The 60,948-nt window shown below is 42.4% G+C and overlaps 1 protein-coding gene across 1 annotated transcript; it reads right to left on the reverse strand.

Annotated features, from left to right (window-relative positions):
- Positions 1-32,952: 32,952 nt before the first annotated feature.
- INO80C (INO80 complex subunit C) lies at positions 32,953-60,169 on the reverse strand. The gene is made up of 5 exons (XM_065752862.1): positions 59,985-60,169; positions 42,409-42,519; positions 39,529-39,640; positions 37,790-37,857; positions 32,953-33,468 (listed from the first exon to the last, which is right to left on the reverse strand). Exons 1-5 carry the CDS (start codon positions 60,117-60,119, stop codon positions 33,337-33,339), a joined length of 558 nt encoding a protein of 185 aa, XP_065608934.1. The 5' UTR covers positions 60,120-60,169; the 3' UTR covers positions 32,953-33,336.
- Between the last annotated feature and the right edge of the window lie 779 nt (positions 60,170-60,948).

Below are 60,948 nucleotides of genomic sequence, written 5' to 3' on the forward strand. Positions count from 1 at the left end.
TGGCTCAGTCGCTTAGCTCCACATAATCTGTCTTGCATTAGTCTGTGCTGATGGCTTCTGCACAGCAAAGAGTCTTCACTGGATGAAATGAGAGCAGAAGCTAGGCGTTAGCTGCTGTGCTTTGCTAACAGGAGGAGGGCACGGTGCTGGACATGCACAGCCAGAACAACAAGCAACATAGCAATACAGAGGGAATAAAGTGATATTTTCAGCACAGTGCTCAAACACAGTGCGGTAGGTCACAGTCTGCCTGCCTGGGCCTCACACATCCTGTTTCGGGGTCCTCCAGCACCTCGGCACTGGGCTCCATAAACAAACCTCCTCTGCCTCCTCTCCAGATTTGACACCTTGTTAAATTTCTTTCTTTCACTTTTATATGCCTAACAGATTAGTGTGACCACTGTTTCTAGCCACACTTTCGGACAGCAAAATTTCTGCTTTTGTTAGAGCAAATGCCAGGAAGACATCTAGACAGCTTGGAAGCCTGAGTGTTTGTGACAGGTCCTTCCAGGACAAACTCATTTTGAAGAGTGTAGAGGCCGGGAAGATTAACTGTGTCTTCAATTTTCTGTCAGATACAGAATTCCATTGTGAAGATGTGGTAAGAGATAAGGGCAAAAAGGGGGGAAATTCCTGATACTTTTTTAACCATTTCCAGATATCTTATGGATGGCAATTTCAGATCTGTTTGCAAAGATATCCATTTTTGCAATTATTTTATTTTTTTGCAAAAGATACTGTTTGCAATGACTGCTTAGAATGACAGCTGTGATGCCATCATGGCGAATGAAAACAGATGTGTTAGATCATAAAGCCTCTACGTCTGCTCTGGCAGGGTGACCACAAAAACTAGACTCCTTTTTAAGCATGGTATACAGTAACAGACATGTAATATTCTTATTTTTTAGTTACTCCGAAGCAGGCTTTACTTGTTAACTGACACTTTGTGACTTGCATTAAGTGCTTTTCCTTTATTTCCGAATGTTCATCCTTTGTAACTGAAGAGGAGAATGGAATTAATTGACTTTCTAACATAGGCTGAGAAGCACAGTGGGTGGAAGAACCACGTATATGTGCTGCTATCTGCAAACTAGTAAAGCCATTTCTCTGCTGAATCCCATTAATAGCTAAACTGAAGAAAAGGATGGGGGCAGTACTGAATTGTGAGCAACTTCCTCCTGACTGGAGATCACTTTGTTCCACATGTGTACACCAATAAAGTCAGGTTGCACATTAAAACCTGAGAGTTTAGAGAGGACAATACTGGCATGGCTTGCAGATTTGAAACCCACATGCCCCTGTAACTAAACAAACTGAACATTTTATTTAGAGAGGCTTCAAACGGTGATAGAAATGTTACCAAACCTCTGTTATAGGGACACTGGAATTCATTAAAATGACCAAGAGCTAATGAATCTTGTTTAAATGAATAAGCTTGGCTTTTGAAACTACACACAAGCCACTTGTGAACACTGCAGCTAAGACTACAGGCTGAGAGTCAAGGAACATCTGACTGTTCATTAGAAGGCTGAGAAAGGAAAAGGAGAATGACAAGAGAAGAAAGATGGGTCCATAGCAGCTTTTCCCTTGGGATGCAAACTCATTAGCGTGTAACTCTGAAAAAGCTTCCAAGGATGAACTGACCTCGCTTGTGACCTCTGTGACCCTCAGTGATAATCACAGAGCTCTGCCCCTTCAATCTTCTTAAAAGGTAGGAAAGGCTTGTTGTTTTAAGAGCCCAGGCAAAAGACTTGTGTTTATGTGCACAAAGCAGCACAAATGGTAACTTGTCATTCCTTGAAGGATGAGGTGTCAATACAAGCACCTATCTACATTTCTGGGTAGTGGTTGAGGTCATGCTCTTGTTTTAAACACACTAAAAGCATGCATTTTACTTTCTGAGTTTCTGGGGATTTGAATTAAGTATAGCCATCTTCCAGTGAACAGTTCACATTATTTAACCCTAAAAAGCAGTTATTAACAAGAACATTAAAAGGGAAGAGGAAAGGTCCAAATTATTATTGCAGTGCTAGGTTCCATTAAAGCATCACGTTAGTTAAGCAATTAGAAAAAAAGGAATCATCAGCATCTTCCACTCTGGAGATATCACAGAATGAAAGGGACTCTGTGTCCATCTGGTCTAACCCCTGCTCAAGTAGAGGCACCCAGAGCAGGGTTCCCAGATCTGGACAGCGTTTGAGAATCTCCAAGGTGAAAGACTTACAAATAATAATAATAATAAATCTACATACGTGCATATATAGTTGTATATATTAATATCCATCCATACGAATATGTGTGTCTTTTAAATCCTATTTCTGACCTTTCAAAGATTGCACAGTTTGCTCACCCAGGTATCTCCTGAAGGCCAGGATTTCACAAACTTAAAGCTATAAATCTTTCTGAGTGACTGCAGCTGACCCTGTTTCTGTTGTGGGAAAAGGTCATCAGTAGCCAAACACCTACAGATCTCCACTGGCCGTGAGAAGGCATTATTGAGTTACAACCACTTTCATAATCTTATACTCTGGAGGGTACATGCAGTTTCTTATGCAGAATGGCAGCATCGTAACCAACATACCTGCTCCCTGCAATGACCTTTGTAAAGCAAAGATTCCGAAAAAAGAAATGAAAATGAGCACATCGTTCTGAACATGATATGCTCTCATTTGTCTTCTAATCTATTGCAGCTGTTGGTGACACTTTGCTAATGTAAGTTGCAGGTTGCTCCCTGTGATCTGAGGGCAATTTAGTCATTTACTGGCGTAATGGAGCTTGAATGCAGATTTAGTCTTCTAAAGTTTGCTACCACTGAAAGTTATAGTTAAAGCTCAGTCGCACAGAGGACTTCCATTTCTTCCTTCCAAACCTAAGATCACTGCTTGAATTTCCTTTGTGGGAAATCCTTTATCCCTTTTTATGCAGTCCTACTAAGAACATCCTGGCCTGAGTCTATCATCAAGTTAATATATGAGAGATGTGATTTCATCTGCATAATTTTTGTACTGCAAGAAGTCATTTTCCTCAGAGCACCTGAGGCAGTTAGAGGCAGTCATACCTTTAAAGCCTATGTTTTCTAATTTAAAGATAAAGCAGTTAGTGGCAATTTGTGCCTTACAGCTAGTACTTCAAAGGAGAGAGAAAAGCCTTCGGTGTCATAAGTCTCTCAGGACCCATTCCCTCGTATAATACCATGTGTTTATTCTTGAAATATGTTTTACTTTATATGTATAAACATATAAAATTTGTACATGTATTTGCACCAAAGGATGCTGAAAGGATTAAGGTCTGTGGACTTCTGATAATGAAACTATAAAGATACCACAACACCTAGAATTTACACTATCACTGCTCAAAGTCAGAAATACATAAAAGAAAACAAACCAACAATGCTGCAGATTTCTTTTTGTCTTGGCTCAATAACTGGGCCTGGAGATTTTCAAAGGCTTCTATTAATGAAAAGTTTATGTAACTTTTTCTTCTCCTAGCAAGTTCTCATTTCATAATGGCTTTATCTTAAGAGGTAAATGTTAGAGGCCCTCTACCACCCTCGCCCTCTGGGAACAGCTATCACTGCAACCTGAACTTGCAGCCTCCTATCGTTACCAAACAGCAGGCACTCTGAAACAAGCTGAGTGCATTTATGGAGCTTCTGAAGGTGACGCAAATAGAAATGCAGCAGCTATGAGAATTCAGAGAAACAGCACTGCTACAGCAGACCCGTTCCCCACTCTTGATCCAGTCCTGCTGGACCACAAGGGACAGGAGCATGGGGATCAGGCCAGGCAGAGCTCCTACATCACGAGCATGGCTGGGCTACAGGGCACATCACTGCCTGAGGCTGTTGCTGTTGTTCTGTGACAAAACCTCCCCGGTTTCCATTCCCTGAAAGCACAGCATGCAGGTAGGGATGTGTGAGCCTTGTCTTACCCAGTTTAGCATTTGAAGCAACCTAGTGGTTCAAACCTTGGCTGCGAAAGCTCGGTGAGGAGATAGCTAAGCTGGGTGTGATGCTTGAGCTGGCTTACTTGCCCGTGACCCACATAAACTGCAGCTTCAGCAATCCTGCAGCACACAAAGCTTAAAATCACCGTATCTGCTTCTAGTGAATGTAGGCTCTGTCCACACTTGGCAGTTTTCTCCAGCCCTGCCGGTTAGACTAATAAAAGATATTATCTCCCCCTATGAGCTTCGCTTTGCTTGCATCCTGAGATTATTGCAGCCCTGCCACTTGGAGATCAGACAGGGTAACTCTTTGAGATTAGGTAAATCTGTGGTGATACCAGAAGAAAAAACACGAGAATTATACTCTTACATCAACAAAACATTTAAGACCGCTGAGTGGGCAGCTGACAGCACTTCACAGTCCCTAATAGTGCTCTGTTTTCTCTCAGCCAGACAATGCTCTGCCAGAGATTTCCTACCAGTGGGCTCCTTTGGCATCACCCTACACTGTCTTTCTCTCTTTCTTGGGTGTGTGCTGTGCTGCCCTGGCACATGGGCAGCTGTTTATTTAATAAACACCTGCCTATTTGTGCTGGACTGTGAAGCCAAACAGTCTTCTCAGAGTGATGCCAGCATGGTCTCTTGAAAGCACTTTTCTGTGGACTGAGTGGGATTTGGGAAATTCTTGTGTACATTTCTTACATTGGATTTTACCTCTCTCCACTTCATGCTAACTCATAATGAATTGAGGACTGTGTTTCATACTCTCTACTGGCTCAGTCATATTTATAAAAAAAGAAATAAAATACATCTATTTATTTGGAGTATAAATAAATGAAGCAACCTGCCTTGCCTCCTTGTGTCTACAAAGCCCCCCATGTTTGCCAAACAGCACAGCAGCCTAAAAAAACACAGCGTGGCATTTCCTGTGGTGCCCCACAGTGCTCACTTGCGTGCCCTAGCCCAGCCATGGTAGTTTGCTGCTTTTGGCCACGAGAAGTGGACATTTTATGGTTAACTGTTGTATTCTCTATACGCACATTATTTTATCCACATTCCCTGGCAAAGCAGTGTCCTCTTGCAAAACATCCTTCACTGTTTTTCGACCTTTTTTCCATATTTATTTATTTTTCTTTCCTGGTATCCAACACCATTATCTGGTATTTAACAAAGCAAAAAGAGCCCCACGCTTGTAATTCTTCCTCCTTCTTTCCTCCCTTCTGATGTACCTTGGCTGCATTTAATATTTTTTCGTCCTTGCTTCCTACGTTTTTGTCATATTTCATTTCTGAAATACCCACAGATGACGCCTCTCCCAGGTGTCGTGTGCTGTCTGTGTTATTTTTGCATTGCAGTCTTGTTCAATATATTTCCTGCTTCTGTTTTTGTCTGCTTGATCTTCAGTAAGAAACAATGGTGTTCAAGAGTTACTCTAAGGATTCAGCTGAACACCCAATGTTGTTGGAGTGAGAAATAGTTCAGTTTCCAGGCATGTTCTGTCATTAAACAGCATGTCTTAACATTCTAGTAAAAGTCCTCATAATGCAATGTGTCATGTAAATGGTATCTTGCTTTTCCGTCCCATGACAATATTTCTTGTCCATCAGAAAGCAGCAGCATCAGCAACAGCAAAACACAAAAGGAAATCAAAGCCAGCTCTCAGTGAGTTTAATGCAAGTTGACAGTAGTCAAACCTCACAGCACAACAGTTTGTAGTGTCTGTTTTAGGCTATGAAGTTTTCTTTGCAAGGGGCCTTTTTGGCAGATCCCTTGTCCTGTTACACTGAGTTGCAGAGGCCTAAGCCAGGTTCAGTGCTCAGAGTCCTCTGCACAGGGCTGTGTATCCCACCCAGACTTGCAGTGCGGTTTACCTTTGGTGGGGATGACAGTGCCTGTAAAAGCAGGCTGGGGCACTAAGTTTGCTTGCCAAGTTTCTTAAGGTTTGTCACAACTTCGAGACTTCTGAGTTCCATTCCAAAATGCCTTCGATGTGTGTCAGGACAGAACTTACATGTATTGACACGTACCTCTGTGGAGAGCTCAGTAGGATTTGGAAGTGGCTTGCAAAGGCCAGAGCAATTTCTCGCAGCCACTCCCAGCCAGGGGAAGCAGCAACACCTGAGTGGCCCTGCCTGGTCCAGAACCAGCACACCACTCTCCTCACTCACTGCCATCCTTTCCTCCTAGATCAGCCCGGGCTTTAAGGGAAAAATAATTTCATAAAAAATTTAGAGGAACATCCAATTAATCAAAACACAGCACACTGCCAGCACAGTCTCACCAGGGCCCTGTTATCATACACTGTGGCACTTTCAATTCTGCTGCTTCATTCTCCTGACAGAAATATTAACAAAAAGAGGAAATGGGTTATTACTGTGACAAAGGCTTTGACAGCACAGGGAAAATGGCGTGTTAACTCATCAGCGGGGCAGTCCTCAGGCAGGCAGGAGTTAGCTGGAAGTAACTACACTCGCCACCCGTACAGCTCCCCACACTCAACATCCTTCTCCTCCGCCTGTGGATTTGCCTGCTGAGGGACATCTTCCTGTGCAAAAGATACCTCACCCAAGTACTTGGCACACCAACAAATGGCCCCTCTTGCACAGGCTATTAGATGCTCATCCTCAGTCTGCTTTGTTTCATCCACTGATGTACATAAGCAAGTGGAGAGTTGCACTCCATTTAATGGGTAGGGGTTTGCTTTAGTGTTAAGGGGGAAGTTGGCTTGCGCTGTACAGAAGAGCTGTTGCCTATTTTTATTGTAAGCAGATGTTGGAGTGTACTTGCCTTGGAAAAACCCATGAAAATCAGAATTAGCTACATTAATAAAGGTCATTTAGTAAACTGTATTTAAGTTGCTTCAAAATCCAGTTCAGCTTGCTACAAATTTTTCGTTGGTGCTCTAGGAAAGTTCTGTGGGAACAGTTATTTCTCCATTCATTTCTCCCTGCTTGAGACCTGCTAATGACTTGCATGTCAGAGGCTGCTGTGGTTGCTCTCTGCCACTGCCTTCCCTTGGCTCACGTGCCGTGCTGAGTCTGGGGCAGTAGTGACCCAAGCACAGTGCTTTAGATGGTACTGCACCAGGCAGTGTTTCCCTGCTCATGATCAGCCCATCCAGAATGTGGGAAATGCCTGCTTTTGACAGAACATCTGCTGGGCATCTTTCAGTTATAACTTCAATTACTGTTGCTATTCTCTGTGATCTAATACCCAAAACAATTTTCCTGATTTAATCTCTCACACTCTGACTAGGCCCTGAATTCTTTACCTTAGGAGCTGCCATACAGCCATGGCCATAACTGGTCTTCTGTGTTCATGAGCTAAACAAGCTCAACTCTCTCAACTTTTCTTCAAAGGAGAGGTGCTCCAGCCCTTAGATGTAGCCTCTTCTGTTACGGTGGGTGATGTAAATGGAAAAGGTAAACAAGCCTTAGGATCTTTATCAGGGCTGATAAAGCAATAGCAAACTAGAATTCAGAATTTCACGTTACCTGGAGAGTGTTCAGCTACCCAAACTTATTTATGTGATTTTTCTGGAAACTGGAATAAATAAAAGCAAGTGAAAGGTCCCTTTTTTGTAACTGAAGTTGGTCAATCCAAGCCCAGGCTACTGGCCAGGCCCTCTTCCCCCACCTTTAATTCCTGCTTCCTGCCCTGCTCATAAACTCATAGAATCATTAAGGTTGGAAAATACCACTGAGATCATCTATAGTCCAACCATCAGCTCATCACCGCCATGTCACTAATCACATCCCAGTGCCACACACATGCACAACTCTGTCTCTGTTGCATAGATGGACATCTTGAGACCTGATTCAGGGAGCTGGCCTGTCTGCAGCAGATCCCTACAGCCCACAGCTGCTTGTCCCTACCCTTGAGTGGCCTCTTGCTAAAGCTGGCATATTTCTGTGTCCATCCAGTGAACCAAGCTGGGAAACTGATCCAGCTGAAAAATAATGAGGAAAATGTAATGTGTTTTTCTCCCAGCTAAACCGGTTTCCTAATCTGATGTGCCGAGCTGCTACAAAAATACCAGCACTGGCAGAACACAGCACAGGAGCAAGAATGAGGTCATGAGAGAAAAGGACAAAGTGAACCTGAAGAAATGCAGACCGAGACATGTCCTTGGAGCTGGAGGCAGATCTAGGCTGCAGCAGAAAGTAGGACATTGCGACAGCTCTGCCTCATCCCGACACGAGAGAGAACTCTCCAGCAGCAGCTCTGAGGGAAGCAGGTCTCCGTGGGAGACCCAGTAATAGCTACACGCTTGGAGCAAGGCCTTCACAGTGGCTGTGATAAGAGAAAGATATTGTATGCTTAAAAAAAAGAAAGAGGAGCAGACTTCGATATATGTGAGAGCTTTGTTCTGGAGCGGAAATATCATGGTGCTGGACATGGGATCTCCTCTCATTGCGGTTGCCCAAAGGCTGCTCCCACAGTTTCCATCAGCCCCCTTTCCATCAGGATCTAGTGCTAGTAGCAATTTTACCAAAGGAACAAACTGCAAATTCAGTCCCACCTTCTTTTGGCAGCTGTGCTGACTGTCAGTGTTGTCATCCCGCTATTACCCTGCTCCACCCAGCACAATTTGCAGTTGAGGCTGCAGCATCTGACCTAACAATCAGAAAGGTCCAGCTCTATGTTTCATAAAGAAAAACAGAAACACTAGAACTCAGACTTGACCTTTAGAAATGTTTGTGGTTTGTTTTTTTTTTTTTTGCTTTGAATGTCACTCCTCAAAAGAAGAGAAGGTTTAACTCAGAGGTAAACAATACTAAGGATTGCACAATTACATGGGTATGCGAAGGACAAGCCCTTTAAGACATACATAATGTGAATGTCTATCTGTAGGGAGTGGAAGGTATATCAGGATCTCACAGGAAACCTCTATGAGATGGAGTATTTTCCCAGACCTGTAAAATTCAAGAGATATTCAATAGGTGGTGGGTTGTTGTGATGGTTTTTGTTGGTTTGGTTTATTTCATTTCTATCTAGTGTTTTCTCATACCATGAAGATAAAATATGGCACAGACAATATTGGCTGTTTGTAAATTTACCTCCTCCTTTCTAGAGTGTGTGATTTGACTGACTGCAAAACACTTGATGATGCTGACACTTGGGTGGTCACAGTGCAGCTTCAGAGCGAATACCCTATGGAAATGAATGAAGGTGCTTGAGATTCAGAAATATTCTTTCAGGTGCATTTCCAGATACCATATATATATATATATATACCATATATATATATATATATATATACACACCATATATATATATATATACCATATATATATATTTCAGGTGCATTTCCAGATAGGTGCTATTTCCAGACACCACATCAATTATGCCTCTTCTCACTTTAAAGATTTTCTCTACAAGCATAAGCGTAGTCACTATACAAACCAATCAACCAAACAAAAAGCCCTCACATTCTGAGAAACAAATGTCAGTGCTGGGTAAATAAATATTTAAGGTCAGTTTACTGATGACTTTTACTTTCAGTGAGAGTTGTGGGTGTTTATATACTCTGCTACCAAGTATAGTCTCTCTGCTTTCCATCTCACCTTGTGTTTCAGTTCAGTGACCTACAGTGTAAAAAATGTGTGAATAGTTTTGCCAAACTCCATATCTACTCCAGGTTGTTACTGCAGCTGCCTAGCTAGTGATCCTCCTTAGTCTTCAATGTGTGAGAAAACAGTCAAACTTTCATCTGTTGTTTTTTTTTCTTTGCGTTTCTTATTGTCTGTTTCTTTACAAAAGCACTGTACATGTTAGTCAACTAAACTTACCTAAAGTTGTTGAAAGAAATTGCCTTGGCAGCAGCACTTGCATATTGTTTCATCCTGCTGACTCAAGGTTACTCACAGATGTCCTCAGACCTGCAATGTTCCCTGACAAAAAGGGAAGAGCCGCCTGCTGCCTCCACCCCAGCAGCATCTGACAGATGCTTTTAAGATTCCCATTCTAGATGTGGAGAGGAAAGTTAGGCTCCTACCTGCTATTAAGCATTGCAAGTATGGTGTGAATATTGCCCTGAGTCAGTGGGAAAGTATTTCTTCCCAGAGTAGTTTTCCAGTGACGAAAGCAACATACGGAATTGCCAGTTAGCATTCGCAAGGAGTGTTGCTTTGAGGCATGCCATGAAAAGCTTTGCCGAGCAGCCAGCCTGTCTGAGTATCAGGGAATAAACAACTAAGGTGCATTTTACTATTATTTGACTTTTTCTAGATATTCTGCATTTTTTTTTCAAACAATTGGTGCACCTACAGAGGATTGTATACCTAGAATTGATAAAGCTATATTTACGCGATTACTGAAATTACTTATTCAACAGGAAGGCAGCCTAACCAATTCATTACAGTTTAAATTTTAATTCAGTGAAAATATAACCTCTGGAAAACACTGTTCACATCTATAATTAATAGATCGTTACGTGCTGTCGTTTGCAATTTGATCTACTTTCTTCAACCTCCACAAAGAAGTGTTTCATGTTGTCTCTTTCTGAGTTCATAACAAATGAAAATGGCTTGCTTGGTTTCATACAAGGAGGTTCATTTGCAAGGAGATGCAGAACCAAACGCTGTTTGCTGCCTAATACAATTTAGACAGAGCAGTGCAGCCTTCTCTTTTTCTCACCACAGTGATTCTCCCTCCAAGACAAGGTTCTGGCAGTCTGCTTTTGTACAAAGTAGACTCAGATGCAATTATGCTGCTATGACAGTTTAGTCTCCCAGCACTCACAGCCCTTTTTCTTCTAATTTTTGTAGTACTGCTGTGGGTAGAAACTGATTCTGTTTTTTCTTCTCCCAGTATAAATAGAAATCCATGTCAATAAAGTCTAAGTTGCACAAGTGAAAGATCAGAGTCAGTCTCAGAATGTTAACCACTCCTCTCTTAAAAACAGGGGAGTGAAAAGAAGGGAAAAATATAAGGTTATCCAGTCCTGACTTAATATATTAAGTCCAATGTTAAGAGCTAAAATGAGAACACCCCTACTTACATTTGTGTGTGGAAGGAAACCTGTGTTTGAAGTTCCACTCTCACACAGGAAGATTACAGCTAAGGCCACATCCATCCCCTTCTTGTCCTCCCTAATAAGTAAGCCACATCATTTTTCCAGAGCCCCTTTGTAAAATGTAGCCATGCATGTTCTCATCCAGGCTGATCCTGGGGTTGAGGTGCCTTACGGTAACAGAGAATTATCGCCATTGGTTTGGCCTCCATTCAAAGAAAAAAAGTAACTCTTTTTCCACTACCAGTGCCTTCTGAAGGAACAAGGGGAAACAGCCATTAAGTGGAGCAGAAAGTTCTGCATCAATATGTGAAGGAACATTTTCACAGTGCAGGTGATGGAGCACTGGCACAGGCTGCCCAGAGAGGTGGTGGGTCTCCTTCTCTGGAGACACTCTAGACCCGCCTGGAGGGGTCACTTCAAATTTCATGACCTGATGCAGGCATGTGAATGCTGATCGCCTAGGGCCAGCCCTGTGATGATGTGGTTCTATGATCAAGATGTCTCCACTAATTGCTGCCAAAGTCAGAGGCTTTCTGCGGGTTTACCTTTGAAGAGTTATGATCAGCAAAATCTGCAAATGTGGCCAATGTAACTTAATTCACAGAGATACCCAGGGAGACATGGAGAGCTTCCAGAGGTGCAATAGCAAGCATTTTAGTTTCATGTGGCTTCCTGAAGTTCCCCAAAGCACACTGAAAAGGGTCCAGCCATTTTTTTTCTTTTTATTTAAGGCAAGAAATATTCCCTTTCCAGCTGTGAAAGCAGTAGTGCAGGCCAGAACAGAAGGTGTTTGCGGTGAAAAGACACAGCGGCTCAGCCAGAATGTATTCATCTTTTTTCCTCCCTGTATTCTCCAGGGAGCCAGCATCAAATCACAAAAGAGATTTGGGACTTTTGCTCTGATCCGCGCCCTGGAAGCAGCAGGCACTTCTGTTAGTCCGGCTTGCTCTTTGTCACTTGCTGAGGCCTGAGTTTACAGAAGGACTTTTCCTACTCAGTGTGACTGCGACAGCTGCAACAGACTTGGGCCTCTTCAGGCCTCGCCCCAGCTCTTCTGCTCTTTTCAGGGTGCTCCTGGGCACTGCTGCTGCTGCTCTTGCCTCCGCCAGGCCTTCTTGCCTGGTGCCAACCTTCAGCAGTGGTGTTGCCTGCAGCCACGGTGGCCTGAGGCCCTGTGTGTTGGGAAGCACCAGGCACAGAAAAGGAGCCATCTTTTCTGTGAAGAAGCACCCCCATTTCCTCTTGCTCTTTGACGTTTCCATGGTTAAATCAAGAAGGTTCTGGCTATTTTCAACAAGTAATGTGGCTTTCATGTGCAGGCTGGTTGCTGGAGCTCACAACAGTCTTAGCATGTCAGGGTCTCATTCGTTTTAATGGCAAACTTTCATTGATTTCAATACCATCAAGGCCTGGTCCATAAAGAGAAAAAAATTGCTATGTAGTTTTCCAAATAAATTGGAATACAGGAATATGCTGTTATCAAGCTCGATTGATTGTGTAGCCTGTCGAACAGTACATAGTTCACACTTAATGTGCCATAATTCCTACAGTTCTCAAGTTATCAGTGCGTGTTGTGCTTCATGAGTTTTCAGAATTTTACAATCTAGAGAAGAACTGGGGCCAGGGAAGAGTTAAATGCAGGTGAGATTCCTGGGAGCCAGTGCTGGGACCTCAGTGGCACTATGCCACGATGCTCATGTATGTGTGTTCTTTCTGGATATAGGCAAAACACGGGATGAGGAGAGGATATGGACAGCAGCTGCTGTGTAGTATGAATAAGGATAGTTCTGGGTGCAGTAAGGTGACAGAGATTGCTAAGAGCAAGAGGCTGAGGTAGCTGTGTGCTTTCATCTTGTGTGAATGAGATGGTCTTGTACACCTTAGTGAACATTAGGAACAATTATTTCTCAGAAGGAATGGTAATGCAGTGGAACAGGCTGCCAGGGAGGTGGTGGAGCAGGCTACTGGGGAGGTGGTAGAGTCAGCATCCCTGGAGATGTTTAAGAACCGTGTGGATGTGGCACTGAGAGACATAGTCAGTGGGCATGGTGGGGATGGGTTGGTAATTGGACTAGATGATCCTCATGGTCATTTCCAACTTTGATGATTCTATAACATATGAGAGCTATGCTATCTGAAACAGAGCATTGGCTTTACATCCTGTATTGACTTTTTGTTGCAAGCCCCACGTTTGCTTGCTCACATGTTTCTAGTCAGCAATGAAACTGTCTCCTCAGCACCGCAAGTCTGGGACCACATGCTTTCTTCGATGGGTGTTTCTTCTGTGATGTTGCTGTTTAGATTTCTTGTGCTGCAGATTAAGAAAATATCTGAGATTCTCACAAAGGTTTAGGTGGATCCCTGGCAAAGTAATGTTGGCTGTGAGACTCGTCTGTAGCTGAATCAGATCTGGAAGGGGAACTCTGTTTCCATTAACCCAGTGGTAAAACTGCTGCCTGCCTACGGCCTTCCTGTGGTAGAGATCCCTGTGAGACCTTCCCTGGGGGAAAGCCTTACTTCATCTCCATATGGATGGCAGCTGTTGTCCTTGAGGCAAATGAAGTATTCCCTCTGATTTTATATCATGTACATATTCTGCCCAATTTATCTTCCCTACTGCACACTCTTCTGCCCACACAGCCCTATTCCCAAATCATGTCCTGCTGAGCACCAGTGTGACTGAGCCTCTTCATCTGCCTGCTTTTTTTCCTCAGAAGTAAAACCCCTGCCTCTGCTTCTCTCTGAGATGGAAATACCTGAGCATTTTACTGCAAGCTGCATTCACAAAATAAGAAGACACTTGATATCTTTATGTTCTCAGTGTTGATTCTTTCATAGCGTGCTGTCTTGTGCCATTGTCTGTATCTCAGCAGGGAGTGCAATGATGTATCTGCATTTACTTTGCAAAGATACCAGTGACTATGGGAGCAAAACAAACCATGTCTTCCCTTGGGAGGGAACACGATTTTGTTCTGAGGGGCAGGTCATAGCAGGTGAGCTGCGTTTGCCCTTGCTTTCTTGGGTGCACTTTTCATTTCTTCCTTCCTGTTTCCATACAGAAGTTAGGTGTCTCAGATACCAATTGGTTGTTGCCAATAGAACAAATTTTTTCTGTTTTGAGATTTCATGAAAAAAGAAAGAGGAATCACACTCTCCTCTAGCTCACGTCCCAGTCTCTTGAGAAGTGGGGGCTCTCTTCCAGATGACGGTCAGATTTAATATTAACAGCAACAATTTGTTATCGATAACTTAGAAGGTGAGTGATTCAACATAATAAAAAGGTCTTGGGGCTTATTGGGATTCTGGTTTCATTGTCTTTGTTGGGTTATAAAGCAGTTGGGCAAATATTGTTTCATGGTTCTGATTCTATATTAGATTCTATGGCTCTGTATTTCACAGCTATGATAAAACCAGATACAGCAGTGAGGGGACCTGTATAAGTACCTAGATAGATGGCAAAATTATTGCTGCGGAGTCCTTTGGGGTGTGCTTGGTGAGAGAAGGCACTTAATCTGAAGAATAAGGGATTGTTAACTTTTACTGTATAGCATATGCAATACTGGAGTTTATTAGCCTATTGTTCAATACAGTAACTGATGTACTGTTTAAGTACTTTTTTTTCTAAATCCATGAGATGAATAAAGTTCGCAAACTTCCTACCTTGGTTCTCTTATTTGCAGTGTGGGAAGGTTGGTGATACCAAGTGAAAGTTTATTAAATTAGACACCAGTATCCAAATGCAGCACACAGGTGGAACATGACTCACCTCTGTACTTGTAAAACGTTTGTGTTCTGGTTTTGTGGTTTTTTTCTCCTTCAGATCAATAGAAACTAGATTCGTAGTTCAGGTACAGTGATGCAGCTGCATCAGTGCACACTGCTTGCAATGCTGTGCGAGTGCTGCCTTGGAGATCTGTAGCAAATGGTTAATAAATATCTGTTGTGCTGATGTCCAGAGCTGTCACAAGAAAAGACACTGCACAAGGGACTACCACAACCCCTTGCTGCATTCCCCCAGGCTCTGGGGCAGGCTGTGCATGGCCAGTTGTGGCCACAGCTGTGGGGAGCAGTGCAAGGAGCAAGCAGGAGGAGAGGGAACATGAAAGCAGAGAAGGTGCTGCCACTAAGGCCATGCAGCAGGGCAGTCTCGTGGAGCTGTGCTTTCATTACTTGCTACAGTCAGTGGTAATTACTGGAAAGTATTATCAACTTCTTTTTTTTTAATTTATTTTGTCATCCAATACATTTTGTACTTCTGCATTTATATTCAGCTTCTTTTTAAGCTGAGCATGATATGACAGGTGTAGCCTGTAGCTCTTTCAGCATGCTGGCAGGGAGAGTGCCCTTCTTTACCTTTCCTCAGTTTGAGGGGGAAGCAGTCATCCTTTATACAACATCTGCATCAGGGGCAGCTTCTAAAGACTTCCTTGCTTGATGTCTGAATTTAGTTTAAAAAAATGTTGACATGCGAGCTTTTTCTACATAAAAGCTGCTTATCCCTCCATTGCAGGAGCTTCAAACCTTTTGCTGACAGCATCTGGACAGCCCCTACTGAAAGAGCCTGAGATGGTTATAGCTTCTCCTGGCAAGTGTGGGAGATTTCGAGCAAAATCCTACTGTGATGAAGATGGTTACATTGAATTCCCTTTCTGCAGTTGATCCCTACACATCTTTAAGCATGATTGCCACTTGCCATGTTTCTCCTGCTTTGCATGCCCATCAGCTGTAGGCTCATCACCTCAGGCTCACAGGTCTTTGTCTTTTCAGTTGGCTCTTCATTCCATTTTGTCTTATCTGTTGCATACCTTGGCAATATACCTTCACTCTACATGGGATTTGGAAGCATAAATTAAGATGTGTTGGCACCTCCATCCCCATCTGCTGTGATGTGAAAGGAGAAAGCCACTAGTGGAGGACAGCCCCAGTGACTGCAGTGTGAAATTAAACACCTTTGGGAATATGAACCCTGATGAACAACAATGTCTGTGTGTATGCCCTGGTGGGTGGAACATCAGTATCAGACTCTGTGGTATCTCTGTTAGTGCCCAGCTTCTGCTGGAATAAGCAGAATCTAACCAAGATCAGAGGATCTGAGCTTTTGGAGATAGCTTTTGGATACAAAGCTCCACGTATTAGAAAAGAACAGGGCTTAAAGTGACATAACACAGCTTCAAGTGTCTGCTGTTGATAAATCCTGTGATCCTCTGTCTTCCCATCCCTTGTAGTGGCTCAGCCCCACATGCACATACAGACATTGCAGATTCGTAGCGAGTTTTTAACAAAGCCACATCTTAATACTGCGCATCTAAGAAAATGGAAACTCCTTTCTCATAATGGGGTCACTCTCCAAATACTGCCTGTACAGGAACTGTATTTTTCCTCTGGACTCTTCATTACCCCTTGCAGGTGAAACCTAGATGGGCAGCATTGCAAAACTTAAAAAGCCCACTCAACAGCTATCACTGAATGCTTTCAGGCTACCATGCCAGCTCCAGCAGCCTTGCTGTGTCTGTTTCATTAAGGCACCTTAATGAGCACCTGCAGCCTCTCAGAGCACCGTTATAAGGTCTGCTGTGGGTGGGAGTTAGCTTTCTTACTCACTCCCAGGTGTACAAGCGCTTCTTTTTTCCCTCTCAGTATTGCTCTGTGTGGAAGTGTGCTGGGAGATCTTTGGAAGTCCTTTAGCCCTATTAAAAGGTAAAGATTTGTAGAGTTCCAAATCCTGCCTTGGTATTGTGGTTTATCTTCCTCCACCCCCACCATGCACTATGGTTCACTGGTGTGAGGGTGGGACCTAAGGAAGGGCTCCTTCTTTTTCTTCCTTCCTTGCTGGCAGCCCTGTGTGCAGGCATTCCTGTGTGCAGCTCTGCCAGTGTTGCCACAGGGGAAATCTCTGCTCACAGAAGATGGTGCAGCAGTGGTTTTCCCTGCCAAGTCTTGGAGCTTGCCAGTCATTGTTGGAAGCTAGATCTTGATTTGCTTTTCCCCTCTTTCTGCCAACTCAACACACTGGCGTACTTTGTGATATTTTGGTAGTTAACAAACGTATGTGCATGCTGTGAGAAACATCCTACAGTGAAATGATACAGATGAGTGCATAATGTATGTCATCCTTTAGGGCACCTTTTAAATGTATGTTTGTTTTTTAAGAACAGTGAAACTGGAAGACCAAAGTGGAAAGAGGACAAACTGAGAAGAAGCAGCAGCAACTCTTCGAGTTGGTGGTTATTAGAGCAGAAGACCCAAAGGTAGGAATAATGTCTCTGTGGTTATGAATCCTTCACTCACTCAGATTGGCTGTAGAGTTGTCGTTGGCTGAGGCTGTGCTACTGTTCAAATACTGTCATATAACCCCTTCTATGCATCCTTGGGAGTGAAGGTCAACAGAAAGCTCCAGATCTTGGAGATAAGAGTTAGAGAAAGGCAGACTTTAGTGGACTTGGCTCCAGGGAACTCAGAGAGGATGTGTAAAGTGCCACTGTCTCCTTGAGACTAGCCCAATTTCACCACTACTTCACATACAAATATGTGAAAGAGAGTGAATCCTGAAACAGCTACCTGCTTAGTGCTTAGAACTGTGGCTTCATTCCCATACCATTTTATGGCAGTATTGTAACCTTTAACAGTCTGTGAATCAAAGTTGTCAGCTTTTCCACTTTTGTCATGAGCCTTATGATTCTTGCTGTGTGTTTTAGCTTCTTGTGGTTAGCTGAAGCTTACTTGCAAATTTTTCCAGTTTAGAAATGGCCATCATTTCCTGTTCTTTTTAACAACAGAGGAGTGCCTGCCAAGGCAGGCAGCCATGCCATGCAGCTCCTCACTTGTACAAACTGAAGGTGCTGTCAGTAACTGTGGTCACTGATTCTCTGTGTTCTGAAGTGGGCTGCAGTGAGACTCTGTTTTCTGCCTCTTTCCTGGTGGTTCTGGGGAGGTAGGAGACTGAGAGGACAAAGAGGTAGGCTAGCATGGAAAGACAGAAAAACAAAACCAAACAAACTCGACCAAACAGAACCCACAACCTTTTCTCTAGCTGTTGAATAAAAATCCTTATATACTTACATGGAAATGTTCCTATTATTGTTGTTATTTCAGCTTTTAGTTGACCATGGGAACATTTCCAAGGAAACCAATACTCTGGGAAGCCTTATTGTTTTCCAGAAAGGCTGTTAGTGAAAAGCAATTAACACTAAAACATAAAAGTTGACCAACTTCATAGACGTGGAGGAAGGCAATATGAGTGTGTGTGTGAAGTGAGAATATGGCAGGCCAGAGTAATGCAAGAAAGGAGGTGTCATGAGGAATCGGGTCAGCATGCAGATGGGTGCAGAGGGATTGCAGAGGGTGGTTGGGGCAGGGAGGGGATCTGTGCAGGGGGCACAAGAGCAGGGAGGGTGGCTGGGGCCTACTCTGACCTGTAGGGGTAAGGCAAGCCAAGGAGACAGATTGGAGAGGTGAGCTGTGGAACAGTGGGGTAACAAGGAGTCCCAGGAGTGAGGGTGGAAATACCCAAGTGTCTCTCTGTTCTTCAGGTCAGGTACAAGTTTTGTTTTGTGTGTTTGGCCGATTATGAATGCCTGTTGTTGTCAGCTGTGAAAACATGCAGCATTTTACTGTGGTGTCAAGCTTGTATTTTGTCATCCTGGGATCATGCTCCTGAGTCGTCTTGCTTCTCACCACGTGTGTTGGGTGAAGGCACTGGCAGCTATGTTGTTCTTTTTTTTCTTTTGTTATATAAAGCATGGTGTAACTTTTCTCCACCATTTCTCCAGTGGGTTTTGTACCAACTTATTTCAGCCTCAACTATGGATGCAGAGGCACAGAACACCTCTTCAGTCCTTCAACCTCTCTATATTTTTCTCCTGTAATTTTAACATCATTTCTTACTCTGTTCATGTCCACACAAATCACTTTCAGCCAGTCAGAAGTGTGAAATAGAGCTTGGTCATACTCAGGGAGAGCCTGGATGTCTCAGGAGGGAGCCAAAGCTGATATTGCAGGCAGGAAGACCTGTGGAAAGGAGAAGTAACAGTAAATCCTGGGAAGGCTGATGTTGCAGCACATGGGAGAGATGAACTGAAGTTACTGGGGAGGAAAGAAGGGATCTGGAATTTGGTTAGAAAATCACCAACCATCCAAGATTTGAGTTCAGCAATGCCCAGAATGTATCTGCATCCCAGAAACATATTTGAAATAGAAATACACAACTGCCGTTGCTTCAGTATTGGAACTGGTTGAAAATAGATGAAAACTTGGGAGCGCTGCATGTAGATGAACAGTCCCTCTCAACTTTTCCCGTGCCAACTGTCCTACTCCTGCTGTAGAAAGAGACTTTCCAGCTTTTCAGGCTGGTGTTTGTGTTCTGCAAGCATTCCCATCTATTCAAAGTGCAGCCTGCACTTCGATGGATCCGTGGTACCCTGTACCGTGGGGTCCTCCCAGTTTTGTCCTGCCTTGTTTCAAGATCAAACTTTAATTGAAACAAGATGTGTCAGACAGGATGAGTTTCTATAAATAGGGTATGAAATATCATCTTAACAGGAATGTATATGACCCAGTTCAAATACCAATATGAATAATAAGTGTTAAACACATTCTCCCATTGACAGTAATGTCTCCATGTAACTTGTTTTATTCTTTGGCAGATATTTATTTTTTGACATACTTCAGCAAATGATAACGTTTTCTATTCTGGTGCCAAGTGTATTTTGCAGATAGTTTCTGCTGGTGTTACACTTCAAATTATCATTGAATTTGTTGTGCATATAATATAGATTTTTTCTATCTTTTTTCACATTTTTTTAAACTGTTTCACTTATGTCATCTATTGCCTGGTATGCAGAACAGATTTTGTTTGCTTGTTTAACTGAATCCTCATTTGAAATGTCATTTTTCAAGATAAGTATTTCATGATAGCATATGATTTATCTGAGAAATCATGTTGAATACTGTAGAGGTTGTGATGGAGGAGTTGAGAGCCAAAAAGGATGTTCAGCTTCTCCTCGTGTTTGTGTAATATAGTATCTAAGTTGTCAGCCTCCCAAGATTACCTGTATAAGTATCTGAGGAGTCAGTATTCATTTTTTATTTAATCTCTTTTACACATCTGCAGTGCTCTCAAACAACTGGTTACATCAGCAGATGTTTGGCAAGGCTCTAATTTTCATTACATGCCTCTCAGCACTTCATATTTCCTCGTGGGTTTTTTTTTGCCATGCTTTCCTAGAGATGGTGTGTATCACTCTTCTTGATCTGCAGCAGCATGCACATTTTCTGAAAAATACATGTTAAAGTGTAGATACACTTTCACTATTGAAAATGTGAAGTTAGTGTTGGCTGAAAGAGACCAGTGTGCACTTTCTAAGCATGCTCATGTGAGCTTAAATAAATGAAATGTAGACTTTTAAACCTTATCCAAATTCCCTAAGCTTGACACATTCTTGCTATAGATAGTAAGCAGTCAGAGCAAACTGCCATTGAAGGACCAACAACAACAGTACTACATTTCTATGTTATGTTAACTACTCCTTATCGACAGGGCCAAGAGCAAGGTCCTGCACCTGGGTCAGGGCAATCCCAAGCACAGATACAGGTTGGGCAGAGAATGGCTTGAGAGCAGCCCTGAGGCGAAGGATTTAGGAGTGTTGGTTGATGGAAGTCTCAATGTAAGCTGGAAGTGTGCACTTGCAGCCCAGAAGGCCAGCTGTGTGCTGGGTTGCTGTCATCATGAAACCATGACAGTTGAATCAAGAGAAGTGTAACCAGCAGGTCGAGGGAGGTGATGCTGTCCCTCTACTCTGCTCCTGTGTGACCCCACCTGAGTACTGGGACCCCCAATGCAAGAAGAACATGGAGCTGTTGTAGGAGGTTCAGAGGAGGGCCACAGGAGATGATCAGAGGGCTAGAGCATCTTCCCTGCGAGGACAGCCCCTGAGAGCTGGGGCTTTTCAGCCTGGAGGAAAGGCTCCAAGAAGACCTTATAGCAGCCTTCCAATACCTGAAGAGGGCCTACAGAAAGCTGGGGAGGGAGTTTTTAGAAGGGCAGGTAGTTACAGGATGAGGGGAAATGGCTTTAAACTGGGAGAAGATAAACAAATAATAGGAAGAAATTCTTTACTGTGAGGGTGGTGAGACACTGGAGCAGGTTGCCCAGTGAGGTTGTGAATGCCCCCTCCCTGGAAGCATTTAAGGCCAGGCTGGGTGGGGCTTTGAGCAGCCTGGTCTAGAGGGAGGTGATATAGCAGGGGGTTGGAACTGGATGATCTTAAATGTCCCTTCCAAACCATTCTATGGTTTTTATCTGTTTTGTGAAGTTGCTGAAATCTTTACAATGTACTGCAATGCTAGCTATTCCTGTCTAGGCTGTGGAACTTCTCAAATATTTGGCAATCTGTATTATATTTGTATGAAAGCCAAGTATTAATGTTATATCAAGGCTAAGAAACAATGCATTTACCAGTCACAAATGCAGAATGCAGAACTTAACTTGAAAAGTTGATTGGTGGACTTGGGCATAACATTTAACCTAATGGAAGCTGAGTTTAAATATCCTAAACTGCTTCCAGCGTGGAAAGTTCTGGAGCTTGGGTTACCAAATAAAATAGAAAGGTGTCTCAAGCCACGAATAGAAGAGATTTTAGGAGACTTTAGGTTTTCTGGAATGGCCAATTCTGACAGTGCTGACACTTCAGCTCACTGTGATGTTGCTATTGCTGTCTGCAACATCCTTGCTATCTGGTGTGTGCATCTTCAAATGCTTTTTAAAACATGTAAGCCTGAGTATTAGGGTATAGGAAAACAAAGCAAGTGGCCGTGGTTCTGAAGATGCAAATGAGCAATCTTTTGGCTAAAAGCATACCGTGCTTCTGCCTCATTATGGTTCTTCCCAGTGACTGAGTGGGTGACAGAGGTGAAATGTTAGCTGAGTGAGGGGTGGCACTGCAGGAGCCTAGGAGACCCACAGCCTTCTGGGCAGTCCTCTACCCTCTGCACACCTGGGGTGCTCCACTCATGGCCCATTCATAGAACTAGTAAATATGTGAAATAATGAGATATGTGCCATACAAATGTAAGCGTCTCTGGGAACCTTCAAGTTGGCAGTCAGATTTGAAAGCAGTAAATTAAGCCAAATTGAGACCAGTCAACACCTTCTGCAATAAAAACTCAAAGCATGTGTGCACAAGGCAGGATTCTGAGTAAGTGTGCTGAGTGAAGCACCATCCAGACAGGTCTATCTACAAGTGGAGGAAGAAAATGGGTGTATTAAGGGCCAAACTGCATGTGTACAGCCTTACGTAAGGTACTTACTTTCACAAGAGGAGTGGTGATTTCTGAATCTTCTTTGTCTACCTCACTTTTCAATGCTTTTATGATTCTTTTTTTTTTTCTCAGATAGCTTTGTCCTTTGTAGGAAACTGGTTAGAAAATAGAACATATTGTTTGACATGGGTGACCAGTCACACAGCATATTTGAATCCTGAACGAAAAATACTTTGAGGTGTTGATGTAGTGCTCAGCAACCCATAGGCAAAAATTGTTTTTATTGAACCTCTTCACTGCATGGTTATAAGAAAAGCCTGTAACAAATGTTACCCACTTCTGGTCAGGAGAAGCATGAAGTACAGTAAATTAGTTTTACCAAACACCTCAGTTACTGTAGCTGGCCGTGAACTTGCTTTAACTCCAGAATGGAGTTGTGTATAATATCTTCAGCAGAGATTCGAAGTGATTGTGCAGTACTGGGCTTTCAGTTCCTCATGCTGTGGTCTTGCTGACAATCACAGACTTGCTATGTCTACCAAGAAATGTACTCTATTGGGGCAACAGAAAAATTCAGCAGCTAAATGCAGAAGCCAGCATAGCTGAGCTATTTGGGATGAGAGCACCGTGACACAAGAGCAGTTCCAGCAGGGTTTGGCTTGGAGATGTGTGGGAAGCATTTCCCCTGCCAGACTAGTGATGGAAAGGGCAGAGAGGCTGAGGGTGGCAGGAGCTCCAAGTCCTGACTCACTGCTCACAGTGGCCAAAGGAGGCCTCAGGTCCACAAACAGCAGCAGCAGGAGGGAAGTCGCTGCTGAAGAGTTGTGTGAACTTGCCTTCCTCTTCCTCGTTGAGAAGTTAAGAACAGCTGAAGAGTTTAAATTCAAAACTGTGTGGGCCCTGAGGTGACTGTCTCTTCAGGGAGTAAATCTTTCAGCTTTGGAGGCAGCTTTCAAGGCAGAGGAGAGCCTTCCCCTGCAGTGAGGTCTGCTGGATGTGGGACCTTGGCTGAGACTGCAGAGGAAATAATGTGACAGCCGCTGCGTGGCTTCCCAGTCGGGGTCATAATTTTCCCCAGCTGTGCTGCAGAAGCGAGATCTCACCTCTTCCTGTTGTTGGAGCCTGTTCTGGTTTATCAAGAAACCCCAGTGAGCTGCACGCTTAACTTAGGCTGTGAGCTCAAAGGAGAAGTTTACTTCTGAAATGCAGTGAGGGGGCTGCAGTTCTCACCTGCTGCTTGGTGCATGGGGCCACTGCTGGGGAGAGCAGGAGGACTGCTGGCTGTGGGCCCAACTGTGTGCTAAATGGGCTGAGCCACCTGTATCTGTGTCACCGTGTCTGTGTCCAAGTCAAACAGCCGCTTCCTGGAGTCCCCACTTGCAGAGGAGTGATGCTGTGCGTCACAGCTTGGGGTGGAAATCGGGTAATGCTGCTGAGAGAGAGCATAGGCCACAGCCAGCCCAGCTGGAGGCATTGCTGCTGTGAGCTCGTGACAGCACGCGGCTCTTTCCTGCAGGTGACAGCAGGAGGAAGGAGGGAACCTTTCCTAGGAAATCATCCTGTGTTGTGGAGTTCACACCCCTGCAGTTTGGGGCAGCCTCTGTCACTCGGCACAGGGCTGGGGCTGTGCTCAGCGCTGACGTTGCTCTCCTGGCTTTTGCCTAACCCAGCGTGTAGGTAGCAGCAGGTAATGGTGAGGCACACTGGAGAAGCTGATGAGTCTTTTCGTCAGAGATCATCTCTGTGGCCAGTGTTAATGAGCTATACTGACTCGGGTGGAGGGAGAAGATTTTGAGATACTTCTACTGTCACTCTGTTCACTTGTGTGTATGAACAGAGATGCTTCTGCCTTCCGCCTTCCTCTAAAGCTCAGTAGCTGGATGATTTCTTTTTCAATTTGAGTGTTCAGAGAAACATTGTTGAACTGTGATGTCTCCAGAGGTTTGTGGTAAGAAAACAATGTTAATTTGCCCAGTCTAGAAGCAGAAAGCTGAAGAAAAAAAAAAGGAATAAAATACACTGTGTTCTTTGTTCTAAATACCTGGAATTGAGGGCTCTTGTTGGAAATAAGTGCCATAAATGGCTTTAATGGCTTTTTTTCCCCCCCTCTTATTTATAGAGTAGTGCAGGACTGCTGCCATAGCACTCACCATTTCACTGCCTAACGCAGTTCAACTGTTTTCACTTTTTAATGAGCAGTGGCTCTAATTACTGTTGATATCCCGTTGGGTGTGCACCTATGCTTTATTGCATTTTCCAAAGGTGATTGTGTCATATCAGCTTCTAGAAAAATCCAAGATAGCTGCCTGTGTCATGGAAAAATAAGGCTTGATTAACAGAGGACGTGAGAAGCCAAATAAAACACTAGAAATGTGTGAGGCAGTTAAGGTGGTGCAAATCAGTACACACAAAGGGATGTGTAAATCTGAACATCTGACATGATTCATTTTTTTTTTTTATCAAGAGGAAAGTCATTGTTACTGCATTCCTACATGGAGATCACTGCTAACAGAGGTAATTACCTCAATGTCCCACTCAACTCAAAATCTCAGTGTCATGAAGATTGAGGCCTCCTTTTGCCTCTTTACTGATGGAAAAGCAATGAAATGAAACAATGAGAGAAGTGGAACTTCTTAAAAGTGTACCCACCAGCAAACTCTGCTGGTGCAAACACACATGGCCAGGAGGTGCTGAGCCTGTTGGGTATTGCATCCTAAGTTTCCTCCTCCTGGGTTTGCTCTCAGCAACTGCTCAATGGCTCATGCTGCAAGTTCTTGCCACTGTGCTGCTTGTAGCACTTGTTTTGTGTTTGCTATTGGGCTGAAGTGAGCAGCTGCCATAGTCGTATTGCAGACAGAGAAGCAGGTGAAAAGCTGCAGTTGTTTAAATTAGCCACTGAGATGCATCTAGTAACTTGGTTATGCAGAAAGCATGAATTATTGTGTTCTTACCCTGCCATTTGAAGATAAATGTCTAGCTGCACAAACCCCATCGTTACAAGCGCATATAAGAAAAAGAGGTTTTTTTATGATGATCACAGGACTTGTGAAAAGGTGGGCCCAACTTGTGGTTATTCCCGTGGATGATAGTCTTGCTGATCTCAGGATTTTCCGAAGATTAAAATGCAGATGTCTGGATTTCTCAAAGCCCCTTGAAACTTCAAAAACACCAGACCCATTACCCTCTTCCCCAGATACTCGAGATGGCCATAAACCATTTTAGCATGCCGGCAAGATTTCCTGTAATATTCAATCTACTGAATAGCTCCTAGTGGCTCATCAGCAACTTTATATTTTAGCAAATTAAATCCAAGTTTATCCCTTAGGTTTTGCTGAACTACTGTAAACTACTTATGAGGTGTATCCCCTTGCACATGCACATACAGTCCTGTTTCCACTTGTGCTATTTTTATAACAGACTGTGTGTATGTGTGGAGGTGTCTTGTATGGAGATATATATATATATATATATATATATGTCTGAGCCAAGAAAAAGAAAAGTATGTCCAAGTAAAACCCAGCAGTCTTGTGGTGGTGACCATCCCCAGCACTGCTCATGGTCTTTCTTCCAGCTTTCTTCCAGGAGCCCAAGGACAGTACTTGCCCTCTATGTAGCCTTGTACACTGGTTCATCTAGATGAGAATTCGTGTTAGCCAACCTAAATGGAAAGCCCTTAGTACTCATGAGCCTCAAGCTCCTAACAAAACTTTAGCAGTGCGCATGTTTACATTAGGGGTTTGTACATAGAGTTACAGCACAGGGCAAATATCCCTATCTAGACAAGCTGGAAGTACCAGAGTGCTGGACGGAGTGAAATGTGCAATGTCTATGTGTATGTGCCATTTCTTCATTTGCTTAAACTCTTTGAAGTTTTGCACTGCCTTGGGTAGCCATACAGTTGGAGAAACTCAGTATACTTGCTGATGGAAAACACTTTGTATATTGGCCAAGCTATTTTTCATTTTCTGTTGACTTCATTCCATTTTAGGCTTTGCTTCAATGATCCTTTTGACAGAGAGATTGTTGTAGGGGATGCTTCTGGCTTGGCCTGCCCTGAGTTTTCAATTACCATTTGTGGGCTGTTTTCTTGGCAGTGTATGCCCTCAGCTTTCCCGTTGTGGTTTCAGTTTTTCCTTCTCGCTTGGAATTTTCTTCTTGCTTTAAATCTGCTTGGATTTTGATTCTCGTAGTGCTTTTTTTCCTGTTTTCAGTGAGTACCTCCTGTAGATCTTCAAGTGAAAGCCTCCTTTGAATAACTTGATGTTCATTGATTTTTTGGTCCTCGTTTTTAAGCTAACTACTACTGGGCTGTGATGGCTGGAGGTTTTTGTTGTTGTTGGCTGGTTGTTGTTTTTTTTGAGTGGGAGGCAGAGGGACTTGCATTCCCTTCCAGGGAAGATGGCGTTACTGATTATGCCATGGAAATTATCTCTTAGTGGCTCATATTCTTGGTCAAACTTGTGTGTATTACTTGAAACAAAATCAAGCCTCTCGTTCTTTATCAACACCAAAATGAGCTGTTATATCAAATATTCATTTTTAGGGGCTTGGGAGACCTGTTATGCATACCACAGTGCCAACTTCACCCTGTACAGGCCACCCCTGCAGTCCTATCCTCCCCAAACTTTGCCACTCACTGTCGTTACAGGGGTGCAAAAGATGAATTGAAGTATACTTGTACTGCTGGATTTGGGGTAGGTTTTTTCTTTTTGAGAAATGCTTAGAAATGTATGGCATAGAACAGGATTTTTTTAAGGTGTGTTCCTAAGTCTTCAGAGAGGAGCAGCACCCCAGAAAGGATGCAAGCTGAGCTTAGTCAGCTGTGTCCTAACCTGCAGTGCTCTGTAACCTCACATAGCTGATGGCTGAATCCTGGATGATTGTCCTGACGTACAAAGCCCTGCATTTCAGTGTGCCCAGAGATGTAAACCTGGACAGAGCCAAGCAGCTCAGTGTCAGCCTCTTGCCTTCATTCTCCTCTCCAGCAGCAGATGCAGCCCTTGTGTGTGTTTGCACTGTTGTTCCAGATCACTCTGCAAAAAGACAGCTGTGATCTGCTGCCTTCATTTGCAGTATGGTCAGGACAGGGATGCTGCTGCAGCAGTTTCTGCTCCCCTTATCCAATAGCACTGAGGTGAGGGCTTATCCCCATTCTTCGATTTGGACTCAGTCCAAAGCGTGTACGTGAAGAGTGAAAGAGCAGGGTTCCATTGCTTTTTCCAGAAAGCATCCAGATGGCTTATTTTATCTAGAAGCTATAACCAGTCCCTGTGGGGGCCACTGCCCCGGGCTTCAGAGAGGTCTGCATGTCCCAGTGGCATTGCATCCAGGAAATAAACAGGAAGGATGGCTTTTGCATTCTCCGTCCCATCATGGTACTTCAGAAGGACACATCAAGGCCCATGGAGAATTGGTCTTCTAATTCATCCTAAGATAAATTAGAAGACTGTGGAGATAGCTGCTGAAATAAAGTGTTTGCAGATGAGATTTCCATGAAAACAACAACAAATCAGGGTTTGACATGCCATTTCCCAAGGGTTATGAAAGCATGGGGCCAAACCAGCATACTTCTAAGGAACATTTCTTACATCACTGAAAGCATAGTAATAACTAGCTGTGAATTTACAAAGCTCATGGGAAGGGGAGGAAGTCTCTTGTATTTGTTTCTTAGCACTGGTGTTTTGCACAGCCTGGTACAAGAGATGGAAGATAACAGACAAATATTTGGCTGCTTATGCTTTGCTATTGGCTTCAGTAACAAAAGGCTGTTTGACAGAACAAGGCTTGTGCCTATGAGCTGCTCTCTGCTTCATTTGTGCACATGGGAATGATGGCAGCCACTGGCTCCACATCTCCCACTATTCCATACCTTCCAGAAGGGCACAATGTGAAGTAGTGAGTTATGGTCTATTTGTGCTCTCTATTCCAAATATAAAGCCACCCTAATGCCCTATTTGTGTTTCACAGAATTAAAAATCACCCACAGAGTATTTCATACATTTATTTTATAGTATTTTATAAACTTTATATATTTTATGATCTTTTTTTTCCTCTTTAACATAGCCTTATATTGCTAGGGCATTTGGTTCTGCAGTCTCAATGAATGTCCACTTAACCTTACTCCTTCCCTCTGTTTCGTGAGCATGCAGGGATTAGTATCACCTAGGTTAGTTATCCTGGAAGATGTGAGGATTTGGGCCAACAGAGCAGTGTGTTACGAGTCCTTATTTCATCCCCTCTGTCTTGGTGATGCACAGTGAGCTAATGAGTGGCATGCAGACTGTGTTGTGTGTGTGTGCCTGCTCTTTGCTCCCATTAATGTAGGAAGCAGTCTTGAAGAACTCCAAAATTTTACCTTAAGAACTTTCTTGTGAGTGACCTACGTTGAAACATCAAGTTCCTACATTTAGGGCACTCCTCTGCTTTTATGCCAACTCTGCTTTGGAGACAAGGGTTGCAGAGAAAAGGGACACTGTCCACATGTGCTATTATGCATGGATAGCAGCTTGTAAACAATTCTTCACTTGAGATGGATGTAATTTTTGCATGTGAGATCTGGGACGCTGGAGGAGACTTCAGAGAGCCCATGAACCTGGCAGAGCTGGCTGCTGTGCCGTGCTGGGTACACTGCAGCTATGTGACAGGCACAGCAGCTGGCAGGGGATAATGCCCAGGGAATATGCCAACAGAAAGCACCCAGCATCCAAAGCAACTTATAATCTAGTCTGCTGCTACTGCAGGTTTTATGTACTGATCACTGATTTTAGGTTACGGTGTCAAAGAAAATGCTGCTCTGTATTTAATGTGTGACCCCAGAGCTCTTAAACTGTATGCAGCTATACAAGCCATACTTAGCAGAAGTTTAAACAGTTAGTTATTATTATTAGATTTCTCAAGAGATGATTGCTATTGCTGTCTATAGGCTGTGATTTACAATAGTGTAATCAACTGAGAAGACTGCATTCAGTAGAGCTTCTCAGGTACTAGGAAACCCAGCCAAGCAACACTTACAGATACCAAGCAGACCTCACTGTTTTATTTCATGAAGACGTATTACGCCATTACAAGCCCACCGACCCAACAGAGAAAAAGTGGTTTGTAATTGTGACACGGGCAATAAAATGAGGAAAATAATGGATTTCTGCGAGTTCTAATAATAGCTCTATCACCATCCTAGGGTGACTGAGCTTCTCAGTAGTAATATTAGCAGAATACTGCTTGACTGTTCTTAGTTAACAGAGCACAAAGTCAGCTGTCACTTGTTTTTGGGTTTTTATTTTCCTGGAACCTAATACTGTCTGTGCAAGTCTTCTTCCCTGAAGTGTTTCAGAATGAAAAAGCTATGTGCTGTTTTGTCTGGGTATGTACCTTAGAGGCAATTTTAAGTTTTCCAGTAATAAATTATTGTTGGATTAATTTATTAGCTTACATCTTCAGGAAAAAAAAAAATATGCAGGGAGTTTGAGCTTCTTCCTAATAGAAGGGATTTACTGAATCTTCTTAACCTTACACTAGTTCATTTTTACTTTGGTATTTTTCATTACTAAAAATCATAGCAAGTTAGAAAAGACCCCAGGGATCATCTCATCCAACCACCAGCCCACCCCCATCATGCCCAGCGACTGTGTCCCTCAGTGCCACATCCACATGGTTCTTGAACATCTCCAGGGACAGTGACTCCACCGTTTCCTTGGGCAGCCTGTTCCAATACCTCACCGCTGTTTCAGAGAAGAATTTTTTCCAAATATCCAATCAGAACCTCTCCTGGCACAACTGAAGACCATTACCTTTTATACTATCACTGTTATCTGGGAGAAGAGGGTAAAGTGCCCCTTGCCACAGCCTCCTTTCAGGTTGCTTTAGAGAGTGATAATGTCTCCCCTGAGCCTCCTCTTCTCCAGACTGAACAATCCCTGTTCCCTCAGCCCTTCCACCTAAGATGTGCTCCAGACCCCTCACAGCTTCCTTTACTTGAAGTGACGGGCCCAAAACTGAACACACTTGAGGTGTGGCCTCCAGTGCCTAGTCCTCTCCTCTGCACTTACTTTAGTCTCCTTGTGCTTTAAGGGTTTTGACACCTGCTGGCCTCCGCCAAAGGAAAGGAAGGCACATCTCCCTTAGTGTGCACGCCTGCTACTCTTCTCTGTGAAAGACCATTTGTAGCAACTCTGCAAGGATTCTGCCAAAGGAGAAAAATGCTGCCAAAGGAGAAAACAGGGGAATATAGGACAGCAAAACGCAGGGCTCCAAGATGAGCAGGGCCTCTCTAAGTTGCACTTGGGTGATCTCCAGGATGTGGGACCAAGGCGGAGGAAAGGACAGAGGCAGGGAGCTCTCAAGGAGCACAGAACTGCTGTACAAACCAGCAGGGAAGCAGCAAGAAAGGAGCCAAGGCGACTCTGCTCACCCATCTGGAAGGGGATGGGAAGGGAGGAGGCAGCAGCCACGGCTGCTGGGAAAGCTGCTGCCTTCCCTCTGGCAATTTTGCCTGCAGCATCACTGGCCCACAAGCTGCAGACTGAAGCCATCCATGTCTGTAGTACGTAGCATACCCAGGTGATGCTTGGTAGGCAGTAACATCTGTACATCAACAGATTGGTCACTGCTGTGACTGCTGACTTTTCACTTCACATATGTGACAGCGCTATTCATCAAAACGTATTTTCCCAAAGTCTGAAATGGTATTTGTCACTGCTTGTCTTTTTAAATGCCTTTCTTTAGTTCTCTCTGCAATTTAAATTCAACTTCTTTTATTCATGTCCTGGAATTACTTTTAAATATAAATGGGCTTCTCAATTTTCAGTTCTTCTGAGGCTGACAGTAACACATACTTTAAAAACACTCCACAGCACAGAGTAGCTCTTCACTTATCCATGTTTTCTGCTCCATACAGCAAGGCTGCTGTTGCTCAGCTCTCTCACAGAAGCCACTGATGAGAGCAGCAGCCCAAAAACTATTCCCAAGAAGAACTTGATTGGATTGATCAACACATTGGCTACTGGATCTTTTCTGTTCTCAGTTTCTTGCTAAAACAAATGCATTTTAACTGTCGCACATAGTACACTGCTGTTGATCAGTGTAAAACTGCGTGATTTCAGTGGCTGGCTTTCATTGAATACTGCACAGCCTAGTAGGTGGAGTACTGCATACTGAGGAAAAAAATGGGCCTGTAGCAAACAAAGGGAAAAACAAGGAATGAGAAGGGAATCCAGTAGCCATGGCATGGCTAGAAAGCACTGAGGAGCCATTAATGTTTCTGCCAAACCTAAGCCGTATTTACTTTTCTGATGTCAATTCATCAGGTCACTTAGTTTTGAAAATGGAATGCACCAATACAGTTCAGTAGAAATTAGCTGAGAAATGCAACACTTTTGCATACAGTGCAGGAGTGCCTGGAATGCTTCTGACAGGGAGGGAGCCTGTGCTCCTAAACAGTCATTCCCAAAGAATGCTGAAAATACTTGTGGGAGAGAGCAAGCTGGTGAAATCTCACTTTCTAAGCTAGTGTCTGTTTACTTAAAGCAAAAGTAATCTTAGCGCAGTTCTACATTCGCTTTTCATATCAGCGTTAAGCTTATCTTATAAACTTATCTTCTGTTAAAATAGCCATTCTAAAATGCAGATGCAAAGAGAATGTGTCTTGGATGCCTACTGGCATGAAGAGAGATATCCTGTCCCATTATTTTTTGTTCTGTGATACAGTTGTAGCATTATCTGATATCCAGATCTTTGACAGATCCATTGTAAGCACGTCAAAGACTTTTCAAATTACTTTGTTTTCTGTAAATATTAGATCACAGAAAACAAGGAATGAGTCCCACATACATTCATTGCACAATGTATCCCATTGTTAAGTGATTTTTCCTGTTTTAGAGTTGAGATTAAACTGGTGATAGTTGTTCTTTCAATGAGAAAGTGTCTGTCCCAATAATTACCACTGCAACAGAAATGTGCATTCAAGATGCAGTTCAGATATTAACGGGTCCCCACTTTGTGCTCCCTGTGCCCTCAAAGAGGGGGCCTGCACGAGCTCACAATGTCCACGGACATTGCCTGGATGAGGTGAGGACTGTTCTCACCTCCCACTTCCTCCCCTAAGCTTAGTTTCAGAAAATCAAGATTGTTTCTGATGTCAGCGAGTGCTTGTCAACCCCCAGCAAGGGTCTGAGCTCTCCTTCTTTCTCCTTTCTTTAAAAAGAGGCAACCTTCAGTTGCTCTCACACTCTCTCCTGGTACTTCAGAGTGCAAAGGTCAGTGCCCTCACCTAGGAGGTCCTGCCTTGCTGAAGACCATCTGAGTGCCAGAGTGCCACTAGTCAGAGGAATTCCTGCTCTTATAGCATCCTTTCCTAAGAACTCTGGGAAATAAGTACTTGTTTTGTACTAATGAGTAGTAATAATGAGCCGACCAGCTGAGGCAGAAGAACAGTTGAGTTGTGGAAGGAAGCACTCAAAAAACACAAAGTGTCACAATAAGAGTTTGCTGGTGACGTGGCTTGTGTCCGTTACACGTACTCACTGAGATGTTTTAAAATGAGTCTGAGTCCAGCTTTATGTCTGCTGACCATTCTTCAGTGCAAATACTTGTGAGAAGCTGCTCACAGCGCTCATTCATCACAAAATCATTCATCACAAGAGCAGCGCTTAGCTCGTACGTTAACTTGGGTTTTTAAAGGTGGGACAAGCTTCTTCATAGCCAAGTGGAAAGCAAGGCAGGTCTGGGAGCTGGGATGGCTTGGAGCTTCTTCCTTTATTTAACCAGCTGTTTACTCTTCTGAGCCAGAGCAGTGCATAATATATAGAGAGTGGGAATGAAATCCCATCTCTAAAGATATTCATATAACCTGGGACATTACAGTGCTGATCCACGTCCTTAAGGTCTTAAATTATCTTGGCCACCAAACCAAACTGCTTACAAATTGAAATTGGCAAAATAGCAAATATAAGTATTTGTCAGAATTAAATCCACATGTTCATTCAAATCCATGTGTCATCAACAACTTCCAGATGTAGATGTCAGTGGGGAGTCTGAAGGAGCCTCAATCTTGCAGGCGGTCTCTGTCATAATTCTCAAACCCAGCACCATTCAGGAGCGTCACACAACCATTTTTGTTCTTTTCAGGAAACAATGCTTGTTGCTTTCCTTAGAGCCAGGTATCCTGTAACCACATCTGAAGGGAGCATCCGAATATAGGCAAACTCTTCAATAGTACTAAATCTCAGCTTGCTCTGGGGATCTGTGTAATTTGCCTGGAAAAGAAACAATGGAGAAAGATACCATTCAGATAAAGTCTCAAAACAGAACACAAAGCATGTAATTATGAGACCAGAAACTACTGACTTTCTGTTTTTTTAGTAACAGCACTGCTATTCTAGCATGTGACCAAAAGTTTGTATGTTTTTTGCTCCTCGTGTCAAAACTTAGCAGGAGTTAACAAACCCCTGTAAAATCACATTAGAAATGCATTAAACATCGTAGAGGGCTGGGATAGTGTCATGCAAAACACTGCAAAAGAAATTCCCCAACTCTCTAAACTCACCCTAGCAACCCTGTGCCTTGTGCAGTCTCTCCCGAGGCAGCTCTCCAAATGGTCAGGCTGCTGCCAATAAATTACCCAAGGAGGAGGCTGAATTATGGGTGTTTGGATATCTTTGGACTGATTTTTCTCTTCCTCCCTAAAACTTAGCTTTTAATTTACTTTAAAGTGGTTGCTAAAGCAAGGGAGTCTCAGCTTACGGCACTGAGACTGAACTGATAAGAAATGTGAACTCCACACTCCAGATGTCTGCTGTCAGGAGAGAGCCTGGCCAGCTAGCTCTGGGCTAGGCTCACACTCTCTACTGCATTTGAGTCTTGGGTGCCTGAGAGCGGTGCCACTCTCATTCCATCCTCTCCCCTTCCCTGTCACTACAGAAACCCTGAGCTCCTGGGAGCTCAGAGCAGCACAGGAGGCCAGGATAGAAGACAGCAGGGTTCAGGGAAGCCTGCTCTCCACCTTCAGCCTCCAAGACAGTGGCAACATGTTACCATTATATTCCAAGGTGCCTGCCAAGGCCCTGGAAGTGTCCTGTGCACCTTTCCTCGACCAGAGCTGAGGGTAAGGAACAGGCAGCTGAAATCTCTTCAGATGCTGCTACTACAGCAGGAAAGGCCAGGAGGGCACAAAGCATTGCGGTATTAAAGCATGTTAAAACTTCCATCAGTTTTACACTGGAAAGGATAGGTTGGGCGTGGAACAATCCATGCCATCGTCTGGCCTAATAAGGCTTAACAGAAAATGAGGTGTTATTTGTAGCATGTCTCCTTACTAAGAAATGCTACAGAGTTAATTAAATCTAGGCAGCTAGCAGGCAAGCCATCAATTCATTTTCAGACAAATGGCAAAGTTAGGACGTCAGGAGTGAATTTATCCCTGGTGGTAGCTTTACAGCTATACCAGCCATTAATTTACTTTTATTTCACATTTTAAATTTGGCCTTAGGTATCTAAAGAAAAGCTACGCAAGCAGACTTCTTCTCCAAAGTGCAAGACTCGGTAATAAACTGGCCAAACAATATCTGCAGTTTGAGTTGCACATCAACCAATGTTAAAATAAGGGCAGTTCTCCACCGTTCCTAAACTTCCTATCGGGCTGCACTGCTTGCACACGTCAACGCATGGTATGTGTGGTATGGCAGCTAACAGTGAGTGTCACTAACCTAAGCTGGTGCTTCAGCAAAAGCTACAAGATATTAGAAAAGTGAAGTAAGAGGATTTAGCAAAGAAGGGACTCCGCTGTACTTGGAAGCAAAGTCAAAGGCCGCAAATACGCGCTCTTCAAATACATTAAATTCTCTCCATCTGTTTCCACAGTAGAAAGGAAGACACGTTCAAATGTTTGAAAGTTTTACAAATCTGCTTTTGCAAGTTCATATATCTAAATACTGATCTTGCAACCTTGGAAATAGTAGTTTTATTTTGCAGTGTCAATATAGTAGATAATAGCTTTTGAGTTCTAGGCTGCTTTACAAAGATAAATTGGCTGCTCTGCTTAGACCAATGGTAAATTTAATTCCATTTGTGTTACACAGAGAAAGAGAAGAGAATCAATAGAATTTAATTGTGGCAGTTAATATAACTGCAGATATACTGATGAGAGTGTTTTAATGCACTTCTCTTTATTTTTTGAACCTGCTAGACCATTTAATTCTTCTCTAAATGAGTAATTCTAAGGAATGTATTTTACTTTCTTTTTTTTCTCCACGGGGAATCCAACATTCCCATACAAAATACATTCTTACACAAAGGCTTTCAGATTTTAAATAGAAAATATAGGAATATTTTTCTTACGCTAGCTTTCTGTGATATAATATTACTCCACATATATTCCTAGTAGGAATCTTTAGAATACGTTTAGAACTTCTTAGGCAACTTTTCTAGCTCAGCAATTTGGAGGACACACTGTCTTGGTTATCTTTCTCAATACAAAAGACTTTTTTTAAACGTGGTATTTTTATCAGAGTCTGGAGTAACCTCACAGGCTGCATAAAATAGGAAATGAGCCACAATGCAACTTGAGGGTGGAAAGTTTTTTTTGAAGTGGAAAGACCGAAAAAAAAAAAAAAAAAAACCGGCAATGAATGGAATCTTAAGGAACGGAGATGATTTACGCTAGTTAATATAGAATAGTGTGTTAGATCACTGAAAGGAAGAGCTAGTAAAGAAAAGCTGGGGAGTAGAAGTCTGCTTCCAGTGGCCAGCCTGCTCCTTAGCTCGTAGGAGCAGCCTTCACTTACACCTCCACCATCATCTTGCCTTTGGCACACCAAAATGTCCCTGGACATGAGGCAGGTATGGATGATTTAATCCTTTGTGCCTTCTGGCCCATTTAAGCCCAGCACAGGTGTTGCTGCAGCTTTAACAGCACCTGTTGTGAATGGCACTTGGAAAACAGTAGAGGAATGAGAGGGAGATCTTGTGTTCCCATTTTCTCTTGTACACTGGGTTACCAGCCTTGATCCAAGCAACTCATTTCACTTCCAAATCGTGCTTGGAGGCACAGCTGAGAACATGCCACCTCCCAGGAGCTTCTTCTAAATGTGTTCTTTGAAGAAGTTAAAGGCTATAGATGTTGTCAAATCAAAAACTCAAATGTTAGGATGTGCAGGATTACCGTTGGCTCCACAGCTGTTCTCTGGTCCCCTGCGCTGTGTATCCACTCTCAGGCAGTTCTTAATTAAGTACTCACCCACTGTTTCCCCAACAGGGACTTTCATCTAATTAGGTACACAGAATGCAAGGTGCCCACTCTGAATGTGTTTAATCCTTTGTTTTATCTTCACTGATGCCATACAGTGAACATTCCCAGCTGATACGCATTGGTCAAATCTCACTGTGAATTGTTAATCTTCAGAGGAGCTTTTTGTGCTAACCTGCATCAATGTACCATTTATAGGCATTCTATGAGGTAACGTCACCTCTGTGAGGTGGGATAGCACACAGGATCTGACTGAGTGAAGGGACCCAAAGGATCTGTCCTAGGCTACCTGAAGATACCAAGTTCTCATTGCTGTAGTTATTTTCTGTAACCATTACTTAGTACTTCCTATAGTCCAAAATGCAACCTTCCTATTCGTTTCTGTTCTAGTGAATGCACAGTTTCTGCCTGATCAATCACATCTGAACCTGAGCAGTAGCAAGTGAATTCAAAGTTACACTGTTATTAACACCCGTTTTAAGTAAAATGTCACACAGCAGTAGATACAAAAGGATTGCTGGGCAGAATTCAGTGACTTGACTCATGTTTTGTACCAACAGAATCTCTGGAGAATTCAGGTGTCAAACTGTAACTACCTTGACTTTTTGGAGCACATGCAAACCATAACTAAAGTCAAATAAGTCTGTTTGTTTTGTTTTTAAATAACAAAACCATGTGAAGGAGCCTATCTATCTGTGATACACAGACATCTGCCAAACTCCAAGTTCCAGTGCTGCAGCATGGGAGTATTCAAAATGCTTGAAAATCCATGCCAAATCCATGTCTCAGGCTGATATGTTTGAAAGTGAGTAATGGCAACATTTCATTATTATTATTTTTTTTAACCTGGGAAGACCAATATAATTTTTGCATAATCTTAGAAGTTGCTTAAATGTCTTTCTGAAACTTTCCCAAAAATATGCAGTGAAAAAAAATCCAGCCTCAGGGAAGCACTGGTATGGAAAGTTTCAGACTGTGTGCTTAAAGCTTGGCAAAGTTGAAGTCATGGAGTCTATGAACCACTAGCTTTCACTGTAACAAAGCAGAGTCCAAAGTAGCAGGGACCAGTGCAGACTCCACAGCTGGGAAGTGGTGTGAGAGGAGCCAGCTGGCGGGACAAGGTATTGAAGCAGCTATGGCATCTGTTAAGATCCTGAGGATTTCTGAGACGTAGGGATAGTATTTGGGGTTTGGCCCTAAATCACAGGACAGTTATTAAGCACAGGACTGAACAGCAGCCTCAGCATGTACGTTTCTTACAAAGGCATGTACCAGTTTATTTAATTGTGGAAAGTGAAATGCCAGTTTGAAGAGAAAAAAAAAACAACCCTTACTGGAAGTCCTGAAATGTCTGAATACTTCTTTGCAGGCTTAAAGGACGGAGGAGCGTCAATATTAAAATCTGGGGGATAAAAAAGGATAAGATCAGTATACTACATACATTTTAAAAAGAAAACCAAAATGCAAAGAGGTAACAAATATTTAAAATGCTGGGTTTGGTTTGAGGTCTCTATTAAAGCAGCACTAAGGCAAATAACTAAGAAGCAGATTCACCTCTGAAAACATTCAGTCTGATTGTGCTGTAAGGAACAGTCTGAGTCTGCTCACTTCACTAAACCAAGAGTTCAGCGAACAAAACTCCATTCTGTTCCATTTTTCCTTTTTTCTACACAAGGAAAAATGCAGTACAGCTATTTAAAATGTGCTGATTTCCTCCAAGTCTGAATGAATTCTCTTGCAGTCAGCCAGTTACAGAGAACAGCAGATAGCCATGCACACATTCTCTATGTTAAGACCATGAAACATTGCTCAAGATTGTAGCTCTGAAATGCTATAATCCAGAAAAGCAACGTAATCTTTTAAATCAGCTAAATCTTTAAGCACGTACCACTTTAAGCCCAGTCAATGACCTAGAAAATTGTCTGAATGTTTAAATTAACTGATGGAAATTGCTGTTCTCTGATGCCCTTTAGATACCATGTCTCACTCATTTATGAGATATGACTGCTTAAGATATGACTGGCATGGCTAAGTAGTTAAATGGCTGATTTTCAGTGTTTACAAAACTATCTTGTACCTTGCTCATTTCTCTACTCCTTCCTGAACTCCTCTGCATCTCATTCAGCTGCTATGATAAATTGAAACACTCCATCCATATCAAATCATAGTCCCATAATTCAAAAGACACTAATACTACAGGCAGCTGTTCTTAAATATGCAAGTGCATCTCTTTTGCCACCCTCTTGAAAAAGCCTTTAAATTTACTGTTGCAAATAAGAAGTAACAGAAATCAGCAATCTGTGGGTTACAATGGGCAGGCATACACATTCTTCTGTAACAGTTGCATCTAAAAATCTTAAAAAACCGCAAGTTCTTTTAGGTTAAAGCACCCAGTCTGACAAAATGTATCTGCCCAATTCTGGGATGCCTCTCATTGCTTAAATGAAATCTGAGGAACAAGTTCTACCTCCAGCTAAGTTCAAGGGTGTCCTACTTTATAACTTGTCTTAAGTATACTGAGATTAAAAGCAGCGCTTTAATTCTGCTCCTGAGGTTTTACATGAGCTAGATGTAATCTGGAGTGCTAATAGTGTGGTCTGAACTGTGCTGAACTAAGTAGAGGATGTGGTACTTAAGACTCTCAAGAATCTGGATAAGGAGCTGGACAGAAACCTTGGGCTGAAGACTCAGCTACCACAGGTATGTGGCTAGCAGAATCTCACTTGAAAATAGTTTGGACTATTGAGAGCTAATGAGGCATCAGCTACTGCTGTGCAGGCACACCTTCAGGGGACATGCGGGCAGCTCCTCAGCAGTGAAGAGGTAACAAAAACCCAATGGGAACAAGCAGTTTCTAACCAGGCTCTGATAAATGCACCTCTCTCATAGAACTCTCTCCCCAGATGTATCCACACTTCACAACACTCTAAATCCCCTACTTTCCCCTTGGTGCCAGGCCCCATTCAAGCAGGATACTGCATTCACTCATGAATTGGTTTAGGTTCGTTTTTAAAAAGTTATTTGTGTGGATTTTATTATTTATAAATACATGCAAAGCGTCTAAGCAGCTTACAGCTAGGATCATTTAGTTGCCATGGCAATGCCCTTTCAGAAGCAAGAATTTGTTTTAGGTTCTTCCAAGTTCTGTTCTTCTTGCCAGCTGCTGCTCCACCAATGCTGGAGTGCTAGAATTAAAAAGATGATGTTCAGAAAAAAAATAAAGAATACCATTTCAGAGCCTGATACTTCTACCTCGTAGTCTTTCAGATGTGTCTCCTCACTTATTTCATCAGCAGACTAACATACTGTGGCCTTTAACCTTAGTTGCAAGAAAAACTAAGACTTTTTGGACCGTGTCAAAGCTACTATATGTTTAGGATTAACTGAAGGAAATGAAAATCTGCTTTTTACATGGGAAGAGAAAATCAGTGCGGTTAGGATTAGCCTGAGATTACAGGATTCCGTATGCAATTCCCATCATACCAGAACTCGTACTGTGAAGTTGTGTCTGAAATTGTGATTACACGGCTAAATTGTCTCTCTTTTCTAAGGCATAGTACAGGTGCAGCTCTAGCTCGTTTAAGTAATCTGTGACTGTAGAAAACATAACTGAGCTTGCAAAATGTAACGAATGCCATGAGAAGCTTTCTGGAAATTTTATTTTTCTTTCAAATGATAGAGGGATAGAAAAGGAGTAATAAATGGAATACTGGCTGCCAAGACAATTTTGCATTTTGAAAGCTCCGCTCGCAGAAGGCTTGTTGCTGGTGCTATAATGCTGGTTTCATTTATTAAATGGAATACAAGGTAATTTATTTATGCCCCTCTAGAGACAGAAGATGCACAAAATGCTGTACTTCTTCTAAATGATCAAAGGACACAGATTTGCAGCTTCACTTCAGAACAGAAACTGTTCTCAGAATTGGGGAGTTGTAGTTATCGCTGTTAATAATTACTACCTGCCACCTCAGTCTCATCAAAACTCAGCAAAGTTCTTTCTGCTAACGTGCTTTTGCTGTGATTAGTTTATAAATTAGGCTGCTGAATCGCTGCGAATGATAGCAGAAAGCACTCAGTGAGAAAGCTGTTCTCCATAGACATAAGATATATTCGGGAAAAAATGCTCACGAGCTGCTGATTTATCTGTTTTGGCAATGCGCATCCACTGTAGAAAGTACGTGCAAACGTCTGCTCTGAGACTAACACCTCAGCAGCAGCCACTGAAAATAGAGACTGCTGCAATATGAGATGGAAACAGATATACCAGCACGTTCCTAATTCAAGCTCATTACGTTAATTTTCTCCCCAAATCATTCTCAGTAATCTGGTTTATCCCAAGCTGGCCCTTAGGGGCTGCTCTGAAGCCCAGTGAAGCTGAGAGGAAGCGTCCACTCAGCCTCAGCAGGACACAGTCAGACACCGAGTTTTGCTACTGGTTTGAGTCTCTCTCATAATGAGAAGAAAAGGAGGCACTGTCCTCTGAACAGTTAACCAGAAGTTCAGTGTAGACAATGATCTCTGTCAGGTTTTTGTATAGCGTCTGTTTAGGGGTATGGGTGAGTCCAATACAAAGCGAGTGCATTGAGAGATGTGTGACATTTCACTCATTTTCTTCCATTTAAGGTAAACTCAGCTGGAAGAAAGTCACCTGAATTGTCATTACCACTGCATACAGACAAATAGCCAGTTAAACCTCAGTACATTTCTTCTCAAATTACTGACTGTATTCAGGATAATGACATTTTTATTATAACTGCCTATCATTGCTGCAGCAGTTGTTAAAGGCCCCATTACAATTTCAAGCATGACAACTTCAGTATTGACTCTTTGGAATCGGGGATGTCCCCCTAGGAAATGAAGGCTCAGCAGGCCTTAAGGCAACTTAAATCCTACAGGGAAGCTACGTGGAGTGCCTCTAGGCACAAATGGAGCTTTTCCACTAAACCCAGTTTCCCAGAGATGCTCATGCTCACTGGAGAATTAGCATGAGCCAAGTGTGCAGTCTTTTTGACTGCTCTTCTTGTGACAGAAGTCTGTAAAGCAGGCACACAGCAACTTGCAAGTCAGAGATGAATTTTACACCCCCTGCCAAACCCTTGCTTAGTGAGCAGTGTGAAGCCTGATTACTCAGGTTTTATGCTGAGGGATATTGCCTCTTATTCATACAAAATTAAATCTGGGATAAAATCCTACTTTCGAAGTACTGGCTTAAGACCAGCAGTCTGAGAAGTTTGCTTGCCTAGAAAGCATTTGTACAGTGTGCCAATGAGTTGGCCCTGGCAGAGCAAGATATTAAAAACAAACCCAGCAGTGATAGCATGACTAGCTCTAGCCTTCCTTCAACTTCTCCCCCAGTTTCAATCTCACATTGTTTTAGCAGGCTGTATTTCATCAGCTGTCAGGGTTCACACAACTTCTGAACGCCGGAAGGTTTCTGGGAAGCACACGGTGTTTGTTTCTAAAGCTAGCAATTACTGCAAGCACAGACACCACAGGTCTGTCATAGTTTCAGGGACTAGGAGAGGAACAAAATGCCAGTTGCTAATGACTATGTGGCCGATTTTTAGTTCAATTATTTCACAGCTTCCCCTGGTTAGGACTAGGAGGTGGGATTTCTGCGTGTACAGTGGTATAAATAGTGCCTTCTAGTTCTGCTAGTTTCTGAGACACTGCACCATAAGACTTCTGCACCTACCTTGATCTAGCAAATTCTGTTCCAGAATTCAATACATCAGTTCTCCCTCTGAAAGAATGCCACTTTCATGTTCTAATATAATGTGCACTTCAAACCATAACGTGCTGTGGATTTAGGTGAGTTACTGAAGAACTGCACGTCTTTTATTTGGCTGTTAAACTGACTTTCTTAATATTTACATTAGCAATATGGTTAAACAGAAACCTAGGCAGGGTTTTGTTTGAAGAGTTTCGAATTTCAAACTGTTAATATACTTACAATGAAGTTGGGGTCTTTAAATGGTAACGGCTTGATGGCTGTTTCCACTGATCCCGAGCCGGAGTCCGTGTTCAGAAATTTATTTTCATTCATGACCTCTCCTCCTGCACTCTGAAAAAAGAACTCAGCCTTACTGCTTGTTACTCCAAGCAACTTCAACTGGAGACTGCAGGTCTGCTTTATTACCAACCTGTTGCTGTTCAGCCTTTCTGTTTCTTTTGAATCTTTAAAAGATGCTGCATGGCAATGACAGCAGTGGGGAAGCACGACGCAGCATTAGTCGAGCGGTTTACAATGACATGCAAAAGGGAGAAAAGGAATAGAGCGGCCAAAGGCAACTGACTATCAACGGCATCCGTTTGATTGCAGTATTAATGAAAGCCACCTCTGTGAAGTGCAAGACAGGATGCGAATCCAGAAACAGCCCAAGTGTGTGCTGGATATTTCAGAGCGTTCAGTATTAAGGCACTGATAGTAACAAAGACCGTAAAATTTATAAGAAGTTATTTCTTTTTGGGGTTCTAAAGAATAACTGAGGAATGAGTTCATTCTGTATCCCTGACTTTGGTCTTGCTTGAGCAAGGACTGAAGGGGAAAAAAGAGATTTTATTATATGTATTATTTTTATAAGCAAACCTCCCGAAAGCTGCGTGGCTACTGGCAGGTGCTCTCTGGGCTATTCTCTATGGTTTATTTATTCAGCAGGAAAAGCAGTGGGAGAATGTGTGTGATTGGAAAGATAAGAAAGTTGTGTGAAAGTCCAACTGATTTCTGGTACTTCTGCATGGCTGATTCTGTGTTGTTCTTCTATGTGTGCCCTACAAGTCTACGCTAGCCAGAACAAGTTCCCTCTACACACATCAGTGTGCCTAGTGAAATCCTGATCTACACTGAAGTCAGTGAGAACTTTGCCATGGAGTCAGTAGTTTAACCAGTAGGATTTTATCCTTCGCTACCTTTTTCTTTAAGAAAGAAAAGCTCCACTAAAAGCTAAATTTATCGAACAGGCAGTTAAAATATTTCTCTACCTTTAGACAGATAATACTTAAAACAAAAAAATCTTTTCCTGTGAAAACCTACACTGCAAGGCTTTCTGTGTTGTCTCTCTTAAGTAGGAGAGAAAAAGGATCATTACTATTAGGGAATATGGGAGTATCCCTAGAATTTGGGCCTGTATAGCAAGGTCCTTGAGCAAGAATAGAATCACAGAATGGCTTGGATTGGAAGGGACCTCAAGGACCATCAAGTTTCAACCCCTCGCCACGGGCTGGAACAGTGCAGTGGAAGCAACGCTGAAGTCTGTAGCTAAAACCTGATTCTCCACTTGCTAAGGACAATATCAAAAGGCAATGTCTGTCACAGAAACAGAAGAAATGCAAACAGAAACCTGTGTTTTGTGAGTGAGCAGAGAAAATACTGTCTTAAGCAATCCTGAAGAATCACCTTATACAACACCTTGCCAGGCTTCTACGTTCTTGCGCATGCATGCTTCCAGCACTCTGGATTTCAGCAGTGAATGTTACTGCACTGTTAATCTTGAGAAAGACAAGGCTTGAGATAGGAGATTATTTTACCTCTGTTAATGTTCATCAGCAGTACAAATTCTGTGACTGGAGGGAACAGCACTCACAGCTGTTCTTCAAAGTCTTCTTTCCTTTAATGTGGTACCACTTGGTCTGTCTTAAATCCAGTCCTGCAGTTTCTGATTAATTACTTCATCATTTATGAAACAGGTTTCAAGCAGCATTTGAACAATGCCTCATAATAATATCTAGCATTTTGAGACAGAGTAAACAGAAATGGATAAACAGAAAGGGGCAGGAAGTGTTGCTATACACTCACTGCTTTATTTCTATGTACATATTACGCTTGCTATCCTCACTGGGCTTTTCTCTGTGGGTTCAGTGCTAATCTTGCTGGCATGCTGGGCAAGAAAGCAAGCAACTGTTCCTGGCAGGACAACTCACAAATGTAAATTCTACATATAATTTCTTTTCCAGACCACCTCCTGAGAGATTTCAGGTATTAGTGCCACTAAGAGTGGGGATAAGTCACGCTGAGGTTGTGAATTTTGCTTGTGCACAGTGGCAGAGGCAGCAGGCTCTGGAGTAGCAGGTGCTGCCTTCCTGGGCCCCATGAGCATCCATGTCATCTGCCAGTCCCACTGGGGCAGAAGGAGAGCAGTAGCTTTGGAATCTCTCCTAGGCAACTGGAGAGAGGTGGTTCCCTCTCCAATTCCTCTCCCAGGTAAAGGAGCAGGCTGCTGTGCAGGACTGCAAAACAGCCTGCAATTGATAGCATAATTTGGGAGCCTTGTACAGACTGGGAAGCAAATAAGATTGAGTACTGTGATTCTGGTTAAAATGTAGGGAAGTGAGATGAAAGACACACTGTAGAGGCATGCCAGTTCACTCAGTCAGCATCGCTTGAGTGAAAGCTCTGATTTATAACAGCAGCACTACGGAGGACTGATACTCAGCAAATGTGCTTTTCTTTCTGGAAGAGCATTAAAGAGTTCAACAGGAGCACTGCTTCCAGGACAGTGTACTGCTGCACAGAGGAGTGCGCTCCTGCAAGCACAGGGCTCCAAAATACTCTGTCAATGCAGCCTGCAGCTTCCCACTGGTACTCTCAGCATGCTTTCAGCCCCAAACTCTAAGTGTCTGAACAACCTAGAAATCGTTGTCCAGACTGCTTTAAAATGATTAAGAAACATCATTTAGTGTTTCAGGTTTTTTAAAAAGACAGGTGAGTTTTAACCAGTGTGGATCTACCTCTGTCCTGCAAAACCCAGCCTTCATGAAAGTAAATAATACGTTGACAAATACATGTTATTTAGAGCCTGAAAGAAGATTCCTCAGTGAATAATTACTGTAAAGTAAATGTAATCTTTATCTTTTAATAGTAGTTGAACAAAACTCTCTCAGCTGTGCTTGTTTGCCTGGTCATTTTATTTATGAGATATCATTCTTCACTGACATATGTTGGGGGGGAAAAAAAAACAAATAGGAATGAATTCAGATTCCCTTTGTATCCAACCAAGAGCTCAGGGTCTCATCAGTGCAGTGAGGAAGTGCGTGTCACCAGGGAACACGTACTGCTCAATGTGTGCTGTAACCCTCAGTCACATGTGGGGGAACTTCCCCTTCCTGTGAAATGCGCAGCACATTTTCACTAGCTAGCCAGTCCTGTCTGCTACCCTCTGTCCTACAGTAATCCCAAACGCTTTGTAGTGAGGCTGGAAAGGAAGTGTAACCACAGGCTGAAACTCTTGATAGTGTTTTTAAACTTTCTTTCTAGCTGAAAAAAAAAAAAAGAAAAAAAAGTGAAGGTATGATTTTAATAGAGCTGAAGATGCTTACATCAGTTTTACTCCAAATTAACAATGTTTTTATGGTTAATGCTGTCAGTCACCACATTCAGTTATTTATCCCTTCTCATTGACCCTTCCCCTGACTGTCAACCTCCATGGATGTCTGTGCTGTCACCAGTTCCCATGTCCCCTCTGTCTGTCCTCCTCTGCCTCCTCTCTACAGTGTTCTCCGTAGCCAGGCTCAGAGTAACCTCAACTGGAATTGCAAACTCTGAAAGGTGGTAGGCAGCAGGTCAAAGGCTTCTTATGGGACCAATTGTACAGTTTTATTTCTCCTATAAAGTCGTGTTTATGTGCTTTAGCTGAATTTTAACCACAACCACGGTGTGACAGGTTGGCAGCACATTTCACTATTAATAGATGTTACCCTCCTGGGATAGAGTGGAGCAATAGTGGAAAGTGTTCCTTCTGTTTTGCAATTCCTTTCCTAAGACCATCTATCAAGTTTTCAGTGCGTGCCAGCCGGGTGGGACGGGGTCCTCTCTCCGTTCCATTACAGATGAGGACTGGATGACTGAGGCTCAGGGCTTCACATGGCTACGAGACGGGAAAGGGTCTAGAGAGCAAAGACCTGTGGCAAACACTCAAGTCCTAAGAGTTCATTATAGTCTGGAGAAGAGACCTGAGAAAAGTTTTGCTACCTTTGCACTGATTTCTTTAGAGTAAGGCCAAACCCCAGGAATGAGTCTAGCTTGGACCCTAGTGTGCAGTCTGTACTGGGAGAAAACTCACATTGGGAGTCTGCCTATTCACATACTAGATTCAATCTTAGGTTTTGGTAGATCTGTTAGGTTTTTTTCAACATATTTTGTTCCAAATTCCCTACCGCAGATGTATTGGTTTTCACATGATTTCCAAAGCTTCCTCCATCTGTCTGGTTTTAGTTAGGGAGAGGACAAGCAGAACTTGTAGAGCACGGAAGCCGAATTCTTTGTTTTGGCTTTTTCCAGGTAGAATCAGCACCATGGGATTTGGGATGGGTGTCTCTGATGGGTCTGAATATCAGGTAGAATGAGCTTATTATGCAAGTCCTTATCTGAATCATTACTTTTTTTTTTTTTAACCCAAAGATGAAAACTACATAACAGAATATATAAAAAACGTATAAGATATGAAACCTAAGAGCCAAATTTTGAAGACCCGAATTTGTGCATTTCTGGCATCCTATCAGTGCATACCATGCATGTCATGCCTTAGAAAGGAAACAGGATTTGCACGTTCCTGAATGTACAATACGATCTTCCGTGGCCATTTTTGCTAGATGTCAGTTTCACACAGCCAAATTTCAAAATAGAAAGTACACTGTACGATGTGTTGGCAAAGCAAAACTTAAGAGCATAAATAAATTCGGTAAGAAGTGGAAAGGGAGTTTCTAGTTTAAGGGAGCTAAACCTGTACAGTAATGTTGATTATCTGTTTTCTGCAAATCATTCTTCAGTTAGTTTTAACAGTATGCTGGGTAAAGCAATTGAAGTTGTCTGTGTAGCTCTCTGGTTTGGTTTCACCTTGAAATCCATTTTCTCAGCGTTCAGCATTTCTAATTCTCTGGCACTGTCTTATAGTGATGTCTAGGGGGCTGTAGGTCACTACTGAAAAATAAGTGGTGAGAGCACTGCTTCTAAATTAAGCCCTCAGACTCGGTGATAATTGTGCCCCAAGCACCTGGTTTGGGTTGCTGAGGAACTCACCTCCAACATTTGTACGTGAAGCTCAAGACATTGTTAAAACAATTACTTACGTTACTTTTGGCAGCTGATTTTCATGACCATAATACTACAAAGACATTACTTGTTTCATTGACACAGTTGTGTTACCTCAGCTCAATACTGGTACTTGTCTATTTATTTTATTTCATTTTTTCAGAATAGGTTACTTTTAAAGCAGCAATATTCAGCTTGTAGCAACTGACTGAACTTGAAGCTTTGCTTAAGTTCTGTGACAGCATGATGAAGCTGTGGCACACAGCCAGGGAAGAAAATGGTAATTTCTAGAAGAGATAGATAATACCTGTATTTTCCTTAGCAGCCAATTACAGCCAGTGAAAATGCCGTGCAGAAACAGAGTACAGATGTCACCAGATCACAGCAGCAGTGATAGAAGCAGACTTTCCAAAACAGGGAGAAGACTTTGAATGTCAGCTACTTAGCAGAATCCCAACTAATACTGCACCTAATGGAACACTGAAATGAAGCCTGATAGAATTTCCCCTGCCTTTTCTGTGGTCCGCGGTAGTGTTTTAGGAACATTCTTCCTTCAGAATGATGAAACGATTTCATCTGCTTATTTTGGGGTAGGACAAAAAAGATTTCAGCTTGGAAATGTCCGAATGCCAGAAAGGAAAAAAACCTTGTGTATTCATTCACAGCAGACTTTGTTCCCAGTACTGTAGGATACTGAGAAACTCGGTTTACTAGGCACAAAAGCAGCACAGTGCAGGTCCATGTTCTTGATTTCAACTGGCTAGCAGAGTGGGCACTGCGTTTGGTCACACACACAGGGGAGTTTGGGAGAAAATCCATGGAAGTCAGTAAGTTTCGCTGTTGCCAACTCTTCCTAATGGAAAAGACAAGGCTCCTGGTACAGGTTTCTACTGTCAGATTTCAAGAGAAAAACCCCAAAGGCTTGACAACAGAACCATTTTTGTTTAAATTAGCACACTGTAAAGGAGATTTTTGAATAGTTTACAATTTCAAGTGTGTATGACCAAACGAATCCCAAGTCCCTGTCTGGCAGCTTGTCTGGTGAGACACAAAAGCTTCCCAGTGGAAGGCAGTACTTCTTCCCTTCTAACTCGCTGAGTATTTCCACTGAACGTCAAGAGTTAATGAACTACACAAATTAATTCCAAACATACAGCTAAAATGCAGAAATAACCCACCCTGATCGGTATATGAAAAGCAGGGTGGGGGTGTTGGGAGTGGGATGTGGAAAAAGTTTCAGCTGCACTCCAAATCAATAGAGATGCTAAATAAAGACACACACACTGTCCAGAAAGCAGTCTGCACGTTACGCTTCCACACTGCTGTTTGGAGATGAGTTAAAAGGCTGAATAAAATTTTACTCGTGTGTTAAAAGATTGGACTGTCACAAGGTGATGGATGGCTTTTCTGTGTTCTCTGTAGGGCATTTCAATACCATAGACTCCAAGTGCTCTTGATTAAAAGGCGACATTCCCATTTAGGGTCCCGTCACTGCCTGAGCTTCAAACCATTATCATTCACCTGCACCGGTGCTTCCAGTGACAAAATACTTACCAAAATGTATAAAATACTAATTACTTTAGTCACTTTGATAAAGGTATAAAACACCCTGAAGCAAAGCTCTATTACATTGTGTGAGGGTTTGAATGCAGAATTAAAAATGCAGCCAAAGGGAGGCTAAGATTTTAATTACATTCCTACCTCTCAAACATTACTTGCAAAACTAGAAGAAAAAGGCCTAGCAATTTTGTGACGCTAGAGCTGCCTTTTACTGGTGCTGCTCACTTAAGAAAAAAAAAATATCCAGGAAAACTTGCTTCAGAACTACTGAACTTTCAACCACAGATGAATGGTCTTCAATAAAAGCTTTGATTTCTCCTCAAGAGATTTCAGGTGCCAAACATATTTTTCCATTTTAAAACTTCCAAACTTCCAAACTTGGACAAAGTTTTGTAATTCGCAGATATTTTAAGGTAGAAAGAATATTACTATTTTCTATGGGGAAAAGCCTCAAATAAAATGTAATTGGGACACAACTGTGAATAGCTGCACGCTATCCCAGAAAAGTGTGGTTTAATTTGCATTTGCCACAGAGCTCCCTTCGGCTTAAATAATTGCAAAGGAACTCTCACTTTCAGATTTCACTTTGTGGACTGAAACAACTCATTGTTTGTAATGTTTGACAAGTTTCTAAATGCAACTTGGACAAAACTGTGAGCTGAATGGCATGCCGAAGCAGATCTGGAGCTAAAATTTTAGTGTATATAGAGTGAAAAAGCATGTTGGTTCATGTTTTCGACAAGAGTAAACAAAACTGAGCCAGGCAAACAACATTTTAGTTCCTCACAAGAAAGAACTCTGCTAAACTGATGGGTCTCATGACTGAAAATGTGTGGAAATACAGTAGCAAGACTAGTGTAAATCACAACTCTTTTTTTTTTTTTTATAAAAACTGCTGCTACTTTCCTTCCTCTATTAGAAAAAAAATAAGTTGAGTCAAGGACTTTAGTTCAGCTGCATGCTGAAGTTTTCAGTGCTTCATTTGCTATAGCACAGCTAAGGTCAAAGAATTTCACGGAAAAAAAAATGGAGGATTATAATATGCTGATGTGCTTTTCTCACTGTAATGCTACTCAGGGAGCACACCAAAATCCTTCTGTCAAATAACAGACTTCAGTCAAGCTGGGAGTAGAATCCAAGTCTGTGCACCTACCCATGCCTGAATCAGGGGCAAGGAAAGCAAAGAGATACCAGCTCCTATAGCTGACAAGAAAACAATCACGTTCTGCAGAAAATACTCACTTTACTGATTTTAGTTTATTCTGTAAGATGTTATCCATTTTGACAGGAAACAAAGTTGAGTATTCTCTTTGAGGAAAGGTATTAATTAGTTTCAAGTAAAGATAGGGGTATCCACCTTCCAGAGCTCTTACCTATTTTTCTTAGGAAAAACATATAGACATCAATTAGAATACTCTAACTTCATATCCAGATATTGTGGACTAACTGGTAAGCTGGTTCACATAACAAAACTTTACTTCTCTTCCTTTTTTTTTTTGCAATTTTTAGGCCCTCAAAGCATCTGTCTTCATTGCCACTTAAAGCATATAAAACTTTTCATTTTATTTCTATTACATTTCTGCTAACTTCTGCTACTTCCTACTGCAACAATGTATGAGTAAATCTCACCAATCTTACTGCACAGACTTCAGTCTAAACTTACTTGAATAAGATCTTTTCATTTATGTCTAGGTATTTAAGACTGTCACACACAAACATGATGTCAGAAAGGCAAATGTCAGGTAGATTTCCAACCACTGAGGTTGGAAAAGACCATTAAGATCATATAGCCTGACCATAAAGGTATAGTGGCATATGAAATAATTCACTTCTAAAGCAATTTAGAATAAAAACGTTTTTTTCTACAAACTTTAAAAAGTTGCCAAAGGCACATGGTATCAGAGAGCAGTAACATGTTCCAAAGGTCTAACAACCTCAACACCAAGCTGTCCTGTTTGAATAGCACAGTTTCCCACACATAAGCAAAACTGTATGTGCATTACCCCATGAGTACCTATATTTAACTGGATAATGACAAAAATAGCAATGACTTTACCAAAACTGACAACATATGGCAGATTTTAACTCAGAAGAAAATAAGGTGATACAGGTATCTATTGTATGTTATTTTGAGACTACTCAGGGCGGAGAGAGCTACACAGCAATGATAATTTCAAAGCAAATTTCTGAAACATTTCTGCAGAAATATTTGAACAAGCTAGTGGTTGTTTACTCAGTTTTGTAATTTTGTGGCAGTACAGTTCACCTCGATGTTATATACTGAAGATGAGGCACCATGACACATCCTGGAAAGGGCCAGACAGTTCAGTGTTTGCATATAAACTTGTATCCTGACTGCCTATTTTGCTGGATTCAAAGTAAAACAGAACTGTTACAAGACTGACTTTCGCACTACATTAGAATTAGTGAAGTTTGGTATCACATCCATTATTGTGGTTGAGAGAGAAACACAGTATTTAATATTTTCTGATGGGTTTAACATGGCTTTTTAAGAAGTTTTCCACAATCAGTTATCTAGAAAATAAAAAATAAAAAAACCTTTCTGGACAGACAGAAAGAAGGAGGATAAAAGGACATTTCTGTGGCTGCAACTACAAATAATTCTGGCTACTACAAATTGGACTTTTTAGCAAAAATTAAAGGAAACCTTCCGACCAATGGAGAATATTGAGAGATGCTCATTTGAGGCTGCTTGTTCTAGACTAAGGAAACAGCACAGTGAGGCTGGAGGGGAACCTGGGAGGTGGCAAACCCACCTCCTCCTCCACACAGGGTCAGAAATGAACTTGGGCCAGGCTGCGTGACCACCTCCAGGTACAGTGATTGCTCAGCTCTCTGGGCTGCCTTCCATGTGTCTAGTAAAAAAAATATCCTATAAAATAGAAAATACAGTTTTTATTAACAAAAAGCTCTTTCGGTCATGAGCAGTCATATGACTCACATTAATTACTGCCCTAATGCCTGCACGTTCCATTTCAGCCGTATTTTGCAGCAGTCTTGATGGTTTCAGGACATAAAGTTTCTAGGCAGAGGGGCTATCTCTTATTAAATACACCTGTTTATCTGGAAAACTGAGACAAGCTCCTGGATGGACTGCATAATGACTCAGAAGAAAGATTTTTCAGGGCACATAACTGACATAAACTTTTCTGCAGGGTTTTAACTCCCTCCTTCCTCACAGATGACAAGTATTTTCCTAACAATCTTTCCCTTCCCATTTTAACATCCCCTGTGCTCCTGGGATCCCACTATCCTTCACTCCAAAGATGGTCTAACTGACTAATTAAGCAATTGTTCTCAGCCTGTAGTTAGATTTGGAAGTTGATGAATCACTGCATGCTTGGAAGCTTGTTTATTTTTACCACCTATGCCACTTATTTGATAATATCCATAATTGTTAAACCTTCTCAAACTTATACAGAAGCTATTATAGGTGTCTCAGACTTTTCTATTGTTCTTCTCACTCTTTCACTACCTTGGAAATGCATAAATCTGTGGAAGCTGAAATACTTGTTATTAGATGGCACATCTACCTAGCTTTAAAAAAAAAAAATCATTATATCAAATACGTAAGCAGAAAAAAGCACACATAAAAGAGGCAATTCTGACAACTGTCCTCAGTACCAGACTATGCAGTCATACTCTCTGGAACAAACAAAATGTCCATCCTCAGCTGCAGAGGAAACATTTCCATGCCTTTCCCACTGCACCAGACTGGCTCCCAGCCTCGCAGTTAGGGTGTGTGTGCGGAAAAAGGGGCTCTGAGTCCCCTGGGGCAGAGGCAGGAACAGAACTAACTTAATGTGGGGGATCCAGCAAGCAGCTGGAAGGACACCACATAGAACAACAAAAAAAGCAAGTATCAGTGCCCTAAGTGTGACTTCTGTTCTGCTTTTGAAAGAAAAGACTTAATATTGGCCTTTGGAAATGCAGATGTTCATGGTTCTGAATCCAAGTGGAAAGAGTTGCCTAAATCTTCAAGAAGTAGCACTGGGACCCGGACCTAGCATTTCTCCTAGCATATTTTGGTGGCATCCCACATTACTTGCTGGGTGTCACAGAATCACCTCTAAGAGGCTGACAAGCAAGCAGTAAGGCAGCTGAAGCTCTGCCCTCCCTGTCCCTCCATTGGCATGGGTCCTGCTAATGTGTCAGATCTTGCACTGCTGCAGTTTCCTCATGATCTGTTAAGGTGAGCTAGTGAAACCTGAAATGAAGGATCTCTAAGCTCAGGAAGCAGCTGAAGTGTGTTTCTTTGCTGCGTGGTCCAACTTCTTCCCTATGCTAGCTCCAGCCTAACATCCCCTGAACAAGCCCATCTCACCAAGGCAGCAGAGCATCTTCTAGGAGAGCAATGCTAAGCTGCTAAGTGCTGCTGAGCACTGGGCAGGCCTGGTGTGAAGCTGGCAAGGCTGTGGGGGAAGGGAGAAGTGACAGAGGTGGTAGGAGACTGGGCCTCTCTACTTTATACCAAGATAAATTACTAGGGTGGTTAACTGTGCCTCCCGAAATTGTAGGTGTGTTTTCCAGGGAGGCAAGACATGCTGCTGATGGATATGAATGCTCCTGTAAGGGCAAGGTATATTTTGCAAGGCAGTGTCACATTTTTTATGGTTTTCTACAGCTCTAAGCCAAAATAAACAGCCAATGTCTCAATTCTGTGTTCTTGGAATGCTTAAAAATATTTTCAAAACGCTGCCACGCTACCGAATTAATATCTCTATTAGCCTTTCTAATAAAAAATTAATACATTTATATAGCTGCACTGCTATTTATATAACTGCATTGCCAATGCACTGCTAAAGCAAGAACTGAAATATCATCTAACGTGTTACACTTTACCAAAACGTGAAAAACGGGCTGACAGCTATTCAAATCTGCACTACTTAGTTAAGTTATTCCAAGTTTCCTCTAGTTAACCTGAACCTTTTAATGTGCTGAACAGCCCCTTAGACTGCCTTTTAGGAGTGCTACCTCTCAGACAAAATGTCACGCTGAAGTACATGAGTAAAATGTTTTATAGATTGTTCTTCCTCTTTCAAAGAAAAATAATCCATTCTGTTTTATCTCCTTGTGATAGAAGCAATGAACCATATTTATTATTTCTTTTAACCTTCCTGTATGTTTGTTACAAATCCTGACACTGAGTGCAATCACAGTAAGACTCCCCATTATCTTCTGGCTAAAGGAAAAACTGAAGTTCTCTTGCCAGGATAAGGGGAGACAAGTAAATAATGTGACACCAGCATACTGATGCCCGTAGTGCAAGTCAATACACATATGCATTTACCTTTCAACAAACAAAACACATCTGTGTTTATTCTGAATCTCAAATCTTATCCCATCTGGTAGGAGGACTGGTAGTTCTTAGAGACTGGCATGGACTGGTTTGGAAATTCAGACGCTGCTTCGACTACAGATCTTCTGACCCCTTCAGTAGTGACAAACGTCAAGCAAGGTCAATGCTCAGCTCTCAGTTTTGACAGTCTTAATCCAGATTGCTTTATAAATCAATTTCCTCTTTTCCTTAAAATGAAGCTAAACTTAAAACATACAAAGGTTTAAACATGTTTCCCTACAAAATACGCTAATTGTTTCTAATTATTGTTTTTCCTCCCGGGGGACTGCAGGGATGCTGCTTCTTTAACAGATTTGACTTCAGGTGTGCAACTGACAGAACCCAATACCTCAGGAGAACGCTGTTTCTCATTAGTGGACAGCCTGAAATAAGCTGTTTCTTGCCAGAGTACAAAAAACCTCCTACAAGAGATGCTTCAGATTTCAGCTTCTCACGACCTGCTTTATCACAGAAGCTATCTTTGTGGTCACACATGTTTAAAATGGATTAATCCAAGTGATGACCCTTTCTGCTTCATTCAGAGAACTGCATTTCCAGGGATTTTCCACGCTCTGCAGCCTGGTGATGTGCAGTGTGATGTTGTGTTACAATACCCATTCATGGTGCAGCTATCACAACCTGCCCACTACTGCTCAAACTCTTGTTAAGCAAGGCAGTGTGGTTTCAACAGCATGAGTCTCTTTTATAAGAGCCAAGACTCTTGGGTAGGAATGTGAACAAGAGTGCAAGTGGCTCAGCCTGAACAGCTCAGCTCAGGAATTCTTATCAGTAACTAGCAATTGGCTGCAATGTATCATGATAGCTACTCTTTATCCAATTTAAAGCGTTCTTTATCCATTTAAATCAATTTAATTAGGTTTGAGTTGACATCCCCTGGGAGCAGATTATGTCTTGGTTTGAAGCAAGCAGTAGCTTCAGACTGGGTCCAGTTCATTGGTTAAATCCATGTTTTTTCAGTTACTGTCATAACCTTAAGGGCTGAGAGATGTTTAAACAGGAAAAAAAAAAAAAACACCCAAAAAACTCTTCAGAGCATAATGAAAAGCTTTTTAATAAACTGGCATGCCTATATGTACTTACTTACACCTCCCTACTATTGTGTTCTGTCAGGGTCCTGCTGTCTCTGGGCAAAGGGATCAGTGAGAAACACAACTTGGTTTTGAAATTTCCAGCTACAAAGGAAATTTATGCTCTTCTGTTACAGATGGTCTCATTGGGAACAGTATTATGAAAGTATGTTTAGTGTTACACTGATGAGGCCTGTAAACAAGGTCTGTATTCATAAGCAATTCATTTTTCCTGTCAAATCAGAAAATCATATTACACTGTGCCATGCTGCAGAAGGTACTTGTCCCGAAACACAGTGAAGGCAGCAGTTCTGTGCAGGAGTTGCAGTCGTGCTCACTGATTCTGTGGTTAAACTCATCCTTCCCTAACCTCATTTTTCAGGAAATTAGAGCCAGATCAAATGGACTCTTTAAAACAAAGTTATTTTTAAATTGATTTGATGGCTTCCTACTTACAGTGATAGGCTTGGTAAAACAGCAGAACAGAACAGGAGAACTGATTAAATTTACTGATGGTTTGGAGTCCAATTCCACACTATTTATATCCCCGGGTAAGCTCTCCGTTGTTAGCTTCTGAATACATAACAGCAGCCATGCTAATATGTACATAGCTAAGTCTTGTTGAGAGCACAGCTCCTAGTCAGGTGCAATTCAGGTGACAACGTAAAGTACCATCACTCAGGTACATTTGAAATTAAAAATAGAGTTCTAAGCTTATCTTAGAGTCATTCCTTTTATTTTAAGGTTGTGCTTTACAGGAGCTTATTTAAGAGAACCTTACATCATTCTGACTTTTGTATTTTCTAACATTGCTGCAGAGCTCCTGTTTTTGAGCACAGAATGAGAAAAAAGGAAGATAGTGTGAAATATACTTACGAGGAACAGTTACGTAAAATGGTTTCCCGTAGCACTGCTGCAATATTTGCAGAGATAAAATCAATGTATTTAATCATGTAAGAAACTCAGAAATACCACACAAGTCTTACAGAGGAGGAAGTTCAATCATTATTTTCTAAGTTGTACCAAGACTTGCCACAGAGTTGGAGAGAGAGGAAGCAAGAGCATTCTTTGTGTACTTCTGTAGTTTACAAAGCAGCTTACATCTGTTCAAAATGTAAGACAAACTTTGCTATCATTATCCAAGTGAGGCACTTCATCACTCATGTGTGAAGTTGTTTCACAAATATGTAAGCAAATATGCATTTACCATATTTAGCACATTTTCTCTCTTTGCCCCCTGACAAAATTATTTCCAGGTCCCTCTCTTATCTTACTGCAAGTTTTGTCTTTGAAGCTTGTTAGCTGTCAGGTGCAAGCATTTTGCTTCACCGGTCACATCTTAACATAGAATACACTCTTTTAGATGCTTCCTGTTGCTCTAATCATCTGTAGAAATACTGGTGTGAAAATTAAGGTAGAAGAATTAGTGGCATTTTTAGATCAGTATCGAAGATACTCATTCTACCCCAGGTTAAGTGATAGTAATTAAAAGCACGAGAGACCTGGAGACAGGTCTGCCCAAGAGCTTCTGTTACCTCTGTCAGCAGCAAAGCTGAAGCAACACAGAAGCGATTGGAAATCACTGGGCAAAGACATCTAACTGAATGGTGCTACGTAAGCCCAAAAACAGCACTGGTTTTCACACACAAAGGTTGACATTTTAATACGCAAAATAATCCTTGACATTAAAATAATTTGCTGCAGCAAAGACTGAGGTATTCTTCAGCAGCACAACAGCATGGGAGGAATAATTGTGCAAGGCTAGTAGAAATGATGTAATCAATCTGCAATCGTGGTTTCCTGTAAACTCATTTTTAATTTTATGTTTGGTAAATACAGGCATTGTATCCAAAAAAGCATGTGTCTCCTTCTGTAGACACGACTGACAAGCCCTATGGGCAATGTTCTTCCAAAGCAAACATGACTCAATACCTTTGGGTCGGTCAGTCATACAAACTCCGAAGAATGTTATTTGCTAATGCCTTAAACGTGTATCTTAGAGAAAAGTAGTAACTCATATGCTAGACCATGCATTAGGGAAACATCAAAACTGGGTTTAAAACAACATCTGTATGCTGTGTGATCCTTGTGCGTTCTTATGCAGTACACACACAGTTACTCAAACTGGCCAATTACGATGCTACACGCAAGCAAAATGGTTTTATTAAAAACATAGCTCATTTGGGGTGATTCTTTGAAATCTACAGTTTTATCATACCAGCACATCTTTCAGCATGAGCACTACGCTGATAGCTGCTTGTGGCATAAAGCTCAGAGAAGAAAAGCAGGCAGTGTGGCTTGCAGAAGTCATGCTGGAACAAAACATTTTTGTTTTATTTCACAGTGACGGAATCACAGATGCAAGGAAACTCAAAACTGGCAGCATGAAGTGTTTTGAAGCAGGCCGTGCAGAAGCTACCCGTTAATGTAACAGTCAAAAGCATACAATGTACTTTAGATTACAATAGGAGAGTCCTCAGATTCAAAGCTGACCCTGCAGGTAGTTACAGACCTCTTGGTAGGGATCCTCTTACCTATAGTTTGCTAATTAACCAAGGAAATAATTCACTATTTTCCCATTTGTTTCACAATGTCAGTTTGTTTAAAATAGAAACTATACCACGCTGAGCTAAAGCATGATATATTTGGCACCTGAAAGGCTGAAATGAGGCTATATAATGCTGTTAAAAATATCAAAGAGGCTAGTTAGGAAACTGAACAGTCAGAAGAGTACCAACTACTACATCCACACTTGTGCTGCAAGTGCTGTGTATTAAGGGTGTGTACTTACCAGACAGCTGAATGAAGGATGCTATTCATGTGGCATTAGAGATAAACTAACTAGTTCATTAATTAAAGGCTCACAATGTCTGGATACTGGGTAGTTAATGTATTCAGAAAGCATATTTAAAATTCATTGATGACCTAGTGTCTGAGTGGCTGATCCACTTAAAAATTGGATAATTTATAAAAGGGAGTGTTAAGTGCTTGTTGACAGGCTGCGTTCTGAAGGGCTCAGCAGGCTAGAATTACTGTTTCCTTGTGCCACAGGTTTTCTTATCCAGAAAAAAGTACATTACTCAGCAATTAACTGTGGACCATGTAAAGCTTCTGGAGAGCACAGATTAAATGAGGTACTGAAGAAGAATGTGCTCAGTGATCGATTCTAACTCAAAAAATGCAAAGTCCCCATTTTCCATTTCATTTCTGTTCAAACTGGCTCACTCCAGAGCTAGTCAGCAACATTGAATGTGATAGCAAGAAGATCAACGAGCTGTTTCTTGTCCCATTTCTGAGGTTAGGCACTTTCTGAGCCTCATTTTTTTTCTTTTCCTTATGGGATTGATCTGAGCTGCTGAAGTCAGTGGATGTGTATGCCGGCTTGAATGAGAAATTACTCCTTTCTCCACTGAAATCTCTTGTGAGAGGAACTGCAAAAACTGTTTTATCATAATACTATCAAAACTTAGTTTGGGTAAGGGATCATGGGTTGTCTCATAATCTTGGAAGCTACCTATGGGCTTAAGTTTAATGTGACCTTCAGAAAACCGTTTCAGAGGTTAAAGTGCTGGAGAAGATTGTTAAGCGTAAAGGATTTTATATACATATACAGACACAGAGCAGTCTTTTCCATGCTGGAAATCCAGATTCTTATCGTTAACAGACCTTGAAAAAAGTTGTCAAATGAAATCATGCCAGGCCGTAATTCTTCATGGCTGCAGTGCAGTTTGTTAGCTACAATAATCACTGCGGTTCATACTGCCTCTCCTGGGGACAGAGCTCCAGAAAAGGAAAATAAACTACGTAAATGCCACAGGGAGAAAACAAGAGTTACAAGAGCATCATTTAGAACGTGGAAAGGTTTCTGTCTGAGCCTTGGCATGTGCACAATGGCTCTCAATTGTCTGGCGAGAAGAGCTGCTGGAAAATGCATACACATTTCCCTGATCTGATGGCCCATGTGGAAATAAGAAACCTAACAGGCCGTGCATACTTTGCAGCTACGCTACTATTATGGTCTGCCTGAGAAGAATCACGTATGGGATGAAACATAAAAACACAGCCATATTTTTTCCAGCCCTTTTCTCGATGTTAGCTAGCAAAATCTTTCTAGAGGTAATCCAGACATACTGCTTGAAAAGTAGGATAGACGTCAGGGGGAAACTCCATACTCAGAGGGCAGTGAGGCGCGGGCACAGCTGCCCACAGAAGCTGTGGTACCCCATCCCTGGAGGCATTCAAGGCCAGGTTGAACGGGGCCCTGGGCAGCCTGAGCTGGAATGATTGGGCAGTCAGGACGTGGTAAGGGTTGAGCTGGATGGACTCCACCGTTGCTACAAACTGAATAGAGACAGCGTGAAGCCGCGAAGGCCGGAGCATACCCCGCCCCCACCGCCCTCCGGACGCACGCTCCCAACGCGCGCATGCGCGGTGGGTAGGGGAGAGTGGAAAAGGCCGCGGCACATGCGCGCTGCCCGCCTGCATGTACTACTAACCTGCGAGCCGCTCGATGCAGATGCTTTCTTTTTCTTGGCCGGACCGCTGCCGGTACCCGGGCTTGCCGGGCGTTTCTTGCTACGGGAAGTGGCGCCGGCGGGAGATGAGGTCGTCGCAGGAATCAGGCTCGCCATTTTCCCGCCAGGGCCGAGTACAGGGCAAGAACGGGAGCGCGCGATCCCCTCCCCCCTACTCGCTCAGTCGGCAGCGCCGCGCAGGCGCAGTGAGGGCGCTGGGCATGCGCAGTGCCCTACTCCAGGCAGGCGCTGTGAGGGAGGCGGTTAGCGGGAGAGGGGCGAGGGGGCTCGGCGTTAGCGGCGTCTAGTGCGGGTGTGTGAGCCTCTGTGGTTCAGCAGCTGAGGGAGGGCTCGCATGGCATAGGCCGTGCTGAGAGGTACTGCAGTAAAAGGCCGTGCGAGGCTTGGCTGAGTGCAAGCTGAATATGGGGGATTGAGGAGTTGCGTGTGCCTAATGTGTAGGGCACAGCACTGTCTGCGCAAGCAGTCTGTGTCCTAAGGCTGCCCCAGACGACGCAAGGTTATGCAAGGCGCTTTCAGACCAGGAGGAGGGTTACTGAGTCTTAAAAATACATTATGGGTTTTTTTTTTGTTTTTTTTTGTTTGTTTTTTTTCCTAGTTGCATCGGTTGCCCTGATAAGCAGCAGGTGTAACTTGTTCCCTTCATTTCTAAAATGATGAGCTCCAAGAAGCCTTCTGATAAATGCTCTCAGTTACTGACCATGTTTATCTCTATAGCACGTTGCTGGTAACTATTGTTGCTTTTACATTTTTTTCCCTTTGTGACCATAGATAATGGGTCGTGAATGTCTCTGAGTAATTCATGCTGCTAAAAATGTGGTTACGCCCAAGCAGGCAGATGCGAAGCACAACACTGCTGTGTTGTGGATTGGGACTCAGTCTGGCAGCTTTTCCTCCTTCGGAATCTGGAGTGGCTTTGCACTGC

This window comes from Cyrtonyx montezumae, unplaced genomic scaffold (genome assembly GCF_038088225.1).
Source record: "Cyrtonyx montezumae isolate F1298 unplaced genomic scaffold, pur_monq_1.0 scaffold_8, whole genome shotgun sequence".
NCBI classification, from domain to species: Eukaryota; Metazoa; Chordata; class Aves; order Galliformes; family Odontophoridae; genus Cyrtonyx; species Cyrtonyx montezumae.

Bases quoted from the DNA above. Each gene is read 5' to 3' on its own strand.
- INO80C (XM_065752862.1), bottom strand. From the start codon at position 60,119: ATGGCGAGCCTGATTCCTGCGACGACCTCATCTCCCGCCGGCGCCACT. The intron at 42,520-59,984 runs GTTAGTAGTACA...TTCTTTTTTCAG, and splicing joins CTGCATCGAGCGGCTCGCAG to AGTGCAGGAGGAGAGGTCAT. The intron at 37,858-39,528 runs GTAAGCTGCTTA...TTTATCCCCCAG, and splicing joins GCAACTAAATGATCCTAGCT to ATTTTAATATTGACGCTCCT.